A 66605-nucleotide genomic window follows, 5' to 3' on the forward strand; every position below is an offset into this window, starting at 1 on the left:
CATCGTGGTGTTTATGAGGAGCCCAGCATTCCCACACAGCGCTGTCACAGGGAATGTGGCTGAACACAGCTCTGAAGCTAAGGCAGAGAAAAGAGCATTTTCCTACAAGGACTGATAGAAAAGACCCGTTAATGCAGCCTGGAGGGGATAGAGAAAGGTATTTCCGTGCTGACAGTGAGCTGATGGGTTTTACAGTGACACTCAGGATGGCCTCAGCTGATCTGGCACCTTTCTCGCTCAGGGATCCAGAGGAAGCGGATCAAAGGCACCCAGTGAAAACCACAGGGAGCGAACTGTGTTCTCCTGCACCAAAATCTCACCCAGTTGCCCCATGTCCTGCGTGGCGGTGACAGAAGGGATTGCATCTCCATGTGAGCCCCGACCTGCAGGCAAGCCCTGCATCCCCCAGCCATGGGCTGGCAGCCTGCCCTGCACTGAGCGCCTCACATCTGCATCCAGCGCCGCAGGAGGGCCCTCCAGGAGCCAATTTCACACCATCCTACCGTTTTGGATTAGACCCCAGGCACCTCCTGAGCTGCTCCAACTCACGGGGCTGCGAGAAGGGAGCTTTCCCTTGCACAGCAAGGCGCAGGCTGCCTCGATGAGGGGCTGAGCATCCTCTGGGTTCTGCACCTCTCCGTGAGCACCCACGGGTCCATCACTGCTCTGCATCCAGGAAGGAGGTGGTGGAGAAGCCAAGGATGGAGTTTGCTCCAAAATGGGATGGAGCATTTCTGAGTACTTCAGGTGTGGCTGCGGTGTCTGCAGATAACCGTCCTGGCAGGGAGGGAAACCGAGTGCTGCAGGATTTCTGGCAGCATCCATGTGCTGGAGGTCACGGCGAGAGCACCTCCTCCTCTCCGAGCACACGATGCGCGGCTTCCATCCTCCCCTGATGGAAGGAGCCCAAGGAGCCGTGGGGAGCCAGGATGGGGCGAGGGAACGTCCACACCGAGCTCCTTTCCCCTCATTTGTGCAACTCATGAGTTCACAGCAAGGGGACAAATGGCCCCGCGCCCACCGCCGTTCCCAGCACCGCGATTCCCAGTGCAGCCTCACAACTGCTCCGTCCTTCCTCGCTTTCATGAGGACCGACAGACAGCCTCCCCTCCCCCTTCCCCCCCAACCCCACCAGCTCAGCTCCAGGGGAGCACAGCTGGAGCTGCAGGCATCTCCCCAAATGGCTCCCATGTGGGTGCCCCGACCCAGCAGCATTAAATGCTTCCAGGAGGAGCTGCTGCTTGGCGTCACTCACACCAGGGGATGGGAGCCAGCATCTCCCTGCTGCCTGCACAGCACACGGCGCATGGCCTGGAGGGAATATTACAGCCCCCAGTTACCCAATTAAAGATGTGTTTGAGGGGATTTGATGACTGAGTTTGACAGAGGGAAGAAAACCCTCCGGGTCCTGGCAGCAGCGAGGATTTACGAGCCGGGGCTTTGCTTCAGGTCGCTCGTGGTACGTAGCAAAGGAGCAAAAAAAACCCCAAAACAACCACACGGGGATGGTGTCTGCATTCCTGCTGCTTGAATCAGCCGTTCCCGGCAGCTGGGGAAGGAGCAGGGCAGGATGCTGCAGGATCTGCATCACGGCATCCCGCGGCCGTGCCAAAACGCGGCTCTGCTCTCACACCTCCATCGCTGCGATCCCTCTGCCAACGTCTGCTGGAGACCTGAAAGTGAAAGGGGGGGGGGGGGGAGGAATAAAATAAAAGAAAAAACATATAAGTTATTTCAAAGGTCCTCCACTTCAAAAACATTCGGAGCAAATGTACACACCGAAGCCATAAATGTTCCGTTTATTGCACCCGCCAAAGAGCCCTCTGCAATATGGTGCCTCTAAATTTATTGCTCTTCCAGAGCTATTAATTCAGCCCAGGTCTTTTCTTATTATTATTATTCCCTCCCCCCCTTCTTTTTTTTTCCCACCTTAAGTAGGATAATTCATAAACACTTCACACTGGGCCACGCTTTATGAGCGTTATTGTGACCGCTTGAAGGTGGAAATGCCATTGGAGCGGTTACAGTAATGCACTGCAGATCCTGCAGCACAGCACAGGGATCTCTGCATGGTGATGGAGAGAAGAGCTCCCTTGCAAACCCGTTCCCTCAGCCAAACCACGCCGCTCCTGCAGCCCATCTTTATCTCTTATCCATGCTGCTGAATGCCAGGAAGGAAGTGGCAGCGTGGTATTGATGCAGGACACCCTGGAAACATTGGTTTCTCCAATGGGAAGAGGCAGATCTTGAGCTAACCCAGCTGGAAAGAGGAAATGGCCCAAAACGAAGCGTCTGCTGGGGTGGCTGAGCCGCGCAGCTCAGTGTTCTGTGCACCCCTGGGCGACGCACGTGGCTGCGCACTCTGCATTTCTGCTCCTCGCTCTCCCATGCAAAATGGAGCACATGGGGGGAAACTGCAGCCCAGAAAATCAGCGGGGGGTGGAAGGGGTGGAAGCACGTCTGGATCCCAACCACGGCCCCCCATTGCCCGCAGCCCCCGGCCCATGACCTTCCTCAGGACCACCCAGATGGATCCACAGCGCTCCGTCAGCCCCTGCTGCTCCCATGAAATCCACCTTCTTGGCTCAGAGGGAGCTCCTACCGTAATTGCCTCCATATCTCAAAGGTGTCTCACAGCCGCAGAGGTGCAAATATTTACCCATACTTGGAATTGCAGAGTGAAGCCAAACTAAATGTTACCAGACGCTTCCCCGATGGTTGTTTTAAGACCTGGACCGCCGACACCTGGCTGGAATTAATCAGCGGGCGTGAAGGTGGAGGCAAAGCAAAGCCCTCATTAACCCTGCACACATGGATGTCAAGGTGACGGGGTGTTTGATGGGGGCAGCCCTTATCTGGATGTCAGCTGTCAGCAGGCTGGGAATCCACGCGCACGAAATGTTCCCCACCAAACTGATGGCAAAATCCATCCCAGTGCTGTCACCACCTGAAGACCTGCTGCAGCGATGCGCTCCTCCGTGAGCAGCAGCGATCATAAATGTTTATTGCTAGGTAATAAAACATGAGAGCCTTCTGTGCCAGCTCCGAATTCCATAGGAGTTCAAGGAGCTCGAAGGGAAAGCTTTCACGTTGCTCCAGGTGGTTCCAAGGAGCCACATCAGGAACAGCTTCCCAACGAGGTCCCAAACCCAACATCTTCAGAAGGAATCCAGCACAGACACCACAGGGAGCCTTCGATCTCCCCCCGTTCTCCTCCCATGGTACAACTGAGCCCTGCTGCCTCAAGCTCAAACCTCCAAAAAACAGAGCAGCACCAGTGACTGGAAAGGCCGTGGTGCAATGAGGCCGTGCCCCGTAACCAGACTGCCTTCCCTGGTTCCCCGGTCCTGATGTCTTCATTCCCATCGGTTCCTTTCTAGGAAGGGACAAAGCTGAGGCCAAACACTGCCCCAGGAACGAATCTCTGCACCTCAACAGCAGCCCGTACGAAATGCAGGTGTGGATGTAGCCGGCACTGATGAATACATCAAGATGAAAAGAAAGACAACCTCTGCCCCGTTCTGCCACCCTTTGCACCGTGAGACGTCCGGTGATGGAGAGCTCGCCTGCTTTGAAGTGGAGACGGATCCGAGAGGCGGGCAGGTGCAAAGCTGTCTCAGCACACAATATGTCACGGGGCTCACCCTGCAAATCCATCACCGGCGGCTCCCTTGGGGTGGGGAGGATAATTCTAAGCAGATTAAATCCCTCTGCACGAATCCCTCCAGTCGAACCGCTGGAATCACCTTCTGTCCTCCGCAAAGGGCACGAGAGAGGAGATCCGTTTTCTCTGCCGCTGACCCGTGACGTCTCTCTGCTGCTGAGCGGTTCTGATTGCAGGACCAAAGGAAAAGATCAAAACCAGCCTCGTATTTCAAACCAGAGGAGAAAGGACCACAGGGGCCGGGTTCATCACGGAGGGGATAAAACCACAAGGACCTTCCCAAGCCTGCATCCTGCTCGCACTCACATGAAGAACATCCCGCCCAGCCCAGCAGGTGTGGAGGCAGGAGAGTGTGGGTGAAATGGTGCGGTTTTGGAGATGTAAAACACGCCAAGCAGTGCAGGTTGGGGCACACAATGCTGCGTTTGGATATGGGGAAAAACTTCTCCAAAAAGAGTGGTGGTGCATTGGCACCGACTGCTGAGAGATGCAGGGGGGTCACCGTCCACGGGGGGGTTTGAGAACCACGGGGATGTGGTCAGTGGGCACGGCGGGATGGCTTTGGGTCGGGGATCCTGGAGATCCTTTCTGACCAGCATCAAATGCCACAGGAAAGCTGCTGCCATCACAGTCTCGGCTGGGAACGGTGCTGCTCCTGGTTTCCAGGAACATTTGGGCACTCGCTTTCCTTTTCCCTTGGGGTCTGCATGCCATGGGATGTTGTCCACCACAATCAGGGGTTCCTTCCACACCCCACCTTTCAGGATCTGCTCTCGTTCATCAATCTGTACCCACAGGCACAACAAATTTTGCACAACACAGAGCGAGAAGGAAGCAGCAAAGAGGAGCAGTGGAGGACTGCGCTGCTTCGGCAGCTTGGCTCTACTGCAGGAGCACCAAACCCCCAACAGCACCTGAGCCCCCAAACCTGGAAATCCTCCCCCATCCCCTCCCTTGGACGCTGCAGGTGGAGCCCAGACGTGTAGAAACCATCGGTCTTTCCCTTAAAGATCAAATGGATGAAGGACGAAGAGCAGCAAAGCGAAACTTTTCCATTCGTCACAGCAAAACGTTTTCTTTCTTCATGCAGAGGCAATGGAAATGGTTGGCTGTCCCAAAAATACATCTCTCTGTGTTCAGATGTATGAATTTCGGTCCCCTCCTCGTTAATTAAAGGCAGGCAAATTGCAAATGGAGAATGTCACAGCGCAATAAAACGTTTAAGGAGTTTAATTTCAAGCGTATCCAAGCAAAGCCTGCAGTTTTTCATCCTCAAAATACTCTTTTTTTTTTTTTCATTTCATTTTAAACGCAAAAACTGAAGTTGTAAATAATTTCAAAGGGACCAAAATAACCTTTTATTTCTCCTTATAAACGAATGTTTCATCTCATTTTCAACAGGCCGGCTCTGTGTGATTGGAGACAGATTCTTGGTGGTGCCCAGCGAATGGATGAGAGGCAGCGGGCCGGGCGCTGAAATGAATTCCCTTTAAGCAGAGTGGGAGAATTGTTGTTTCTCTTCACTGGAAGAGCAGTCGGGCTGGAATTGGTTGTACAGAGAGGACGTGGGCTGTCCATCCTTGGGGATCATCAAAACCCAACGGGCTCTCGCCCTCAGCATCCCGCAATGGTGGTGGTGGTCAAAAAGAGGAGGAAATGTGTCACTGATGGCTCCCATCTGGGCTTTTGGGCAGCGCCTGTGGTTTGGGGGTTGGATCCGGAGCGCCTTGGAGGCCCTTCCAAACGTTCCCTGGTTCTGTGCTCTCCACCTGTTGAGGTCGGGGAGCAGGAGAGCGAATGGAGAGAGATCTCTGAGTGTGGAACCTCCGAGTTCTCCACCGCCGAGCGCTGAGCTCTGAGATGCTCTGCCAGCCCCAAATATTTCAGCTCCCTGCCCGTAAAGACAGACGTTTTCAATGCCCTAAGCACTGCCAGACTGCTGGCAGCTGCGCGGCTGTGCACGCATTCCCAGACACGAGCAATCCACGAGCTGCGCATCTCCTGGCGCCGAGGGCCCCCTGCAGCCCGTTCTGCGCATCTCCGGCAGCCAAAGCACCCTTCCAACCCCGTAACGCCGAAATCATCGTCTGCCTGCGCACAACATCTGGATTTGCTGCAATAACATCGGCGTTTCTGAGCAAGGCTGGCTCACACGTGTCAGCAAATCAACTGGAGGCTGCGGAGCACTGCAAAGTGCCCATTGCTGCCCAGCACGGACATCGCAGCCAGGGAAATGGAAGGGAGATGCTCTTCCCAAAAGGGACACACACCGTCCTTCCCTTCCCCCCCTGCATGGGGCTCTGAGACTGAAAAAGCAATGTGTGAATGCGTTATTCCAGGCAAGGGGAGCAATAGAGAGACCGGCGTGGACCAAACCTAAAGTGGGCACCACCCCAAAGCCCAAATTGGGAACCATCCTTTTGTTGGCCTCATTTCCCAGGTAGCAGCGATAGGATGAGGGGTGACGGCCTCACATTGCACCAGAGGAGGGCAGGGTTGGGGACGAGGAACAACTTCTTCAGAGAGCGGAGATGTGTTGGCACAGCTGCCCAGGGAGCGGCGGGGTCACCGTGCCTGGGGGCACTGAGAGCCACAGGGGGACGTGGCCAGTGGGCACAGTGGGATGGACTGGCGTTGGGTTCAGGGAGGTGAGAGGTCTTTTCCAGCCCTCACAATCTCAAGGCTCTGTGCTAAAAGAGCTGCTTCAGAATGCGGTCAGGCTCTCATCCCGCACAGCGCATCCCACTGTCGCCCATCCCAGGACTGCAGGAGTGGCACTCAGCTCTCAGAGGGGCACAATTCCTCCAGCAACTGCAGCACAACGAGCTCAGTGCAACCAACAGAAAACAGACTCCTAAAAATGCAAATACTTGGCCTGGCAAGGTGAGCTGGGGCAATGCGGGCGGCACATCTCTGCCCCACGGGTACCCCTGCCCCACGTCCCAGCCTGCAGATGGCATTCATACACTGCTGTACACAGCTGCATGCTGTCACAGCTGCCCTGGGGACATAAGAATGACCTTTCTGATGTGAAAATGAAGGTATGAGGCAAATGCTGACTGTAGAGTGCTGGGGTTGGTGAGAAACGTTGGAGCTGTTGGGTTTTATGGACCTCCTGGCACCTCCGTCAGTCACTGTGGGTCTCTGTCTGCCTTAAAGGAACGTATTGAAGGGGATCTGAGCAAGGCAGCCCTAAGGCTCCTGCGTGCCTTGGGGGCTGTAAGCAGGGAGCAGCCCAGCATTCCTCCGAGGTCTGATCCGCATCACAGCAATGCCAAAGGAACAGCTGCCCCAAAAAACCAACCGTGCCATCAGCAGTGATGGGAAAAGTGCCTGTCCGTGGAATAGAAGCAGTGCAGATTGTTTCTGCAAAGACTCCGAGGGAAAAGTCAGCGTGCTTCCTGCACTGGGAGCGCCGCAGCCGGCGTGCAAGGATTGCACTGCGCGGGACCCAGGGGCGATGCTCTGCTCGGAGCCGGAGGGAGCGCCGTGCAGCAGCCCGGGGAGCAGACGGTGCCAATCTGAGCCCAAATCCGCAGCAGACAGAAATCGCTGCCTCTTCTTGCAAAGGAATCCGCAAAGACCTCGGGGCGACGGTGCTGCTGACATCCTGGAAGCGACGGGAGCTGCGCGGCGGGCTGTGCTGGCCGTGTTTGCTCGGCGCCAGAAGTCAGACCGCGCGGTGTGAGCGCAGATCGGCTCAAGGCAGGATGCATCTGACGCAGCAAAGCTCCCGCTTGCTGGAGCCACGTTTCTCCTTATCACCGCATTCTCCTTATCACCCCTCCCCTTCCACCCCCTTTCCACCCACCCCCCCGACTCCCCAGCCCCACACCTCCCGTAGGGCCGGGTCACCCAGCCCCACACCTCCCGTAGGGCCGCATCCGATGGGCGATGGGCACGGCAGCATCAGCCGCCCCTGGGAAGAGCTGGGAGAGATTTGGTGCCTCGCAGCCAATGGGAGGAGCGGTGGCATTGGGGGGGGGGGGGGCGGGGGGTGCTTTGGGCTCCCTCTCTCCACCCATCTCCTACGACACCCCCTCTCTGTCACCACCGCCATCCTCCCCGCACACAAAGCACTGCAATGAGCTGAATTCAGAGTGCCGAAGAAAACAGCGAAACACCTCCGGAGGCGGAGAACGAACCGCCATGGAAGGATACAAAGCACAGCCCTCCGCTCCCCTCCAGTGACAGCCCCAGAGCGGCTCCTGCAGCGGGGACCCACCTGGATGCACCCGCACATCCCCGCATCCCCCGAGCGGCGATCCCGGGGGGGATGCGAGGCGTCGATCCCCGTTAACCGCAGCGGCGGTGAGTGAGAACGGCACCTCCGGGGGGCTTCGGGGGCTGCGGGCACAGCTGCGGGGGGGGCGATGTGGGATCCGTAGGAACGGAGAGAGCCAAAATGGACGGGATGCGGTGGGAGGAGAGGGAGAGGTGCGGAGAGGGATGCGCCCTGCTCGGTCCCTTCGCCGCTTCATTCCTTCGGAGCAGATGTGCGCACACGGGCGTCCTCCCCCCACCGATCCTGCGGGCGAGAGGAAAAGAACCTCAAGGGCGACGGGCTGGGAAATCAGCGCCGGCCTCCCGCCCCACAGATATGGTGTAATAATATCTACGGGGCGCTGCCCACAGCCGGGAGCACCGACAGCACCGGGGCTGCGCGCAGGGAGAGCTGCAGAGAGGGGTCGGTGCTGCGCCCACCGTTCCCTCCCCCCCCGTTCCATGCAGTGCACTGAGCGCCCGGCAGCTCCGAGCTGGGGGCTGTGGGTCTGCCCTGAGTGGGGCTGAGTGTGGGGCCGGGCCTTGGGGTGGTCACACACAGCACGGATGGGCTGGTGGGAAATAGGAGAGGAGGCTCGGCTCCTGCTGGAACCTTCTAAGGGTGGCAGATATATTTATACACAGTCTGAAGGCGCTGTCAGGGTTGCATCCATGAGAACAAGGCCCTGGGTGTGGATCTGCACTGCTCAATCCCACACACCTCCGTCTGAGCTGCTCCTGGTTTTCAACTGTGGTTCATCCAAGAGCGATGCTGGCAGTGACCCTTTGGGGAAGCACACGGCCCTGGGAGCTCCTCACCCTCTCCTGCTCCTCTCCAGGCACAGGGACACGTGTGGGGACGGGCAGTGGGGCAGGCAGGGGTGCCTGGGGCTTTCTTTGCCAAAGCACAGCCATCAGCATCCATCCAGGTCAGCAGAACGGCGCTGCTGCCCGAGCAACACAACGCTGCCGGCAGGGGATGTGTGACACATCGAAGCAGTTGTGAAGGTTGAGGTTGGGATTGGAAGAAAAGGCAAAGGGGGAAGGGGTGGTTATCGGTGGGCAGGGAGAGCTCAGGGCACCGCTGATGGAGGAAATACAGCTGTGCGTAGATCCGGGGCTGCCCTCACCTCCTCTGTTCTGATCCAAAGCATCTCAGGAGGCCACAGAATCGTGGGGTCCGCTCAGAAAGGACCTCCCAGACCCCAACCCAACCCCATCCTGCTGCGCCACTGCCCGCGTCCCCACACCTTTGTGGCTCTGGGGATGGTGGCAGCACTCCCTGTGCCGATGTCTGAGCGCTCCATCAAAGAAATTATTCCCAATTCCCACCCTCTGCCTCTCCTGGCGCAATTTAATGCTGTTTTCTCTCATCCTACAAAACCCCACAGCACTCCGTGTTCCTGCAGACCCCACAACCCCCTCTGCTTCTCTGTGGCTGTGGGGTCCGTGTCCCTGCCCTGAACCCACTGCCCGTAGGGCTGAACTCACCTCTCTCCCTTCCACCTTCCAGACTGAGCCCTTCCTTGTGGGAAGCGCCTCCCGAGCGCGATGGGAACCACAGAAGCCACCCTGCGGATGGAGAATGTGGATGTGAAGGAGGAGTGGCAGGATGAGGACTTCCCCAGGTAGGGAAGCAGCAGGGATGGCTGTGGATGGAAGTCTGGAGGGTTGGAGGGGGGCTCTGCGTGCTGCTCTGTGGATCGAGCAGCATCTTCCCAAATGGAGCAAAGTGGAACCAAAGCCGTTGGGACACGAAGATCGAGTGGCAGAATCTGGCCCTGTGTCACCTGTCTGCATCTGGTGCCACCTATGGGTCCTTACAGTAGCTGTCCCCTTGGCATCCCACGGGACCCCATGGCATGCATCCCCTGAGCACAGTGGGCACCCATGGCATCCAGTGCCACCCAGGAGACCCTATAGCACCCATCCCCTTTGCACAGCAGGCACCCTATGGTGCCACCTATGGGACCTGGTGACACCCCTCCCCTTGACATGTTGGGTGCCACGTGTCACCTGGTGCCACGCATGGGACACCGTGTCACCTGTCCCCTTGGCACAGTGAGCGCCCCATGTCACCTGGTGCCAACTCTGTCACCTGTCCCCTATGGCACCCGGTGTCACCCATGGGACCCTACAGCACCCATCTCATGAGTACCCCATGTCACCTGGTGATGCCTATGTGACCTTATAGCACCTGTCCCCTTGGCACAACAGGCAACCTACAGCACCTAGGGACATCCTGACACTCACCCCCCCTTGACACGCTGGGTACCCCAGGTCACCTGGTGCCACCTATGGGACCCTGTAGCACCCATCCCCATTATAGGGACCCTATGTTATCTGGTGCCACCTTTGGGACCTTATGACACTTCTCCCTTGACACGCTGGGTACCCCAGGTCACCTGGTGCCACCTATGGGACCCCACATCCCTCCACCCCAGCAGACGGAGGCATTAAGGCAACATCCCCCCCCTCCACCCGCACTTCCAGCAGCACAGACCAGGGGCTCTGGGGGAGGCTGTGCCCCCTCCCAGCTGCAGCTGAACCCACAGGGTGGCAGTGTTGGTGGCACAGAGGCGCAGTGTGTGCTGTGGGATGGCACGTGCAGCCCTGAAAGCCCTCCTTGTGTCCTTCAGGGCCGGCGGATGAGCGTCGCTCTGTTCGACCCGAGCGCAGCTGCGGCGTTGGTGGGAGCATCTCTGTGCCAAAAAGAGAGGGGAGTGGAGGCACAGCAGGGTCCTGTGTTTCTGGGGGAGGTTTCTCTTCCTGCTGAGGGCCGTGCAGACCTCTGCTGGTCGCCTGGGCAGTGTGGGGCAGCAGCACGGTGTGCCAGCCAATGCTCCCCATAAAAACCCACGGATGGAGGAGGGATGCGCTGCACCTCGCCGTGCAGCAGCAAGCTCACCCAGCAATGCAGCTCCTGGATGCAAACTGGGGAGAGGCCAAGGGATGTGGGACAAGGGCGAGGGATGAGGGTGGCAGCAGCAGATCCCAAGTGCAGGATCTGCCACAGAGGGATGAAATCAGGAGCTGATTTCTGCAATGGAGTGATGCCTCCATCCTAAGCGAGCTCCAGGCTGGGCACTGAACACAGCTCCTTCCTGAGAGCTGCCCCCAGCCCTCCCCATGCAGGCACTGTGCAAGGTGTGATGCCAGTGTGCTGAGCTGCAGCTGATAGAGTGGGACGTGGGGAGGAGAGGGTCCTCCTGCGGGCTGCATGGTGGCTGCCACCACGCTGTGATGCTGCAATGCCATGATTCCATGATTCTGTGATGCTGTGATGCTCTGATGCAGTTATGCCACGATGCCATGATGCCATGATGCCATGATGCTGTGACGTTCTTGTGCTGTTCACATAAGAGCACAGGCAACAGCATCATGGAATCGTGGAATTCCAATGCTGTGATGCCATGATTCCATGCTTCCATGATGCTGGGATGCAGTAATTCCATGATTCCATGATTCTGTGATGCCATGATTCCATGATTCTGTGATGCTGTGATGCCATAATTCCATGATGCTGTGATGCTGTGATGCCGTGGGGTCGGAGCATGCTCGCTGTGCTCGCTGTGCTCTCTGTGCTCTCTGTGCTTGCTGTGCTTGCTGTGCTCGCCGTGCACTCATCGCATCCCATGCAGATCTGCGGGTGTTGAGCAGTGCAGAGCAATCAGGTGCTCCTCCCGGAGCCTTAGAGCCGTTCTGCTGCGGGAATCGCGGTGTGGGGGGAGGCAGAGCCGGGGGGCGGTGATCGCATCCCGCTCGGGAAGGTAAGAGACCTTTTCTCTTTGCGTCTGCCATCGGGATTGCCGCTCCTTGGGAAATGGCGCTGTCCCTTTTCCCCTCCTTTTGGTGCCGTGGGGCCAAAGCGTGCGTCGCACCGCGTTTGTTGGATAAACAGCCGCGGAGACAACGGCAGGAGGGGGGCTGGGAGGGCTGGAGGTGCGCAGGGGGCTGCGGGGCGTTAGCTCGCCGCCCGTGGGGGAGCGAGAGCTTTGATCGGCTCTCATGAATAAACAACAGCAGCTCGGGGAGGATTAGCCCTCCCTCCGAAGATGTGCATGCTTTAATTTGGGGCAGCATCTTGCAGCTGACACGGCGGCAGTCGTCCCTGTGGGATCTGTCCCTGTCCCATCCCCGTTCTCCCAGCACCGCATTAAAAATGTTTGGTTTTTTCCCCCATGTTTCTCCCTGGGGACATCCCAGCATGCAGGATTTAAGCTTGCAGGCCCCACGCTCATCCCCTGCTGCTGGGAGCTCCCAGCAAGGGGAGGAACAGCAATGGGGAAACAAGGAGGGCTCAGAAGGGCCTTCTTCAAACAGCCCTGTGACACCATGGGGTCAGTGGGGTTTGGGAACCCATTGACATCATGAAGGTGCCCTGGGGTCAGTGAGATTTGGGAACCCACTGACACTATGGGGGTGCCATGGGGTCGGTGGGATTTGGGGACCCGTTGACCATTTGGGGACCAATTTGCCATGGGGTCAGTGGGATTTGGGAACCCATTGACACCATGAAGGTGCCATGGGGTCGGTGGAATTTGGGAGCCCATTGACATTATCAGTTTTCCATGGGGTGAGTGGGATTTGGAAACCAACTGACACTATGAATGTGCCACGGAGTCAATGGGATTTGGGAACCCATTGACACCACAAATGTGCCATGGGGTTGGTGAGATTTGGGAACCCACTGATGTCATGAAGGTGCCATGGGGTCAGTGGGATTTGGTCATGATGCAATAAAAAGGTTGCAAAACGTCTCCCCCAGCTAACATCCAGGAAAGGCACGATTTCCAACCCAAACTAAAGGGAAAAATGTCCAGAAAGTGTCCAGCTCAGGGTGACAGCGCTGCTCAGGGCCACCAGCTGTGCAGAATCTGTCCCCTCTATGGCTTGGGAGCATCTCCACCTTCCAAAGGACAACAGCCACATGATGAGACCTGGCCTTGGCACTGGGAAAGGGAGCTGAACCATGGGCATTTCCAGCATTTTCACCCCGGGGCTGCAGGAGCCCAGGGAGCAGAGCTGTGGTTGGTCAGCCTTCAGCTCCCAGATCAGGTTTGGGTTCTGGTGCCCGGATCTCCACTCCAAATTGATCTGCTTTCAACACAGGCACCACTGCTGGCTGCAGAGGCCAACAACACTGTGCTCATAGCTAAGGCTTAAACCTCACCTTGACCACCAACAGAGCCACTGATGGAGCAAAGTCAGACTTTGGGATAGGAGGATGGTACCAGCATTTCCAGGGACACAACTCATTCTGGTGTCTCTGGCTAGATTTTCAATACAGGTCTTCCATTCTGCTTTTTTGACATAGAGATTTTGGAAAGGGTCCAGAGGAGGGCGACTAAGATGATCAGGGGGCTGGAGCACCTCCCCTATGAGGACAGGCTGAGGGAGTTGGGCTTGTTCAGCCTGGAGAAGAGAAGGCTGCGGGGTGACCTCATTGCAGCCTATCAATACCTGAAGGGAACCTACAGCCAGGAGGGGAGTAAACTCTTCACAAGGGCTGACAACAGCAGGACTAGGGGAAATGGTTTTAAGTTGAAGGAGGGAAGATTTAGGTTGGATGTTAGGGGGAAGTTCTTTACTAGGAGAGTGGTTAGGCCCTGGAACGGGCTGCCCAGGGAGGTTGTGGATGCCCCGTCCTTGGACGTGTTTAAGGCCAGGTTGGACGGGGTCCTGGGCAACCTGATCTGAATGTGGATGTTTGGTGGCCCTGCTGGGCAGGGGGGTTGGAACTCCATGATCCTTGGGGTCCCTTCCAACCCGGGTGATTCTGTGATTCTGTGATTTCCATTCTGATTTTCTGCTCAGATTTCCCATCCTTTCTGTGGGACAGTTGGATTAGAGCAGCGTTGGAGGGACGGGTTGGAAGTTGTTGGGCAGAGCACCCCAAGTCATCACCAGGCTGATGCTCCCAAAGGGAAGAGCCCACATGGGGCTGTGTGTTGTTCCATCACATCCCCACTTCTCTCCACAGGGTGACTTTCTCCTAAAAATCCCTTATTTCCCAACTTTCCTGCTTGCCTGCAGGCCTCTCCCAGAAGAGACTGGCATGGAGTCGCTGGGCAGCCCTACAGAGGACGAGCACACATCCTGTAAGTACCAGCCCACCTACCGGGGTCCCTGGGGAGCACAAACCCCATGGGGTGACAGAGCACCGGTGGCCACAGGGCAGTTCCACCAAAACACCCATTCAGGAGAGGAACCAGATCTCAATTTGGGGATCTTTGACACAAACCCGGGGCGGGGGGAAATTGGGATCTCAAAGCATCGGTGCTTCCATTCAACCACACCTGAAGCATCACCTGAAACGGGACGAAGAAACTCAGCACGGCTGGCACTGAGGATGCAGGGCCAGGACAACCTGTCCCTTGTTTTCCTTTTGACTCCAGCTCCCCCACATACCTTAAACTTTAACGGGGCGCACCGTAAGCGGAAGACGCTTGTCGCACCTGAAATCAACATTTCCCTGGACCAGAGTGAAGGCTCCATTCTGTCCGATGATTTCTTGGACACGCCGGATGATCTGGATATCAATGTGGATGACATCGAAACGCCCGACGAGACGGATTCCCTCGAATTCCTGGGGAATGGGAACGAGCTGGAATGGGAAGGTATGAGGATGGCTGTGGGTGAACTGGTGAGGGTGGCCTCATTTTCACCGCTTCTGGCACCGCTCGCTGCTAGAAACGCTGCTTTCAGAGCTCACAGGTTGCAGCCCGACCTCAGCCTGGGGTAATGTGCAGGGTTTGTCCCTTTGCCAGATGACACTCCTGTGGCCACGGCCAAGAACATGCCTGGGGACAGCGCAGATCTGTTTGGGGACGGCGGGACAGAGGATGGGAGCGCAACCAACGGGCGGCTCTGGAGGACCGTCATCATTGGGGAGCAGGAGCACCGCATCGACCTGCAGATGATCAAACCCTACATGAGGGTGGTGACGCATGGAGGTGAGGGGGATGCTGTGGGGGCTGGCTGCCATCGTGGCTTTGCCAGCTGTCCCCTTTGAGGCAGGGGCTTTGTGCTGCTCGTGGCAGAAGCAGGGAGCTGCAATAAACACAAGCAGTGCTAAGTGTGGCTCCGAGGCAGTGTGAACCTTCCTGAGCCTTCCCACCAATTCCCAATGCTGCAGTGACCAAAGGTGCCAAACCCCTCTGGACCCCTCTGGGGCACAGCCAGAGGTGAAGGTACCCATAGGTGGGGGCCATTTGAGCGTGGCCATGCAAAAACCTGGGGCAGAACTCTCTGCTCTGCCCTTTTTTCCTCCTTCCCTGAGCCCCACATGCACATCACAGACAAAACCCAGTTTGGAGATGAACTCAGCTGTGACAAAGGTCCACCACAGGGACAAATGCTTCCCCAGAGCTGAGCAGGGCCAGACTTACCAACAGATCTTTGCTGGAAGGAGCAGCTGACGGTGCCTGTGCCTCTTTTGCAGGGTACTACGGAGAAGGACTCAATGCCATCATCGTCTTCGCTGCCTGCTACCTGCCAGACAGCAACCTGGCTGATTACCACTATATCATGGAGAACCTCTTCCTGTAAGTGGATGGGAGGGGATGGAGAGAAGGCAACCTGGGCTCCAGGGCTGCTATTTGCTCATTGCATCTGGAACCTCAGCTGGAAGGAGCTTGAACTGGGGCCAAATGTCTGCAGCCTGCAGCTGGGGGGAACGTCACTGTGTTGAGATGTCCTCAGTGCTCACAAACAAGGCTGATAAGTCAGAGTGTTCAGACACTCCGTGTTAATTATGCTGGCGATGGACTTGGGCATAGCCACAGAGCACTGAACAGCTTGTAGCTGCTGCTCTGGGCAGCAAACAGTGCAGAGACATCTACTGATGCATGCACTGTGCCAACAAGCGAGGGGAACCCCTGGGAAATGCACAAGGAGGCTGTGGATGCCCCAGCCCTGCAGGCATTTGAGGCCAGGCTGGATGTGGCTCTGGGCAGCCTGGGCTGCTGGTTGGCGACCTGCACACAGCAGGGGCTTGGAAGTAGATGGGCACTGTGGGCCTTTTCAACACAGGCCTTTCTGTGATTCTATGAAATGTGGTGCCGGGGGAGTTTGGTGTGCAGAGCAGGGACCCGGAGTCCCTTTGGGATGATGGAGGCAGCTTGCAGTGCCTTCTCTGAGCCTCACGTCCCCGTTGCTTCTGACCATCCTGCAGCTACGTGATCAGCAGCCTGGAGCTGCTGGTGGCTGAGGACTACATGATCGTGTACCTGAATGGAGCGACGCCGCGGAGGAGGATGCCGGGGCTGGGGTGGCTGAAGAAGTGCTACCAGATGATAGACAGACGGTGAGATCCTGCCCTCCTCCCACACCTCACTGCTTCCATGGAATCATTCAGGTTGGAAGAGACCTGCACAACCCCCAACCCATCCCACTGCCCACGTCCCTCAGTGCCACCTCTCTACAGCTCTGAACCCCTCCAGGAGTGATGACCCCCCATTCCCTGTGCAGCTGTGCCAGCACCTCACCACTGTTTCGATTCCTCTTAATACCCAGCCTGACCCTCCCGTGGTGCGATGTGAGGCCATCCCCCCTCATCCTATCGCTGTTATGTGGAGCAGAGGCCGACCCCCCCTCGCTACAACCTCCTTTCAGGAGCTGCAGGTCTCCCCTGAGCCTCCTCTTCTCCATACTGACCCATTCCATTCCCTAAACCACCCTCTAAGTCCCCACTGTGTTCCAGACCCTTCTCAGATCCACTGTCCCTCTCTGAACACAACCAGTGCTTGGTGTTGTTGGACCTCATCCCATTGGCCTCAGCCAAGTTCCAGATTCTGTAATCTTCTCCCCTCTGTCACATCTTGTTGACTTCATCCCCTCATCTCCCTCCTTCCCTGACTCAGATCCGTGTAGGGACTATCCTACACCTGTAGGCAGCCATCCTACCAGCTGCCATCTCAGTGCTCCCACAGTGCTCATGAGCCCATGGGCTTTGGGTTGGAGGCCCCCACGTGCAGCTCCTCAGCACTATGGAGCCTTCCAAGCACTGACAGATCACAGTGGGGTTGAGAGCGGCTCTCAAGTTTGACATTCCATCCCATGGTTTCCCTCCAGGCTGCGGAAGAACCTCAAAGCCCTGATCATTGTGCATCCCTCGTGGTTCATCCGGACGGTGCTGGCTATTTCCAGGCCCTTCATCAGGTAAATGTAAAGCACTTCCAAATGTGAATGGTTTCAGAATGGGAATTGCATTAATCTTGCGCTCAGCTTTGGGTAACGGTGCCCAAAGTGAGACCACGCAGCGGAGGGAGCACAGAGAGGAGGGGAGGAGGAGGAGATGGGCACAGAGGAGCGGAGCTCCACACCCCCATCAGGAACACCAGATTCCTGCAGAGAGAAAAGCAAACCAAGGCCTCACACTCCTTCTCTTCTTCTGCCAGCGTGAAGTTCATCAGTAAGATCCAATACGTTCACAGCCTGGAGGAACTGGAGCAGCTCATCCCCATGGAGCACGTCCAGATCCCAGACTGCGTCTCGCAGTGAGTACCATGGCACTGATGGAGGGGGACATCGTGTTGGGTCCAAAGGACGTCGTGTTGGGTCCAAAGGATGTCGTGTTGGGTCCAAAGGACGTTGTGTTGGGTCCAAAGGATGTCATGTTGGGTCCAAAGGACGTCGTGTTGGGTCCAACGCTGCACGCTGGGAGCACAGAGCCTGGGGTGGACATTGGCTTCTCGGTGTGTGCCAAGCAATGGTGTGCAGGCAGCTCCCTGCCACCCCAGAGCCGAAACATGGAGAGCAAACACTGTGTTTTGCTAAAAGCAAGTGGTGTCAGCGGGGTGATGCTGAGGAAGTGTTTCTTGTTTCACAGAATCACAGAATCACAGAATCACCCGGGTTGGAAGGGACCCCAAGGATCATGTAGTTCCAACCCCCTGCCTAGCAGGGCCACCAACATACATATTCAGATCAGGTTGCCCAGGACCCCGTCCAACCTGGCCTTAAACACTTCCAAGGACGGGGCATCCACAACCTCCCTGGGCAGCCCGTTCCAGGGCCTAACCACTCTCCTAGTAAAGAACTTCCCCCTAACATCCAACCTACATCTTCCCTCCTTCAACTTAAAACCATTTCCCCTCGTCCTGCTGTTGTCAGCCCTTTTGAAGAGTTTACTCCCCTCCTGGCTGTAGGTTCCCTTCAGGTATTGATAGGCTGCCATGAGGTCACCCCGCAGCCTTCTCTTCTCCAGGCTGAACAAGCCCAACTCCCTCAGCCTGTCCTCATAGGGGAGGTGCTCCAGCCCCTTGATCATCTTAGTCGCCCTCCTCTGGACCCTTTCCAAAATCTCTATGTCTTTCTTGTCTTTATGTCTTGTTTGTTGCAGATTTGAAGAAGAGAGGATCAAGGCCAGGAGAGAAAGGTAGAACTGCTCTCAGGTTCCTTCACTCGGGAAATTGCTGCCCTTTTTCTCTGTGCATTACTCTGCCCCCGTCTCCTCCAATGCAGAACCTCTCATTGCTCCCTGCAGCCCCCACCCCATTCAGCTCCAGCTTTCCCAGTCCCACTCCTGCACAGCAGGGCCGTGTCCTCAGCCCTCCTTGGGAAGACCTTAAACGCGATAGATTTCAAATGCACTTCTTGCTTACAGGGCAGAAGAGAAACAAGACATGGCTGAAAGGGAAAGGTAATGATTTATCCCTCACTTAGACTTTATCCCTCACTGAGAAAATACCTGAGGCATTCTTGGCATGAGAACGGGGTCACAGCAAGGCCTACTTTTGTTGCAGCTTTGCTGCTGACCTTCATTTGTGTGCGTGGATCCCCAGCCCTGTTTGTCACCTCCATAAGCTGGCAGAGCCACTTGGTCATGGAGCACAGCCAGCAGCACTGGGAACGTTCAGTTTCAGCTCTTGCACAGTGGGAAAGTGCAGAGAGCCAAGTGCTGCTATCTGGCACATTCGGGTGCCCCCAAAGGCTGTAACATTAGATGGGAAGGAAAATTCTAGGAAGGTTTGGAAGACAGTGTCCAAAGCCAAAGCCAGGATCGCTTGGCCTGGTGTTAGCTCTGCTTTGGCCTCTCTGCTTTGTTCTCAGCAGCTCCCTCCCCAGAGCTGTGGGTCAGATGTGCCAGCACCCATTTGAGCAATGGGAACACGCAGGACCTCGGGGCCAAGGGGCAAATTCACTAACTGCATCCATGGTTCTCTTCCCAGCAGGCCTGTGCCCCCTGCAGAGGATCAAGAAACCAGGTTGGACCACCATTCCCTTCTGCCTCCCCTCTGCTATGGGGTTTTGTTGCATTTGTAGTATGCAATGTGAAAAGTTCCAACACGTGTGTCATCCCAGAATCATTACTTTGGTTGGAGGGGAAACGTCCCAGTTCCACCCACTCCATGGGTGCCCCCCAACTGCCCCGTGGCCCTGGGCTGCTCTGGGGATGGAGCACCCATGGGTGCCCATGGGATGCACTCAGAGTGCCATGGTGAGCTCTTCATGTGCCCTCAGGAAAGCCCTTAGAGGAGACCCCTTCCCATCAGAGCTGTGCGTGGCGTCTCTTCAGCCCTGATCGCAGAACCACAAAACCATTAAGGCCGGAAAAAAACCTCTCAGGTCCCCCAGCCCACCTCCCACCCACTGCCCGTGTCCCTCAGCCACATCCACCCAATGGTATTTGGTGCAGGATTGCCCCCCAGACGCGACCGCGCTGTCAGAGACAACAGCCAGAACAAAGCAGCACCGTTTGCCACCTCAAACCCACGCTGTCTGTCTGTTCCTCCCCAGCATGCCGTGAATCGAGGCAGCGCGGGACAAAGGGAGCAGAGAGCGACGCAGCCCAGCACTCCCCCCTGGAAATGACCTTTGGGTAGAAGACCTTTCCACCACCCAGCTCTGAGCTCTGTAAGGTCACGGGGCCTCCCCTGTCTGCACAACGCAAAGTCCTCCAAACTTCTGGAAAACATTTGACTTTTCAACAACAACAACAACAAGAAATATCTCCAAGGATAGCACGTTTTCTTTTCAGGATGGGTTCCATCGTGTCCAGCAATGGTCTGCAGAGAGCTCGGAGCAAACAGAGACTCCACCTCCTCGCAGTGAGCAAAGAGCATCCCGCAGTCCATTTGCCCACAGACAGATCTGTTCTTCTTTTCAGTCCCAGCTCACTGCGACACTCTGCTGCCCCAGGGGATCGCTAATGCAAGAAATGAAAAGAGTCCATTTTCCCCCTTGCTATCCCTTTATTTTCCCCCTGTAAATGCCAAGTGCCCACCACTCCTCCCAGCCTTGACCTCCGTTCATCTGCTGCCAGTTCTTATTAACTCGTAGTGAGCCGTTGCTGTGGGTAGATGCTGTGTTTTTACCATACTCATTCTGCCTCCGTAGGGCCCTGGTAGCTTTGGGAAGGGTCCCACAGAGCCTCCCTGTGAGCTTCTCCTCATGTCACACACAGTGGTCAGAAGGAGCCCTGCAGACAGGAGTGCTTCCTATGCCTCTGTGTTGGCTTCATGCCCTCGGACAATCCTCCATCACCGCTCCCTTGGTGGATTCCCACTGCCGAGGGTCAGGAACGCGCTGTGTGTCCTGGGGAGCACAGACCCCTCTGTACAGACAGATCCACGTGCAGGGATGGAGGAGAAAGTTGGGATGTGATGTGGGACTGTGCTGCCTGGTGCCGGGGCTCAGGAGGGCTCTGGGAGCAGAAGGGAGGAGAGCGTGTTGGAAATGAGGACGTGGTGAAGGCACTTGAAGATGCTGCTCTCATCGGAGCGAGCTCACACACAGCACACAGGGCAGAGCCCTGCACCAACAAGAGTGGATGGAGACCTGTGGGTCCCACACCCAGCCACCCCAACCCACAGCAATCCAAAATTAACCGTGGGTTTCTGCGAGCGTCATTATGGGCCCCACTGGCAAGGGGAATTCTGCACAGCACAGAAGGACTGAACAGCACTGCGACATCGGGGCAGCCCCTCCAGATCCTGTGGGCTTCAGATCATCCCATAAGCACTGGGGATCTCCCTGTAGTAGGGTGGGAATTTGCCATCTCCTGTCGATAACACTGAGGTTGTCCTTCTGTGGTTTTGGACCATTTTAATGCATTTAGACAAAAAAAAAGAAAAAGAAAAAACAGAACTGCTCTGCTTACACAAAAGAGCGCAATTGGATGTTGGGAGTGGAGTTAGCAACCCAATGGGTGGGATGTTGGATAGCATCAAAGCTCAGCTCCCAAACCCCTTCTGACATCTGTAGTTATTAAAAACTCCAGTGAAGAATGTTTGAAACACAATGGGAAATCGTGCTGCTACAGAGCACGGGGCAGTGAGGAATGTAGAGGACGCGTGGTGCTGGGACCACTTCACAGTGCTGACATCCCACAGTCCATGAAATGCAACACTTCATGACCCCTAAGGACACGGTTTGGGGTTTTGTTGTTGGTTTGTGGGTTTTTTTTCCCTCCTTTTTCGATTCTTTTCCAAAGAACAGACGCTGGGTCTACGACTTCAGAAAAGCTGCAGGCCTGAAGATGATGTGTCCCGGGTTTCCAAGAGATTCCTTTGGGCCGAGAGTTCCCTGTGAGGATGCACAGACTTCACTGTGAGATGCGTAAGAAGTGGTGTAAACACGAGTCCATTCACAACTTCTTTTTCCAAAAGGGCACTTTCTGATGGAGCACGTGGGATGCACCATATTTTAATTTTTCACAAGATGTCTGGATTGCATCAGTGTTCTGCTCCTGGATGGACGTCTGTGTAGCTTTTCAGCACGGAAGAGAACGTTCAGCCCATAGCGGTGTGGGCACAGCCCAATGGGTGAGGGCTCAGCTCAGCCCACAGTGGGTGCAGGTGCCCCATATCCACAGTGGATACAGGTACAACTAAATGTGAAAAGTTTTGGTAGCAACGAAAAACGTATCACTGACTTGTTGTTTCGGAGAGCGATTCAGATGCTCAGTGAAACTCTTTGCTGAGGACACAGCAGTGGGGTTGGCAGCGTCCCATAATTAACTACGCTGCAATGCTGATGGCTTTAGGGCTGGTAGAGCAGCACAGGCTTCAACACATTGCCACAGGGTGGCCAAGGGATGGGCAGAGGGGCAAACGGGTGCAACAGGAGCTGCACCTGTCTGAAAATGCTGTCAGAAATTCACGTCCTGCTGTCACAGAGGTGAGAGGTTGATGGTAACTCCAGAGGACAGCAGACAAAAATTGGGGACAGGTGATGGAGAACTGGTGATGCGGAGCTGCCAGCCCTGATGATGGGACTCACCGACCGTAAAGCAGCTGACAAGGGGCCAAGAGGAATCCAGAGTGACTGCAGACACTTTTTTTGCTGTTTCATAGAGCGCTGTGATCGGAATCAATGTATGGAAGGTCTGGTGCTGATGTTTCCACCAGAGTGCAGATTGTAGGAGATCCTCAGAGCAAATCTGCTCTACCAGAAGAAGATAAAGAAGTGAAATCACAGAATGACAGAATTGTAGGGGTTGGAAGGGACCTCCAGAGATCACAGAATCACAGAATCACAAGGTTGGAAATGACCTGCAAGATCATCCAGTCCAACCATCCCCCCACTCCTATCAGTGCCACAAGCACTAAACCATCTCTCGTAGCTCCTCATCCAGGCACCTCTTGAACACTGCCAGGGATGGCGACTCCACCACCTCCCTGGGCAGCCATTGCAGTGCCTGACAACCCTTTGAGAGAAAAAGTTTCTCCTAATATCCAACCTAAACCTCCTCTGGTACAACTTCTGGCCATTTCCTCGGGTCCTACTATTTGCCTGGGAGAAGAGGCCAGAACCTTTTGCACCACAACCTCCCTTCAGGAAGCAGGTTCCCTACAGCAGGTCGCACAGGTCGGCATCCAGGCAGGTCTTGAACATCTCCAGAGCAGGAGACTCCACCACCTCCCTGGGCAGCCTGTTCCAATGCTAAAATAAATGTGGTAATGCAAGCACATTTCCATTCAGCCCTTTGCCAGCACGTAGACACACCTACCAAAGGAAACTGAATCAGCTGCATCCCTTTTCACCCCATTGTTCTCCAGGATGATGTTCCCAATACAGACCAGGCCCCATTTCTGCCCCATAGAAACATCTCTAAGGATATGTGGAGTCCTAAATGCGCTGCTTTCCATCAGGCAGAGGATTTACACAGCTGAACTGCTTCGTTTGGGCCAATTTAGGAACTGCTCCCATTCAGGACCACCCAGCGATGCTCTCTGGTTCACAGCAATGACCCAGGGAATGAAGCTGAGAAGCTGCTGCTCCGTTGGGAGCACTCACACCGCCCTGCACTGCACAGACGTGAGCAGAGAGCCCCCCTCACCTGCACTGTTCCCAACTCTTTCTTCCAAAGACCCTTTTGCTGAGAGACGCACGGACGTGTGGATGAGGAAAGCAAAGCAGCACAGGTTTGAAGAGCAACACATCTCCTCCTGAACGTATCCAGGCACTGAAAAAGGAAGGAGCCAATGAAGCAGTGGCAGCAACGAGCTGACATCGACCCAACAGCAGTGGAACCGCTGCTCCTACCCCAGATCCTCTGCAGCCCCTGGGGAAGGGAGTTTTTAAGGCACCGTGGCGATACGAGCCCATCGATCGCCGGGTTTTTCTTTCCTTTGCAGTGGCCCTTTTCACACAAACCCACATGTAAAAACAAGTCCTTTTTCTAAAGTGTTTGTAACTGGACGGGCTGTGCTAGAAGGGTAGATTGCTGCTCAGTATGTATCGCTCTTTTTTGGCTTTGTATGATCCCATCAGAATCTGTGGATACCCAATTAAAAACAAGACTAATCCTCAAGAAAAAACCCACGTCCCTCTTTTTGTCTGTCCCTCTGGTAGGGGTGGTGGCACTGGAAGCTGAGTGTTTGCACCAAAATGACCTCTGTCCTGTCCACGTGGCACATGGCCCTCCAAAGGGATCTCTGCCTTAGGACAGAGCTGCAGTCTGTAACAATGGGTACAGAAGGTGTGCACCTCCAATTTTTAATTAATCTCATTTATATACAGTCATACTTATGTATATAAACATGAGGATTTACAGTGAGACATCTGAGGTGTCAATCTGAGTGCTTTATAAGTGGGATTTGGGGATATTTCAGCTGAGGAATTGGAAGTATGGATGGGTGCAAGCTTAATCCTATAGAATTATCACTGTGTTCACACTGTGAAATATTCAGGAAAAGAACATGACACAGCTGAACCCAGTGGGCTGTGACAGGGCTGAAGGAGCCCCAGTGACCCTGATGCTGTTGGGTTGTGATACAGCCAAGGGAACCTCGGTGACCTTGCTCCCACTGGGCTGTGACACGGCTGAAGGATGGGTTGGGGTTGCACCTGATGATCCTGGAAATCTTTTCCCACCTTTGTGACCATCCCATGAGGATCACTGCTCTGCGTGGGCACTGACTGCCATTGAAGGACAGCTCTTCCTTTTTGTGTGTTCATCTGCAACAACAAAAACAGTCTCAGAAAAACAAGATCCAGGTCCACTGACAGAACTGAATTCAGATCCCTCTCCCCCAGCTTTGGCCCATCGTGGAGTTACACACGGGCTGAAAGACGTGAGGTTCCAATGGGGACAGAGCTGCTCTGTCAGCTCCTGCAGGTGGAATTCCTGCTGTTATTACCACACCGATACAAAGAAGAACCATTCCCCACTCCTCTCCATGGCCATTCCCACTAACCCCATGGTTCCTCCCACAGAGCACTGAACCCCAAAGAGCTCCCTTTCCTGCAGCATCGGGTTTGATGTGTGCTTCATTCAGAGTAAGGTCATGGGGTGTGGGAGCAGGACAGCTGCAGATCCCAACACTTTGGGAATTTTTTTCTACATCCCTAATTGGGCCCTGCAAAAACAAGCTGCCTGCCTTCAGGCTCCAGCTTTCCTTCCCCTCCCAGCCCTATAGAATCAATAATGTCAGAAAAGACCTCTATGATCATCTTGCCTGACACCTACACACTGCCTCACCCTGTTCCTTTCACGCCAACCTTTAGTCCATTCCTTCTGTGCCCATCCCTTTCCCTTCCCCCAACAATTCTGCCTCCCCCCACACCGCACAGCACACCCAGAGGTCCCCATTTCCTCCCACTGGTCCCCACTCCCAGCTCACAGCCCTCCCACCACTGTGGGCAGCAGTGGGATCAGCTGCAGTGACACAGAACATGTCACTGTTGGCAGCTCTGTGACAAGGTGCCAGCAAATGTTATCCTACAGAAGCTTGGTACCCTGCCAGCCCATGGTTTTGCCACCAGCTGATAGAGCTCCTTATCTTCTTTCAGGGCAGTCCTGTATGGAGGTAGAAATTGGACACGAATATCACGATGGTTCCTTCCAGCTCAGAATTTTCCAAGGTTCTCCGATTCTTCCAAGTGGGTACGAAGGGTTTTGCATTGTTGAGATGTGATGCCACCCAGCCTTTGGAGAAACGCTCTGCAACACAGCCCAGAGCAAAGCAAGAACATAAAAATCTGCAGGTGGAAACACTGCCATCCCTCAGTTCTTTATTAGCTGCAGTGCTGCCTCATCCCAACACTACCTCCAAGGAAGGCATCCAGAAATCCTGACGTAACAGTGCTCACATCCTAACCATAATCCTGACCCTGATCCTAACCTTGACCCCATAAGCAACACCTGACAGCTTGAAGTCTGAATGGAAGCTTTAGGATCACCGATGCATCCTGCAGCAGAGCTCCATGCCTGTTGCAGAGCTGAGCTGCCCCAGGGGCACAGAGGCACTCCCCAGCAATGCTGGTGTCCCCTTTGCCAAACCTCTCCTAGCTTCAACCTCAAGCTGGCACATTCTAAAAGCAGAGAGCATTGCCGTCTGCCTGCGGTCACAGCTGTCACCCCCCGTTTGTGTTGGCGAAGCGTCACCACGAACGGCTCTGTACAGAAATGAGCACGGAAAAAGGAAGTGCCACTGAGTGACATGTGACTCACCCGGCACGCAGCCGTAGTGCTGCTCAAAAAAGAACTCGTGAGCACGCGGCGACGGCATGGCCATGCGATGGGTCAGGAGGGCTCCCTGCTGCCAGGAAGGACGGCTGTTCTCGTTGGCGTCCGTTTGGGGTACTGGGGTGGGGGGCAATTCTCAGCTGCACAGAAGATGGCATGTTCCAAATGTATTTGGTTCCACGGTGACCAAAGGTGGCTGACCCCAGTGTCCCTCCACCTGCAAAAACCTGCAGGTTTTTACGGCCACGTTAAGGTCAAACACGGTGAAATTGACACTAATAAACACCACGCACTGTTTGTTCATTAACCAGACACCTCCCCAGCTCGTGGGCAGGAGAGGGACACAGCGAAGAGGAAGAAAAATGTACTTCTGTTTGCACGGAGCTCAGCTGAGGCTGGACTGTAAGATGGGATCAACTGTTGCTACTCCTTTTCAGTGCACAGTGGCAACAGGCACCAATGGGCGACACACTGTAACCACTGTGATGGGCAGCTGCTGGGTGACCCCACTGCAGCCACTGGAAATCCCATGTCCAGTTTTCCCATTCCCATTTTCACCTCCCATTCATCCTCAGGAACTGCAGCTCCACATCTCTGCAGCAATCCCATCACGTTGCTGCAATGGGAAAATGGCAGTGAGAGCCCCCAGAAACACATCAGCACACAGCTAATGCTGGCAATAAGAACTGGAGTGGGAACATGCAGAGGTCTGGGTGCTCAACACACAGAGCAATGCAGCGTTGGGTCGTGTCATATAGCCCCATTCATAGATTTGCTCTAGCCTGTCTCCATTGAAACAATCTCATCTGTTGCCTCCAACACCTTCATTGCAAGGTTCCAGAATCTGGTTAACGTTTTTCTGCTAATTGCAACCTGTGTTAATTTGTGGTCGGCTCGTCTTAACGGAGCACCAGACCTTGACCTCATGGCTGATGAGCACAGTGCAGCCTGCAGGGTCTGCAGGGAGAAGGACCACGCTTGGTTGGATCACAGCTGGGGGGCACAGCCCGGATCTGAGGTGCAAATGAGATTGTTTATGGCACAAAGCTTTCTACACAAAGCAGCCCTGAACACGAACTGATGATGAGGGCACACCATCCCCTGCCTGGAGAAAAAGGCATCGCTGGTGTGCGCCACGTGCTGGGGGTGCTAATGGGATGGGCGACACAACAGGCATCCGCACGGGGACGGGAGCAGGGATCGGTGCTGCAGCACAGGGCTGTAGGGAAAGGGAGACACAAGGTGTGTTGGTGCACTTACCAGTTGCATCGTTAGGTCGTTAATTACAGCCCCCTTTATGGCCAGGAATGCCGCCAGCACTGTCAGGCGCTGTGCTGATAAGCAGAAGGAAGGAAACGCGCGGTGCTTTGGTGACTGGAGCTCTGCCGGGTGCTGCTTTGAAACAATGCTCCAAATTCCCATCACTGCGTCCATCAGAACGCTGCCTGCCCCACACAGCGCGTCCCCACGATCTGGGATCTGAAATGATCGCCGTAATTAAAATCAAAGGCCCTGCATTGCAGAGGCAGTCCTTTATTTGAGCAGCGGCATCCGGATCTGACGGATGTGTGGGGGAACGCAGAGAGGAACCCTCAGCACAGCCACCGGGCGCCGCGTCTGCGGGGCAGAGCGAGCTCCAGGCTGTGAGTGGTTCCCTAAGGATGTGAACAGGGGGCGGGACGATGGGTTTATCGGGTTTGGACGGATTTATACATACGGGAATACAAAGAGGAAGCAGAAGGGCGCTCTCGTTCTGCATTGTCCGTGTTGGGGTTTCGGGGAATCCAGGTGCAGCTGCGATCCGCAGAAGGGAAAGCAAAAGGAGAATGATTTCCTCGCTCAGCCCCACGGAGGGGGGTTGACATTTCCACCTGCCCCATTCCTAATTAAGGCAAAGGGATCGCCGCCGAGCGCTAATTATAGCCAGCAGAGCGACAGGTGCGCGCGTGACCCTGCGATCAGAGCCCGGGGGGAGGGGGGAGGAGGAGCCGGAGGGGGGGGGGGGGGAGGGTTGGGCTGTGCGGCCCCAAAATATGGCATTGGGGGGCAGATGGGTGTCAGCTATGGGGCGGGGGAAACGGCCGCCGGGTGCTATAAACCCGCAGCAAAGCGCCTCTGTTTCAATGGAACAGCGGAGCGGGGCTGAGCCCAGCGGGGACGCAGCGCAGCCGAGGGGGAAAAGGGCCCCTCTGTGCAAAACCCCACAAACTGTGGGGTTCTCCTCCTCCTCCTCCTCCCCACACTGCACAGCTCGGCTATGGAGTACATCATAGGGATCGGAGGGTGAGTGTGGGTAGAATGGGATGGGGTTTGGGGGTGTATGGGGATGGAGGGGGTTATGGGGTGATATAGGGGGTGGGAGGGGGTTCCTGGGTTGTATAAGGGATAGGAGGGGGCTCTGCTGTTACATAGGGGATGGGGTTCTAGGGGTTGTATAGGGGATGGGACAGGGTTAGGGGGTGTATAGGGGGAGGGAGAGGGTTCAAGGCTGACATAGGGATGGGGTTCTAGGGGTTGTATAGGGGATGAGAGGGAGTTTTGGGGTTATTTAGGGGATAGGATGGGGTTCCGGGGTTATATAGGGGATAGCATGGCATTATGGGGTTGTATAAGTGCTGACAGAGGGCTCATGGGTTATATAGGGGATAGGAAGGGGTCCTGCAGTTATATAGGGGATAGGACAAGGTTCTAGGGGTTGTACAGGGGATAGGACAGGGTTCTGGGGGTTATATAGGGAATAGGAGGTGGTTATGGGGTGATAGAGGGAATGGGGTTCTATGGTTATATAGGGGATGGGGTTCCTGGATTATATAGGGGCTATATAGGGGACAGAATGGGGTTCTGGGAGCTGTATAAGGGACAACAGGAGGTTCTGGGGGCTCTATAGGGGACAGGACAGGGTTCTGAGGGTTGTATAGGGAATGGGATGGGGTTCTGCAGTTACATAGGGGATTATAGGGCTATATAGGGGATTATACGGCTATATAGGAGACAGGATGGGATTCTAGGGGTTGCACAGGAGATGGGAAGGGGTTCCGAGGTTATATAGGGGATAGGATGGGGGTTATATAGGGGATGGTACGGGATGGTGGGGTTACATAGGGGATGGGATGGGGTTATATTGGGGATGGAACGGAGTCCTGAGGTTACATAGGAGCTGGTACAGGATGGTGAGCTTACACACGGGGTCGGACGGGCTATGGGGCTGCACAGCGGACGGGAGGCATGCCGGGGTCGGTCACACAGTACGGGGCCAACACGGGCACTGCCCCGGGGTGATCGGAGCCGCCACGGCGCAGACCCCGCTGCCCCCTACCTCCATCCCGCCCAACATGGCGGCGGCCCCGCTCCTCTCAGCGCCGCAGCGCCCTCCCGCGCGCGGGAAGCGCCGGACGTTCGGAATGTTACACTTCCGGGATGGGAGGCGGGCCGCGCTCGCGGCGACAGCCAATCAGCGCTCAGCGCGCGCCGCCGCGGCGCGAAATTCGAACGTGGAGCGCGCGCTCCCCGGTGCCGGTTCGCGTTCCGCCATTTTTGGGTCCGAATCGCCAGGTTTGGGGTTTTTGGGGTTTGTTTTTTTTTCCGCTCCAGCGTCACCAACGGGGGCAAAACCACGCTGACCAACAGGATCGTCAAGGCGCTGCCCAACTGCTGCGTCGTGCACCAGGATGACTTCTTCAAGGTGAGCGCCGCGGGGATCCCACGTGCTGCTGACAGGGAGAGCGGTGGGGCCAGGGGAGCGTTGGGGTTGTTGGAGCGCTGAGGCCAGAGGAGCATTGGAGCCAATGGAGTTTGGGGTGAATGGAGTATGGGGCCATGGAGCATTGGGGGCAGTGAGATGTGGGGCTGGGAGAGCATGGGATTAGTGGAGCATTGGGGTCCGGTAAGTATGGGGGTCAGAGGGGCATTGGGGTTAATGGAGCACTGAGGGCAGTGGGGCACTGGGGTCAATGGAGCATTGGGGCCGATGGAATTTGGGGTCAATGGAGCATTGGGGGCAGTGGAGCATTGGGGGCAATGGGATATGGGGCTGGGAGAGCATGGGATTAATGGAGCGCTGCGGGCAGTGGAATTGGGGCCAGGGGACCAATGGAGCATTGGGGTGCACTAAGTATTGGTGTCAGAGGGGCATTGGGGTTAATGGAGCACTGAGGCCAGTGGAGCACTGGGGTTAATAGAGCATGGGTCAATGGAGCATTGAGGCCAATGGAATTTGGGGTCAGGGGAGCACTGGGATTGATGGAGCATTGTGATCAATTGAATATGGGGCCAGGGGAGCATTGGGGTTGATGGAGTACTGGGGGCAATGGAATATGGGGCCAGGGGAGTACTGAGGCCGATGGATCACTGGGGTTAATAGAGCATGGGCCAGTGGAGCATTGGGGCCAATGGAATTTGGGGTCAGTGGAGTGCTGGGGTAATGGAGTATGGGACTATGGAGCACTGGGGGCAATGGGACATTGAGATCAATAGAATATGGGGCCAGGAGAGCATTAGAGTTGATGGAGCACTGGGGCCAGGGGAGCATTGGGGTTGACAGAGCATTGGGATTAAAGCATGTGGGGTCAGGGGAGTATTGGGGTTAATAGAGCACTGAGGCCAGTGGAGTGCTGGGGTTGATAGAGCCTTGTGACCAATGGAGCATTGGGGGCCAATAGAAGATGGGACCAATGGAGCACTGGGATCAATGGAATATGGGGCCAGGGGAGCGTTGGGGTTAGTGGAGCACTGGGGTTAACAGACTATGGGGCAATGGAAGATGGGGCCAGGGGGGCATTGGGGTCAATGGAACATTGGGGTCAATAGGATATGGGGGGGGGTGGCAATAGAGTGTTGGGATTAATGGAACATGGGGCCAGGGGAGCATTGGGGTTGGCTATAATATTAGGGTCAGGGGAGCACTGGGGCCAACAGAGTATTGGGGGGTTGGAGTACGGCTCAGTGGAGCATTGGGGCCAGTGGAGCATTGGGGTCCAGTAAGTACTGGGGTCAGGGGAGCACTGCTATCGGGGGAGCTTTGGAGTTATTGAGCATGAACCAGTGGTGCACTGAAGGCCAACGAAATATGGGGGAACATTGGAGTCAATGGAATATAGGGCCAGTGGAGCTACTGGGGTCAGGGGAGCATTGGAGTAATGGATTATGGGGCCAGTGGAGCACTGGGGTTGATGGAGCATTGGGGAGTATGGGCTGGTGGAGCACTGGGGCCAGTTTGCATGCTGCCCTATATGTCTGCTTATAACCCTGAGTGCTGGGATGGCTGCAGCATGGCCACCCTCAGCCCTCTGTCACCAATGGCCCTGAGGAGCCCAGAGCACTGCTGAGGTTTTTGGGGTGGGGGGGGAGATGGGAAAGGCTGTGATTAAAGGCTGTTGGGTTTGGGGGAAGCGATCCTACTGGCTTTGCAGCAATGTTTTCTCACTGCATTTCAGCCCCAAGACCAAATAGAAGTCGGGGAGGACGGCTTCAAGCAGTGGGACGGTAAGAGCGGTGCTGGCTGTAGGATGCAGTGATGTATCTTCTTTCGTTGGGCTGTTTTGTTGGGGTTTTTTTGTTGGGTTTGTTTTTTTTCCTGCTGTTGTTTTTCCCTAAGCATTTCCTTTCAATTCTTAACGCTGTCATAGTCCGTTAACCTTTCGAACCCGTGTGGGTGGCGGCGTTTGATGGGGACCCTCTCTCCCACCCACCCCTCAGTGCTGGACTCCCTGGATATGGAGGCCATGGTGAGCACGGTGCGTGCCTGGATGGAGAACCCGGTCAAGTTTGCCCGTTCCCATGGGGTGAACGTCACACCTGACCCTACAGAGCCTCCCTCCAAAGAGCCCCACATTCTGCTCATCGAAGGCTTCCTGCTTTACAACTACAGGTGAGCTCGAGGGCGGGGGGAACCCATGGAATTGAAGCCCATTCCTGGTATTGGCGTGCCCCACTGAGTCCCCATAGCAGATTTTGGGGTGGGGGTCAACCATGCGATGCATGGGATGGCTGCTGATGAGCCCGCCCTACAGGAGTGGGCCTTAATGACAGCGCTGGTCGGCAGGGTGGGAAATAGGAAGGTTGATTGTGGGGTTCTGGGGGGAAGGTAAGACCAGGAAATAACAATTTCTTTCTGCAGACCCCTGATGGAGCTCTTCGACCTCCGCTACTTCCTGGCAGTGCCGTACGATGAGTGCAAACGGAGGAGGAGGTGGGTGGTGCTGGGCTGCAGCAGTGACCAACCCCAAATCCTCATCCCAGCCAGCACTGCTCAGCCTTCAGCCTTCATCCCAGCTGGCACTGCCCAAACCTGAATCCTCATTTCAACTGACACTGCTGACCCTAAACCTGCATCCCAAACAGCACTGGCCAACCCTAAATCCTCACCCTAAGCCCTCACCCCAACCATAAATGCTCACCTCACTTTGGACTTTAGGATTTTGGGATCACTGCTGGTCCTAAACCTTCATCCCAGCCAGCACTGCTCACCCTAAGCCCTCATCCTAACCATAAATGCTCACCTCACTTTGGGATTTAGGGTTGTAGGATCACTGCTGATCCTAAACCTTCATCCCACCCAGCACTGCTCACCCTAACCCCTCACCCCAACCAATTCTGCTCGCCCTAAATCCTCACCCCACTCAGCTCTGCCCAACTCTCCCATCCCACCCCTTCCTCCCATCTCACACTGCTGACCCCAATCACCCTCCTGACCCCAGTAAGGGTGATGAGCTTTGGGGTTCCCTGCACTGCCGTTATTGGTGTGTAGGAGCATCGCGTGCAAACTGGAATTAATGAGTTTAATTAGGATAAGTGACCCCATGCCATAGGGGGATACGTCTATAGGGGGCAGTAGGTGAGCCATAGGGGGGATTATAGGGGGATATGAGGCTACAGGGGGCTGTGGGGTGGATATGGGGAGATATGGGGCAGTCAGTCTTGGCTCTGACTGTCCCTTTGGAGTGGGTTTTACCAACATCCCACCCACCAATGGGGACGTGGCACGCATCCCCCACAGCCACCACGGACCCCATTGGGGGGTGCTGGAAGAAAACCTACCCCAAAATTTGGGGCAGCGGTTGCTGGGAAGCAATGCCCACCATCCCCATGTTCCCTGTTTGCAGTACGCGCAGCTACACCGTCCCTGATCCCCCCGGCCTCTTCGATGGCCACGTGTGGCCCATGTACCTGAAACACCGCAAGGAGATGGAGGACAACGGGGTCGATGTCGGTGCGTGGCCCCATTCCCTGCCCTTGGGGGGTTTGAGGTCGCTGAGGCCCCACACAAGGACGGTTTGATGACGGTCCGTGTCACAGAGTCACCATTAAGGATGGGGGAGAGCTCTGAGTCGCTGAGCCTTGTGCTGTGCCCACATGGAGCTGTAGGGCTGGTTGGTGATGGCCAGGGGGAAAATAGGGAGAATTAGGGGGGGAAAGACAACTTTCTGCTGGGGGAAGGGGGGTTTGGGGTGGGTTCTGTTGTGGGGAAGTGGGAAAAGAGCCAACGAAACTGATGCTGGAGCCAACATTTAGGCCAACAAAGCCAGTGTTGGAGCCAACAAAGCCAGCGTTGGGGCCAACATTTAGGCTAACAAAGCCAACGTTTGAGGCCAACATTTGGGGCCAACAAAGCCAATGTTGAGGCCAACATTTGGGGCCAACAAAGCCAATGTTGAGGCCAACATTTGGAACCAGCAAGGCCAACGTTGAGGCCAACATTTGGGACCAACGAAGCCAACATTTGGGGCCAACATTTGGGGCCAACATTTAGGCTAGCAAATCCAATGTTGGGGCCAGCATTTAGGCCAACAAAGCCAATGTTGAGGCCAACATTTGTAACCAACGAAGCCAACATTTAGGCTAACAAAGCCAATGTTGGGGCCAACATCTGGGGTCAACATTTGGGGCCAGTGAAGCCAACATTGGGGCCAACAAAGCCAACGCTGGGTCAATCCATGCCATATGTAGGAACAAATCAATGCAAATGTTGCCCTAAGCATCCCATCTATTAACTATGCCCCCCCCCCAGGTCAGACACCCCACAGGTCCCCCCCAGCCCCCCATTTTGTGACACCTCCTCTCCCTCAGTCTATTTAGATGGGCTGAAGAGCAGAGAGGAGCTCTACGACGAAGTCCTGGAGGACATCAGGAACAGATTGCTGAACCGCCCCCCAGGTAACCCCACAGCTGGGGGGCAGGGGAGCAGCCCTGGGTGCCGGGGGGGGGTCTCACAGCACCCCTTGTCCTTCACAGGGCCCCCCAAGAGCTGAGGGACCCCACGCTCAGATGTAAATACTACTTAACGCCGCCGTCGGAACGAGGGTTGATTTGGGAAACGTCTTTTGTATATAATTGAGAACTGAAGATAATTTATTTGCAACCGTGCCGGGCAGGATTTGTTATTTTATTTTATTTCATTTTATTTTTATATTCCACCACGTTTTGCCAGAAGTTGGGAACTCTTCTTTTTTTCCTGATGGAAAGAACAGAGGCCGCCTTTGGGACCCGGCCGCTCCGCAACGCCGTCGTTCCCATGCAGTAAAACCAGTTCCAATCTCTCCTTTCATTTTCCCTCTTGAGCCGAGGTTGTTATGGGGTGGGGGCTCCTGCAGCCCCATAACCACGCACTGCATCCTTGGCCTCTTTGGGGCCGGGTAGGAACTGGGATTGTGCCCAACTCTGATGGGAAAACCCAATGGGATTTGGGATGGGGGGAGCTCTCCATGGGTTCCCCTGCGTAGGGGGGTCCCTATGGCACCCAGGAGCCCCTATGAAGCACTCAGGAGTCCCTGTACAGCATGTGGGAATTCCTACAGCGTTTAGGAGTCCCTGTATGGCTCTCAGGAGCCCCCATTGCATTCAAGACTCCCTATATAGTGTTTAAGGATCCCTATTGCACTCCGAAGTCCCTATATGGTGTCCAGGAGCCCCTGTAGCATTTAAGAGTCCCAATGTAGGACCCAAAAGTCCCCATAGAGCATTCAGGAGTCCCTATATAGCATTGAAGAGTTCCTGTGTGCTGCTTAGGGATCCCTGGACAGCATTTAGGAATCCCTGTTGCACTCAGGAGTCCCCATTTGGACCTCAGGAGTTCCCCATAGCATTTAGGGAGTCCTATATAGGACTCAGGAGTCCCTATATAGCATTTAGAGTCCCTGTACAGCATTTAGGAATCCCTGCAGGGCTCAGGAGTCCCTGCACAGCATTTAAGAGTCCTTGGAGCATTTAGGGATCCCTATGGCACTCAGGAGGCCCCATAGCATTTAGGATCCCCCTATGTAGCACTCAGGAGCCCCTATGGTGCCCACAGCCTCGAGTCCAGCGCAGGGGAGCTCCCTGTGCAGCTTGGGGGTTTGCTGGCCGTGATCCCATGGGGCTCCTGAAACCCAAACCTGCAGCACCAGCGCAGCCTCAGCACCCGGTGAACTTTGTGCTTTTGGGATCAGCTGTCGCTGTAGGATTTCCCCCCCCCCCCCTCCTCCCCTCTGTTTGGGAGCAGATGGAGCCCCTGGGTTTCAGCCCCGAAGCAACGGGAGCAAATGGGGTCGGCCCTCTGCCCCCCATGGATCCCTGCGAGGGGGATGGGAAGAGATCACCCCACACTGCCCCGCTATGGGGACACCGCCAGCACAGCATTCCGTCACATTGCCACCTCCCCCCCCAGCCCTAAAATTATCACCCAGCCACGTGCCCCACAGCTTGGGACGAACCTGACACCCCACAGCACGTCAATGGGCACGTGGCACGGCCCCATGGAATGACCTATGGTGCAGCCCCATGGCATGACTTAGGGCACAGCCCCATAGCACAACCCCGTGGCACGGTCGTATCCTCCTCGCTCCCCACACCAAGCCCCGTGGTTGGGGTTTATATGTGGCCAAATGGGCCCAGATTTGGACCCCAAGACCTCCCCCAGATCCCCCACCCCATTCCCATGGCCTCTCCCCGATCCAACAGAGCTGCATTCCCAAGATCTCCCATAGACCCCATTCCCACCATCTCCCCCCACAGATCACCCCCCAACCCCCCTCCCATTCCCATGACCTCCTCCAAACCCCCAGACCCCCCCAAGGCGCGCACTCCCAGCCATAAGAATGCCCATAAGCTCCCCCCCCTCCTCCCCTTGCACCCCAAACCCACACAGAGGGGTTATGAGGACAGAAAGCTTTATTTTATTAAAAGGGACTCAAAGCTGCACCCAGCTGGGAGGAAGCACCGTGGGGCAGATGGGACGTGTGGGGCGGCCCTGGGGGGCGCTTCCAATCCTCCCCCCAAGCACGGCCACTCTGGGGTCAGGCTGGGGTTTGGGGCCATGTAGGAACAGTGCTTTGGTCCCATTCCCCCTCCATAGGGGTGCGACCCTGAGGGACATGAGATGTCTGCCCCACTGAGTGGAGCCCCACAGATGGCACAGGACCCCCAGAGGAGCCCAAGGAAAGGGGAGTGCGGCCGTGGAGCTCAGGGGGAAAAAACCCTACAGACACTGGGGACAACAGCACCCTGAGCTCCGGCCCCACACCGACACTGAGGGCACGCAAAGCTGAGCTACGGGGCTGCCATCCAACCCCACTCGGTCCCTGACCCCACTGCCAAGCCATGGGGCTGCTCCCACCCCACAGCCTGTCCCCCTGACCCCAATGCCTAACAATAGGGTTGCCAATCCCACCCCACAGCCCCATATGTTCCCTGACCCAGTGCCTGGCCGCGAGGCTGCTGTCCCAACCCACAGCCCCACACATTCCCCAGCCCCACTGCTAACCATAGGGCCACAGCTCCCACCCCACAACCCCACGTATCCCCACAACCCCACATGTCCCCACAACCCCCCTACCCAACAAAAGGACCCCCATCCTGCCCCACAGTGTGGCCCCTTGACCCCACAGCCTAGCCATGGGGCTGCTGTCCTGCCCCACAGCCCCACAAGTTCCCCATCCCCATTGCTAACCATAGGGCTGCTGTCCTGCCCCACAGCCCCACTTAATCCACAACCCCACTGCTAACCAAGGTGCAACTCCCAACCCCAAGCCCCACATTCCCCAACTCCACTGCCAACCACAGCCCCACAGTCCCACCCCATAGCCCCACACTCCCCATCCCCACAGCTCCCACCCCACAACCCCACGTGTCCCCACAACCCCCCTACCCAACCATAGGACCCCCATCCTGCCCCACAGTGTAACTCCTTGACCCCACAGCCCAGCCATGGGGCTGCTGTCCTGCCCCACAGCCCCACATGTTCCCCATCCCCACTGTAACCATAGAGCCACTGTCCTGCCCCACAGCCCCACTTAATCCACAACCCCAATGCTAACCAAGGTGCAACTCCCAAACGACACATTCCCCATCCCCACTGCTAACCATAGGGCCACTGTCCTGCCCCATAGCCCCATACTCACCATCCCCACATCCCCACGTGTCTCCCCAAGCCCTCTACCCAACCATAGGACCCCCACCCTGCCCCACAGTGTGGCCCCTTGACCCTACAGCCCAGCCATGGGGCTGCTGTCCTGCCCCACAGCCCCACATGTTCCCCATCCCCCCTGCTAACCACAGGGCTGCTGTCCTGCCCCATCTTCCCCACATTCCCCAGCCCCTCTGCCAACTGCAGCCCCGCAGCCCCACGCTCCCCATCCCCACGGCTCCCACCCCCCATCCCCGCTCACCCCCCATCCCCGCCCCCCTCAGCGGATGCTGCCATCCTCCCCGCCGCCCTGCAGCTTCTCCCTCTCGATGGACCACAGCAGCTCCTGCACAAAGCGCACCTCGGATGCCACCTGCTCAGCCAGGGCACCGTAGCGCTTCTCCAACCTCCGGTAGCGCCGGCGCAGCCCCCCGGCCGCCTGCATCACATTCCTGCTCTCCTCCTGCGCCCGCTGCCGGGCGGACTCGGCTCGGAGCAGCTCCTGCCGGATCTGCCGCAGGTCGCGGCCGATGCTCTCGTTCTCCTCTTTGTACCACGATTCCTTTTCCTCGTAGATGGACAGCAGGGCCTCGATGTCCTCCCGGAAGGATCTCTTGTTCTTCTGGATCTCACGGAGGGTCTCCTCCGCCGCCGCCACCTCCTCCATCACTTTGGAGAAGCGTTCGAAGTTGATGTAGGTGTTGTTGGGCGGCATGCTGGAGTGAGACTTGATGGTGTATTCCTTCAGCCGCGTCGTCTTCAGCCGCCGTCGCTGCTCCGCCTTCTTCCCACTGTCCTCATTGCGGACGTTCCTCCTCTTGATCACCTGTGGGGAGACGCGGGGATGGGGCAGCGCAGTGGGGCCGGATTGGCCCTATGGGGTGGGAGGAGCACCGAAGGCACTGGAAGGGACTCACAGGGACAGGAGCACAGAATGGGGTGGGGTGGATTGAGTTGGGTTGAGTTGAGGTGGGTTGGGTTGAGTTGGTTTGGGTTGAGGTGGGTTGGATTGAGGTGGGTTGGGTTGAACTGAGGTGGACGGAGGTGGATTGGGTTGAGGTGGGTTGGTTTGGGTTGGGGTGGATTGAGTTGGATTGGGTTGAGTTGAGGTGGGTTGGGTTGAGTTGGTTTGGATTGAGGTGGGTTGGTTTGGGTTTGGTTGAAATGAGGTGGACTGAGGTGGATTGGGTTGAGGGGGTTGGGTTGGTTTGGGTTGGTTGGGGTTGAGATGGACTGAGTTGAGTTGAGGTGGGTTGGGTTGAGGTGTGTTGGGTTGAATTAAGGTGGTTTGAGTTGAGGTGGGTTGGTTTGGGTTGAATTGAAGTGGATTGAGGTGGGTCGGGTTGAGGTGGGTTGGTTTGGGTTGAGATGGATTGAGTTGGTTTGGGTTGAGTTGAGGTGGGTTGGGTTGGGTTGAGCTGAGATGGACAGAGGTGGATTGGGTTGGGTTGGAGGACTGCAAAGATCTCCCCATTCCAACCCTCACCACAGGCGGGTGCCCCTCAGTACATCAAAGTGCCCAGGACCCCCCACCCCCAACGCCTCCAGGGACGGGGCATCACTGTGGGGTGGGACTGCCCCACACCTGACCCCACAGAAACAACACATGCTTCCTCCAGACCCCCCCACGCAGGCTGACCCCACCGCATCGCTGAGCCCCACTGCTGACCGCATATGGGACATCATGAGACTCAAACCACGGATCTGAGCGCTGTTCCAGTGCCACAGCAAATCCACGTGGCTGTGGGGCCACAGCCCACCCCACTCCCACAGCCCCCATCTGCCCCACAAGCCCCAAACCATCACTTGGAAACCCCATACCTTGATCCAGGGGTGCTCCAGGCTCTGAGCTATGGTCATCCGCTTCCTGCAACAGCAGTGGGGTGGGACGGGGGGGGGGGTGAGGTTGGGGGGGGGGGGAACAGGAGGAGAGGGGACAGGATCAGGGGGATGGGATCAGAGGGGCACAAAATCAGGGGGGCCACGCAGGGTCAGCCCTCAATCCACCGCTTCCTCACAACCCCATTCCTCCCTTCCATGCGCTGCAGCCACAGGTGACCCCAGAGAAACCAACCCAACCCCACACCGATGTGGGGCACAGCCAGGCCCACGTCAGCCCCTGCCACCCACATCCCAACCCTCACTTGGGGTCCTTGACCAGCAGCCGGCGGATGAAGTCCTTGGCCAACTCGCTGGTGCTGCTGAAGTATTCCTCATCGAAGTCGTAGTTGACGGCGGAGATGTTGGTGAGGGTCTCCTGCTTTGTTTCCCCCAGGAAGGGGGAGGCCCCGCTCAGCCTGCAGCAATGGGGAGATGCTCAGTGCCACATTCCCACCCCCTGCAGCTCCCCCAGCCCCGGCCCCAACTACTCACAGGATGTAAGTGATGACCCCAATGCTCCTGGAAGGGAAAAGAGGAGCTCAGAGCCTCAGCATCCCCCCACGTGGCACAGAGGGGACGTGGGGAAAAGTCCTCGCCCCACACCAGGGCTCACTCACCACATGTCAGCCTCCAGCCCCAGCGGCTCATAGTTCACGATTTCTGGTGCTTTACGAAGGAAGAAGGGAGAAAACAAACTCATTTTGGGGGGAAAATTGCACGGACACGTGGGGCTGCCCCACTGCCCCACAGGGAGACAACTCACCCAGGGGCATCTCTGCAGGATGAGGCCAACATTTCTGAGCCCAGAGAACCTCCCCCCCCCTCCAAAACTGTGCCTCACCCACAAACTCCGGGGTCCCGAAAATGTTCTTGAACTCATTCCCAGCTTCGATCTTGTGGGCGATCCCAAAGTCGATGAGTTTGATGCGAGGGTTGGGCACATTCTTGTCCAGCAGCATGATGTTCTCCGGCTGTGGAGGAGGGGGGATGATCAGTGCTTCACCCCAATGCTGAACATGCGGCATTCCACAAGCCAGCAGCGTGCCACGATGGCCACAAAGACCGATGGTTGACCAATGGTTGACCACAAGTCAGCAGTGTCCTCCTGTGGCCAAGAAGGCCAACGGTGTCTTGGATGACCATGGGTTGGCCACAGGTTGACCATGAGTCACAGTGGTGTCACAAAGGCCAGTGGTGTCCCAGTCGACCCATGGTTGACCAACAGTTGACCAATGGTTGACCACAAACCAAGATCTGCGCCCCAGCAGCCACGAAACCCACTGGTGTCCCAGTTCACAGAATCACAGAATGACAGAATAGTAGGGGTTGGAAGGGACCTCCAGAGATCATCGAGTCCAACCCCCCTGCCAAAGCAGGTTCCCTACACAGTTGAGCAATGGTTGACCAACAGCTGGCCAATGGTTGACCACAAACCAAGATCTGCGCCCCAGCAGCCACGAAGGCCAACGGTTGACCAATAATTGACCAACAATTGGCCACAGGTTGACTGCAAGACAAGAGCGTGCCCCAGCAGCCACGAAACCCACTGGTGTCCCAGTTGAGCAGTGGTTGACCAACAGCTGGCCAATGGTTGACCATGAATCAAGATCTGCGCCCCAGCAACCACGAAGGCCAACGGTTGACCAATAATTGACCAACAATTGGCCACAGGTTGACCACAAGCCAGCAGGGCATCCCAGCAACCATGAAGGCCAGCAGCGTCCCAGGTGACCAACGGTTGGCCAAGAGATGGCCAACGGACAACCACAAGCCTGCAGAGCGTCCCAGTGGCCAAAAAGACCAACAGCAGCCCAGCTGACCAACAGCTGACCGCCCAACGTCCCACCCGACCCCTACAGCTCCCACCCCAGACCCCCACCTTCAAGTCAAAGTGTGCGATGCGCTTGGAGTGCAGGTAATGCACCCCGTCCAGGATCTGCTTGAGGAACTGCGTGGCCTCCTCCTCCGTCAGCGACTCCTTTTCCGCCAGGAAGTCGAAGAGCTCCCCGCCCGACACCAGCTCCAGGATCAGCACCACGTCCGTCTTGTTCTCGAAGATGTCGTGCAGGGTGATGATGTTGGGGTGCTGGATCTCCCTCAGGATGTCCACCTCCCTCTCGATCTCCTCCCTGCTCACCCCCCGGCGGCTCGACGACAGCCGTCGCTTTTTGATGAATTTGGCTGCATATTCCAGGCCTGTTTTCCTCTCCCGGCATTTTCTCACGATGGCAAATTGGCCGCTGTGGGAGGAAAGAACCTGAGAACCTTCAGCACGGCTCAGGCAATGGGAGAAGGCACAGATCAACAGCTGGTGGGGAGCGGGGTTCTCTCGGATGCAGCCAACATCCTCCCCAGATGGGGATGGGGCAGAGCAGCCCCTACAGCACAGCCCACAGGGCTGCCCCATAAGCTCGGGGTGCATCCCAACCCTGCAGCACGGGATGTGGGAAGGAAATCTCTTCCTCCCACGGACGCAGCAGCTGCTCAGCTGTCCCCACGCTGCCGGGCCGTGCAGGAAGCCAGCCCCACAGCCCCGCTCGTCCGTGACCCCAACCTCAGTCCATAGGCTCGGGGCCGCTCATCCCAACGGATGGGGCTGGGGCTGTCCGTCCCTCCCGCCCCATCTCTCCGCAGGCTCGGGGCCGCTCAACCCCCGCTCCCTTCCCCCAAATCCCCGCAGCGCCGTGGAGGAGGACGCCGCCCCGCAGCCCCGCAGCTCCGCACCGCCGCCCCTCCCGGCCCCTCCCCGCTGACGTCCGTCCGTCCGTCCGTCCGTTCCTCTCTCCCGGCCCCGCGGAGCCATATAAGGACCGCAGCGCCACGCCGGCCCCAAATCGCAGCGGAGCGGCACGGCGAAACCCCAAAGCGGTGCGGGACGCGCATCGGGACCCGCCCCACAAACGCGGGGCCGGCCGGGGGCACCGGAGGACGGCAATTTAACGCCACGAATGCCGCTTCCCGCCCGCTTTCCTCCCGCCGGCGCTTCCCCGCGGCCCCGCCGCCCCCCCGCTCACCTGCCCAGCTCTTCCCCCATCTCGTAGAAGTCCTCCACGCTCTCCTGCCGGAAGGTGGACATGGCCGCGGTCCCGCGGCTTCCCCTCCGCTCGGTTCAGCCCCTGCGGAGCGGGATTCGCGGCTGAGCCCCGCGCCGAGCCCCGCGCCGCCCCCCGCCCCGCATCGCCCCGCGCCGCCGCCGCACCTGAGCCGCCCCCGCCCGCACCGCCGCCGCCGCATTCCACCACTGCTGCCGGCTCCGCCCCTCCGCCTCCGCTATTGGCCGCGGCGCCTCCGACGTCCCGCCCTTCGCGCGCTATCATTGGCTTCTCGTAGTGACGTCATGCTGGAATGCGCGGATGAGGCCGCGCGGGGTGGCCCCGCCCTGTTGCCCGGCCTCGCCCAGGAGCTGCGGGATCCGAGTTCGAATCCCGGCGGCGCCTCCCGGCGGTTCCGCACCGCTGCCCCCACCCCCCGGGCTGGGAATCCCGCAGCTTTGAGCTCTCGGAGCCCGGGGATCCTGCAGGGCCCGGCGCCCCGGCATCACACAGGGACCACGCGTGACCCAGCAAAGCGAGGAGGCGCACGGCCAACCCTTCATCACCATATCAAATTTATTATTTCCAGTGGCACTAATACATTGGTTGATGCTCATGATGACAATCACACTGCACAAGATCTCCCTGCCTTCGAGTTGCTGCCCAACCACAACACCTCCTCCCCCCCCCCCAACCACCACCGGGCACCATCGCCCCCCCCAGGAAAGGGGGAGCAGCCCCTGCACCCCTCAGCCTCTCTTCCCCCCCATCAGCAAAACAAAGCAGAGACGCTCCTCAGCTCAAGTCAAATAAATATGGAATCAGGCAACTCTAGTTGCATCGAGTGGAAATGCTTCGTTACAATGGCACCGAGCAGGGCCCCAGATGAGTCATGTGCAACACAGAAACCTATAAGGCTGAATATCAATGCTTTTTTTTGTTTCCTTTTTGTTTTTTTTTGAAAGTCTCCAATCGCTATGGAACTGATTAAGTACAATGCAAAGAGATGGGCGCTGCAGTTCTACCCTTTGCCCGCTGTTACGCTAGTTAGTTTGTCTGAGTCCCACACCAGCGACGGTGGGTGCGCAGCCTTTACAACTTGTCCAGGAAGTTGTCCAGGGCTGGGATGCCCTCCTTCAGCCCCTTACGTTTGCGGGTCTCAGCCACCACCTGCGAGGGGCGGCTGGTGCTGTCGAAGGGATCCCCAGGCAGGATCTGCCAGTGGTCAAACACGCACTGGGGGAAAGCCTGGCCGCCTGTGTTGGACCTCAGGTCAGCTGTGAAACCTGGAGGGGAAAGGAGAGGAGTCGGAAGGGGAATCACAGCCCAGCCCCACAGATGTGGGATTCCACCTTCCCACCACCACCAACAGCCCACATCCCACCCCACCTCCAGCCCTTAAAGCACAGGACACGAATCATAGAATCACCAAGGTTGGAAAAGACCTCCAAGCTCATCCAGTCCAACCGTTCCCCCATTCCCAACAGCTCCCACTAAACCATGTCCCTCAACACAACATCCAGCCTTGCCTTGAACACCCCCAGGCTCGGTGACTCCACCACCTCCCTGTGCATCCATTCCAGTGCCTGACCACCCTTTCTGAAAAGTAATACTTCCTCATGTCCAGCCTGAATCTCCCCTGCCGTAGCTTGAAGCCATTCCCTCTGGTCCTATCACTGATGACACGAGAGCAGAGGCCGACCCCCAGCTCACTGCAGCCTCCCTTCAGGAAGTTATAGAGAGCAATGAGGTCTCCCCTGAGCTCCTCTTCTCCAGGCTGAACATTCCCAGCTCCTTCAGCCTCTCCTCAGCAGCCCTGTGCTCCAGACCCCTCACAGCTTTGTTGCCCTCCTTTGAACACGTTCCAGGGCCTCAATGTCTTTCATGCAGTGAGGGGCCCAAAACTGGACACAGCACTCGAGGTGCGGCCTCACCAGAGCTGAGCACAGGGGAAAATGAATGGCGAGCAGGAGGAGCCGCCCCACACTCACCAAAGGACTCGTTGACAGGCAGGTAGGCCTTGACCACGAACATGGGGGTGCCAGCCACCTGGGACTCCTCAAAGACATGGCCACGCTTCCTGTTCAGCACACCGTAGATGCCACCGACCACCTGCTCTGGGCACTGTGGGACAAAGGAGTCAGGGGCTGCAAACTGCCCACCTCCACTCTCCTCAAGTGGGGAGAGAGGATTTGCCTTACCTGGATTTCCACAAGGTAGATGGGCTCCATGAGCCTGGGCTGGGCGGTGAGCACGCAGGCATACAGGCACCTCCTGGCAGTGGGAATGATCTGGCCGCCCCCGCGGTGGATGGCATCAGCGTGCAGGGTCACATCGTGCACATCGAAGCGGACGCCGCGCATGTTCTCCTCACACAGGACGCCCTGGGTGAGCAAAGGCGGGCTGTGGGGCAGCACTGGGGCCAGAGGGGAGCCCTGCTCCTCCCACCAGCTCTGGAGCTGCCCGCCAGGCTCCCAGCAGCCTCCCAAACTCACAGCCACCGAGGCACCGCGCTGTTCTGCCCCACAGCAGCCCAGCCCCACACACCACCCCTACCTCCTTGGTGGCCCACTGGAAGCCAGCCACCACGCTGTCCTTGATCTCGTTCAGGTACTGCACTCCCTTGGTGATGTCGGTCAGGATGTTGGGCCCGGTGCCGTCAGGACCGAAGCACCAGATCTTCCTGGCTTCGGTGACGTCCCACTCGTACTTCTCAGCCAGGTAACGAGCTCTTTGCTTCAGCTCCTGGCGAGCAGAGACCTCGCCCTTGTCGATGTCCTCAGCCAAACCATCAGGGAAAGGCCGGGCCTTCATGTACAGCCTGTTGTGTTTGTTGGGGGACTTGGAAAGGCACATCACGTTGGATTCCTCGCTGACCGTCTCACGGTAAGACACGACGGGATCCGATTTCTGCAGCAACAAACAGCAGGGAAGAGCTGTGAGCCACCAGCCTGCAGCTCCCAGCAGCACAAAGGCTGCCAGCACAGAGCTGTTATGCTGCCCCTGCTGTTCAAGCTGTGTGTCGGTGCCATCAAAGCACGCTGCTTCTCAGCCCCTCGCTCAGCCTGCCAGGCTGCACACAGCAGCCGTACCTTGATAGGAATGCAAGCGTGGTCCTCCTCCAGATCCTTCAGGCAGATTTCCAAGTGCAGCTCCCCTGCGCCAGCAATGATGTGCTCTCCTGACTCCTCAATGATGCACTGGGAAAAAGAAAACCAAAACCCAAACATTAAGACAGCAGGTGAGACTTTGGGCTGACAGCAATGGAAGCTCCTGCATGTCAAACACCAGCATTTGCCTGACGGTCTCTGATTTTCTGCCTTGACTCATAGAACTGTTTTAGAAGCTCCTTCTGCAGTCCTGGGGGTGAGTCAGCACGAGGGAGGAACGCTCTGTTCCTCCCCACTCTGGGAGGGCTGGAACCAATAACTGCAGCCCCTTCTGCCAGCTCTCCCGCTGCAACCACAACCAGAAGCACCACAGCGACTCCTGTGCAGCACTGGGATTTCCTGCAGGCTCACCTGCACCATAGGGTCAGACTTGGCGAGGCGTTTCAGCCCCTCCACCAGTTTGGGAAGGTCTGCAGGGTTCTTGGCTTCCACGGCCACTCGCACCACAGGGCTGACGCTGAACTTCATCACCCGCATGTTGTGAGCGTGCTCGAAGGTGGTGATGGTTCCAGTCTTCACCAGGAACTGATCGACGCCAACCAGCCCCACGATGTTTCCACAAGGCACGTCCTCAATGGGCTCCACGTAGCGGCCCATCATGAGGATGGTCCTGCAGGGACACAAGGCTGTTTCACGGCCTCAGAGACACAAACAGGAAGGACAGCCGCCCTCATGCTGCACCCAGCCGGGACCAACCTTTGGATTGGCTTCAGGTACAGATCCTCCTTCTTGCCAGGCGTGTAGTTGGGTCCCATGATCCTGACCTTCAAGCCGGTCGATACGAGACCAGAGAAAACACGACCGAAAGCATAGAAACGGCCCTTGTCGGAGGTTGGCACCATTTTAGAAATGTACATCATCAGGGGGCCCTTGGGATCACAGTTCTTAATACCTGAGAAGGAAACAGATTTCATTGAGAAATAGCTCTGGTGCCCAGCAGCGCCCCCTCCTCTGCTCTGCCAGCCAGCCAGCAGGAAGATCAGATTGCCCAGAGATCTTTTAAATGAATACAGGCTCAGCCTGAGCCGCCGCCACGCAGCCTGGCTGCCCTCCAGTTCCTGAGCAAGCTCAGCACTCCTGAATCAAGCGCTCGCTGCTAAGCCTGTTTGAGCCACGCTGGGAAAGCTGCAGGCTCAAGGATTACAAAAGCTCCTAAGCTGTGGGCTCTGGAGAACAAGATAGTTCCAGGTGCTTCAGACCACTGAACGCTCCTGCAAAGAGCTCAGCACAGCAGCAGCCCCACGTACCTCCATGGCAGCCCCACGTACCTCCATGGCAGCCCCACGTACCTCCATGGCAGCCCCACGTACCTCCATGGCAGCCCCACGTACCTATGGCAGCCTCGTCGTCGGGGGGCCCCTCGTAGAGCAGCTCACAGCGGTACTTCTGGGCTGTGACTGGAGAAGGCAGGTGGATGGTGATCATCTGCAGCAGGGCGTCTCCAGCAGGCAGCCACCGCCTCATCACAGCCTGAGCACAGAGCAGAGGGTGAGGCAGGAGCCCAGCATGCAGCCCTGCTTTCCTCTTTCCCCTCTACACCTTCCTACCCCAGCAGGGTTTGCAGCTGCAGAGCAAATCCCTACAGCTGGATCAGCCCAACTCATCTCCTCTCATGGAGGATTCAACCCATCTCACCTTCAGCAGGGGTTTGCCCTCCTTGTCCTTATCTTCGCTGTCAAGCTTGATGTCAAGTTTCTCAATCAGTTTGGCTGCCTCATCTTTCTTGAAGGTCATGATTGCATCGAACACCTACGAGAGCAGCAGTCAGGAATGCTTTCAGGACCCAACCTGAGAGCAGCAGCATCTCTAAGGAGAACCTGTGCTGAATCCACTGCCTTCCCAACCCACCGCCCTCCCCTGCTGCACAGAACCACGAGCTCAGCTCGTCTCAGATACTCAAATTTCTTCAATCAAACAAGTCAGGTCAAAGTGAAGAAATTTTCCATCATCATGCACTGCAGCAGAACAAACAGAGCTTCGGCATCAGCAAGGAGCACACCTTGAAGATGGGATCAAGGATGAGCTGGCAGAAGGTCCGAGGCAGTTTCTTTCCATCAGGGCCAGTAGCGGATTTGCTGAACTTGCCGGTAGCAGGATCAAAATACCTGCAGAAGAAACGAGCCAAACAAATATCAACCTCCAGCTCAGGTGTGAAAGCGTGGCAGCTTCTTTTCCCCTGATCAGCTCAGGGGTGAGGAAAAAAACCAGCACAAGGATCAACTGAATGAGCCTGAATGCCTGCACAGCCGGGTCAGGGCACACAGAGCTGCGTGGGAATCGGAACCGACAGCCACAGTCACTCACCTGTCTCCCCACAGCTTCTTCATCATGTCTTCTACTTTCTTGGCACGCTCAGATGGATTCATCTGGGCATCACCCTTAGCAGCAAACTTTGCAACGTACATTTCAGCAAACTGTTTCAAAGTGAAAGCCCAGCCATGCAGGCCAGAACCAAAGCCAACTGTACCAAGCACGGGATCGATCTGAAAGGGAAAAGACCAGCTGTGGAGGCTCCAGCAGTCAGCCCAGGCAAAGCAAACACTGCAGGCCTCCAGCAACAGCCTGAAGGTGGGGCCTCAGAGCCACAGAAGCACTGAGCCTTTCTGTGGCAGCGCCTGCCCAGAGACTGCCTGGCCCACACGGCCCTTTTCAGCTCCAGGACCCAAAACTGGACCCTTTTTTCTTCACTTCATCCAGCTCAGCGGATCTGTCTGCAATCAGACCGCCGTCCTTAAGGGAACACCAGTCTAAGAGTTGACAATTCGTTTGTTGCTCAGCAGGAACAAAGCACAAAGGTTTCCCCAGAACCCGCAGCTGAACAGCCCTGCACGCAGCTCGCAGTCCAGCAGGGAGTGAAGGGCCCAACATCCCCAAGTGCCCTCCAGCCTCAGCAGGCAGCCCAGGCCCTGCACCCCGCATCAGCTGAGAGAGGAAAGCCCCTCCAAGAGGAGAACAGCCTCAGCAGGCAGAAAACACACTGGTGTTCCTATTCCTCACTGGGTGGGTGCCCCCACTGCCCCAGCCTCGCTCCTCCTATGAGTGAAGGCACCGCTACCACACGCAGCTGCTCCCTCCTGCTGAAAGCAGCCTCCCAGCCCTTCACCTACCATGATGTTCCCCATAGGGCCGCTTTCTCCTTCCCCGTAGGTGGAGATAATGACGTTCACATTCTCCACGATCCTCTGGAAGGTCTGGTACAGCTCCTCAGGATCCAGCTGCAGCTCCAGCAGCGCCCGGTCCATCTTGTTCATCATCAGGACGGGTTTGATCCTCTCGGCGATGGCCTGACGCAGCACAGTTTCTGTCTGCACACACACACCTGGCCAACACAGGAGAATCAGTTCTCCTCACCTTCAGCCCAGCCCAAGGCGGGCTGCAGTTACACACAGCTGCAAAAATCTCACCAGAGACGCAGTCGACAACAACCAGGGCGCCATCAGTGACCCGCAGAGCAGCAGTGACCTCCGAGGAGAAATCCACGTGCCCAGGAGAGTCGATCAGGTTGATCAAGAAACCAGAACCATCCTTGCTCTGCTTGATGAACGCCAGATCGTTTTCAGAGAGCTCGTAGAACAGAGAAATAGCTCTGAAATGGAAGAAGAGCTGTTAACATCACCCACTCGTTACCCCTCCACAGCACTCTGGAGCAAACACAGTTGGAAGCATCCTTTCATCCTTTATTTCCAGACAGCTGCATCCAGCCTTCAGGATTTCCTGAAAAGGCCCACAGCACTCATCAGTTCCAACCCCTGCTGTGTGCAGGTCACCAATCAGCAGCCCAGGCTGCCCAGAGCCACATCCAGCCTGGCCTTGAATGCCTGCAGGGCTGGGGCATCCACAGCCTCCTTGGGCAACCTGTGCCAGTGCCTCACCACCCTCTGGGGGAAAAACTTCCTCTTAACATCCAACCTAAACCTCCCCTCTATCAGGGAACGTGATCCAGAGAGGCAGGTGATGAAGATGCTCAGGAGTATCCACAAAAAGCTCCACTTTTCACGCTTCTCTGAAATCATAACCTCTTCTGACACCATGAAGTGCCAAAGAGGCACATGGCCTCCTCCTCTCAGCTGCACGTTTCTGCTTTACCCACCAGCCCAAACCCCTTCTGACTCCCCCCCTCCTCAGGTAACAGACCCACAGGCAGTGATGCTCCCAAGGAGGACAGCTGCTCACCAGGCAGCCTCCACACTGCAGGACTCCCAGCCACCAGCCCCATTACACACAGCTGGTGCCAAAACAAGAGGCCAAAAGTCACACTGCGGGAGCACGTCAATGTCCCAGCAGCCATCAAGGTAAGGCTCAGTGACTCACCACAGGGCAATCAATACGTGCTCCTTCTTTTAAGCAATCCAAACAAGTAAAACAAAACTAAGCTTTTGAACAAGAAGACAAGGGAAAGGCTGATGCGATCATCTTCATCTCAAGGTGAAACCAGGGTAGGATTCAAAGCATTCCCGAGGTCATTGGGAACACGAGGGCACCCTTAGCAGCAGCACTCACGTAGATTTGATGGTGATGCACCGTTCCTGCTCGTCCTTCCTGGTGTCAGTGAAACGGGTCTCCCCCGCGCGGGCAGAGGCGATGATTCCAGCTTTGCATACCAGAGAATCAGTCAGGGTCGACTTGCCGTGATCAACGTGGGCGATCACTGACATGTTCCTGATGTTGGCCTTTTTGTCCATGATGGCCCGTATCTGATCTACCGTGAAGTTCACCTTGGAGAAAAGGACGAGAGAGGAAAGGAAGACGCGCTACGTAACAGAACGGCTCCATTTCTTCATACGTGGCACCGTCAGGTTTAACCTCACAAAACAACAAGCTGGAAAAAAGGCCAGGACACCGCAGGGAGGACGGGGCCTGAGGTGCAGCAGCCAGCAACGCGCCTTCAAGCTTTGCCGCACTGACAGCGCCGCGGGCCGCCCTCCATCCTCACCCCCCGCTCAGGGGAGCCCCGCACCGCGGAGCCGCAGCGTTACGTAAGCGCTCCGGTAGCCGCACCGCAACGCCGCATCGCCGGCCGCCGCGGAGCTCCCGATAAACGACGCTCAGCGGCCGCGCCAGGCCCCGGCCCCGGCCCCACCCCTCTCCCCTCACGGCGGCCCGGGCCGCAGCGCCAGGCCTCGCCCCGCCACGGAAGCCCGGCTGCCCTCCCAGAGCGGACATCCCCGCCCGCGCAGCCCGCGCAGGACCCGCTCAGCTCCTCTCGAACGGCGGCAGAACGCGGGGCCTCACCATGGTGGCGGATGGAGGTGGATTCTCCGGGGCGGGGGGGTACAGCAATGGCGGCAGCGGCGGCCCTGTCTCGCTGGCGAGCGCAGAGCGGGCGGAAGAGAACGCTGACGTCAACCGCCCCCCTTTTATAGGGCAGCGCCGGCCGGGGGGAGGAGCCTGAACGTGCGCGTGCGCAGATGTGCCTCTCTAGCACCCTGCTGCCGGCAGCTCTATGGTCGGGCGGTGAGGTCCTCCAAGGGCCGCAGCCGGGCTCCACGCAGACCCCGCTCAGAACCCGCAGCGGAAACAACACGGCCACCGCGGGAACGACCAGGAGAACGTATTTGGGGCGCTCCCCGAGACTACGAGAGCGCCTCCCCTTCTATCAGCAGCGCCGTGCCGGGCACCGCGGGGCGCGGCCCTGGCCGCAGTGGGACCCTGCCGGGAGTGGGCAAGCCCCGCCCCTCTCGGCGTCTCCGGCCCAGCTGCGCGTGCGCCGGCCGGCCGGCACCGGGGAGGGCAGTGGGCTCTCCAGCGCCCCCTGCGGGCGGGGAGGAGCGCGGCGCCCCGGGCCCGGCGCGGCACGGAGCAGCCCGAGGTGCGGAGGATCCCCGCAGCACGGCGTGCAGCCCGGGGCGCTGCGAGCAGCGGCTCCTGCGGCAGAAGCCCATCGTGGGCGAGCAAAGAGAAGATCCAACCAGGGCTGCGGCGGAACATCGCTCTCCATTTCCACACCACGAGTGCTTCGCTGTTGTTTCTTCCTTTTCATCGGCACCGCAGGACGCCGTGGCTCCGTTTCCATCAGCTGCAGAGCAACAGAGCTCTCCCAAACCTGCAGCTTGCTGTCTCCCGGCCCCATCCCACGGGGACAGTAGTGGGGTGCAGCAGGGACTGCTCCGGCCTTGGGGCCTGTGTCCGCTCCTTTCTTGGGACACGAGTTATCAGCTGTTGGCATTGCTATAAGAGCCACTTGAATTTCTAGCACCGATGCTGGCTTTTCCCAGAGAGCACACTGGGCAGCGTGATTAACGCATTGGCCTGCGTGGAAAACTGGCTAGTTATCTTCTTGCTTAATTAGCTTACAGGGCTGACATCGAGGAGAAAGAAAGCACTAGGAAAAGCTCTATGTTCAAGAGACCACCCTCAGGGCTGCCCCCGTTGTGTAACATCGCTGCCATCGATATGTGAGAAGCTGTCACAGCCCCGATTTGCTTCACCTGCAGGAGGAGCAGCTCCACTGCACCCAGCTTCACCCCAACCACTCGCATTCTGTCCTTGTAGCTCTCCCTGCAGCCGTCAGCCCAGTGCTGGGCACTGCCGTGTGTCTGGAACACACCTAAAAGATGGACGTTTTGCTTTTACCTTCTGTCATTCAGCTCTCAGCTCCCCAAAAGCACCTCCCAGCGAAACCCATCTCAGGGCTTTGCAAGGAAAAGGAAAACGCACTAAAAGTCTTATTTCCTCACCAGGCAGCACACCGCTGCTTCCAACATCAGCCAACGCTCCCGGCACTCAGGCTCCAAAGGCTGCGCAGACACAAACGAAGCCCGGCAGGAGCAGAACCAAGGGAAATCCCTTCCCTGCCCCCTGCCAGGCCTTCGACACAAGCCCAGCAGTAAGAGTAGGCCGTGACCCGCTATTGTAGGTCCGGGGCCGTTTTAGGGGCACTGACCATCACCCCTAGGCGGGCCCGGTCAGCCCCGCACCATGCTGCCATTTGCTCGCTGCGGGCCCAGCCCTCGCAGGCCTTCATCCTCACAGCCGCCTCTCCCTCCCGTTTTTCGGGCGCGGTCCCTTTAAGGCCCCCGGAAGGCGGGGGCGGGGCGGCGCTACCGCGCCTGCGCGTTGCGGCGGCGGCCTCCGAGGAGAGAAGCGCGAACGCGGATTGGACGGCGCGTGTCTCCCGCGCGCCCCTCCCCTCGCCGCCAGGCGTCACGTGACCCGGCGGCGGCTCCCGGCGCGGTGGACGCTGGAGGCCAAGATGGCGGCGGAGCTGGTGGAGGCGAAAGTGAGTGAGCGGCGGCGGCGCCGGCGGCACGGCGAGGCCGGACTGGGCGGGAGCGGGCTGAGGGCTGAGCGGCGGCTCCTCCCGGCTCGGAGCCGGCGGCGGGCGGTGCGGTTCTGCGGGTGAGAGCCGGGGGGCGGCACCCCGGGACCGCCCCCCCACACACACCACCCTCTCCGCCCCCCCGGCTCGTTCTCCCGCTTTACCTCAGGGCCGCCCCACCCCGTGCGGGCCTTCAGGCCTCACCGCTCCCGGAGCTGTTCCCAGCCGTTCATCGGCGCTCGGGGCTTTCCTTCCTTCTCTATCTGCTGTCAGAGGGAGCGGCTGTGCGGCCCTCCCACCCCCCCTCCAAGGGAAAGGTGTTGGTTTGTGGGGCACTGGAGGTGCTGGGGGGGGGATCTCCCAGCAATGGGGGAGGGAGTGGCCCATATGAGCCCCCTCAGCCTGTGTCTCTTCAGTGTATTGGGGGGCAGGGGGCTGGGGAGCTCCTGAATCCCCCCCCCAGCCCTTCCCTCAGTGTTGAGCTGTGAATGTGGCACCCGTAGGGGTTTGTGTGGTGCTCTGGGTGCAGTAGTTTGTAGTGGGGCGCTCCATTCTGTGGGGTCCCTGTGGGCGTCGAGGGACAGGTGTTGGTTTGTGGGGCACTGGAGGTTCTGGGGGGGATCTCCTAGCAGTGGGGGAGGGGAGCGGCTCATATGAGCCCCCCCCCCATCAGCCTCCCTTCAGTATATTGGGAGGGGAGGGGGGAGCTGTGGAGCTCCTGAACCCCCCCCCTCAGCATTGAGCTGTGAGTGTGGCACCCATAGGGGTTTGTGTGGCGTTCTGGGCTCTGTGGGTGCAGCAGTTTGTAGTGGGGGGCTCCGTTCTGTGGGGTCCCTGTGGGTGTGGGGTTGGATTTGCAAAGTTGTGTGTCAGTGCAGCCCAGCAGCTCCTGCGGATTGGAAGTGCTTCACGCCTGCTAAGGAGCAGGGATGTACCTGGTTGGCTGCAAGGATACATTTTAACAACCCCTCTGGTCCCCATCTGTCAGTGATTCGGTCCCTCTTCATTGCTGTGGGCTCAGCACCCCTCTGCAGGAAGTTTGCTGCCTGCTTACCACTGGAGCACAGCTGGTGCTCAGACCCAGGGAGGAGCTGAGCTCAGTGCTCAGGGATCCTAGCACTTCATACAGTGACATGTTGTTGTTTTTTAATGAGACTTGCTCTGCAGCAACACGGATCCTGATTCTAAGGGTGAAGACTGTTGGTTCCATCCCCAAAGGCTGTTGGTTCTGCACCAAAAGTGCCAAGAGAGTGGTGCTGTGGGAGCAGCGAGTGTAGGAGCGCTGCTGTGGCTGTGTTTGTCTTTGCAGATATGCATTTATCCTTGACGTGCCCCAGTGAAGACAACACACACTCTGTTTTGTACCATTCTGAGACACTGAATTCCTCCAGGGTCACCCAGGTGGTGCCTGGCGAAGCAGCAGTGTGAATCCACATCTCTCGTGTCGTCGTAGCAATTAAGCATCCTTCTCTCCTCTTGCCTGCCTTCCTTCCCTCTCCTTTTAGGAGAGCAGAGACCTGTTCTAGCCCTGCTGCTGCTCTTTGCTGTGGGATGGCTGAGTTCTTGTTTTCCACTAACTAGGAAAGGTGCTGAGGGGATACACATGGGTGCCTGTCAAGTATCATTTCAGGGCAGCTTGAATCTTCACAAAAACCTGCTTTATAAGCTTGATGGCCCTTTGCCATGCAAGAGAAGCATGCCATCCATCTGACTGGTACCACTGCGCTCAGCAGAGACCTCTTCTAGCTCCTGTTCTGATATAGCATTGAACTTTCTTTGAACCTGCTGATGGTTCCGGGCCTCCTGAGCTCCCGCAGCAGCAGCAGAATCCATTTGTGAAGGTAGGGCTGCTTTTTGCTGCTTATCAGAGCACTGACATCCCCAGCAGCAGCCCTGGTGCTGGCTGTGAGCGTGGGGGAGTGCTTGGCAAAGCCCCCGCCTGCAGCCTGCAGGCATTGTTCTCATGGGAACGCACTGCTCTCTTCAGTCTTCTCTTCCCAGAGCTGAAGAGACACACGCTTCTTGTTTTCTTCAGGTTCTGTGTGTATAAGAAGAGTTCTAGAGAGTTTGTTTCGCCTGTAGAAACAGCACGGAGGTGCACTGGAGGACTGGCAGCCCCGCTTCACCTCAGTGTCCTCTGCTTTCCAGCTGGTGTTTGTTTTCTCCCTTTTTTTCTTTGGCTCTTGAAACCCTTCGTGTTACCCAGAGATACGGGGGAGTTCAGAAGCTCTGAGCTCCTGCATGGTGTTGATGCTCTGGGCTGCACTGACGTGTTGGAGCTCCCTCCTCTGTGCCCCCCGTGGCTCCTATTAGAACGGTTGTTTGATGTTCAGCACTTTGAGTGATTGGGTCTCTGGTCTGGGTGGGTCGGTGGGCTCATAGAGAACACTAAGAACTGTCACTTTGCCTTCCTGTCACTGTAAGAACATCTTCAATTTTTTTATCCCCTAGAACATGGTGATGAGTTTCCGAGTCTCAGATCTTCAGATGTTGCTGGGTTTTGTTGGCAGGAGTAAAAGCGGACTTAAACACGAACTAGTCACCAGAGCACTGCAGCTGGTCCAATTTGACTGCAGCCCTGAGGTTTTCAAGAAGATCAAGGAGCTCTACGAGACCCGTTATGCCAAGAAAAGCTCCGAGGCCCCGCAGCCGCACCGCTCCCCCGAGGCTCTCCCCATCCATTCTTCATACGAGCGCGGGAGCGCCGTGCCTCGGACTTCTATCTCCACCCCCAACATTGACTATCCCACCCTCTATGGGAAGTACCTGAACGGACTGGGCAGGTTGCCCCCCAAAGCTGTGAAGCCTGAAGTCCGCTTGGTGAAGCTCCCCTTCTACACCACCCTGGATGAGCTGCTGAAGCCCACGGAGCTCGGTGAGTTTTCTGTGTGTTGTGTCTGCAGGGTCTGGGCAGAGAGGAGTGAAAGAAGTGAGTGTCCGAAAGATTGGTTTTTCAAGGGGTTGGAAGTGGGATTTTCAAGGCTCTGTGCAGAGCAGGCTGTGCACACAGTGCTGATGTCACCTTTCCCCCCTGCAGTTTCCTCCCTGGTGCCTGAAGTGTATGGAATATAGAATGGTAGAATGGCCTGGGTTCAAAAGGACCACAGTGATCAAATGATTTTAACCCCCTGCCCAGAGAACCCACAGGGTGCCATGATCATAGAATCACAGAAAGGCCTGGGTTGCAAAGGCCCACAACTCTCATCAGTTCCAACCCCTGCTGTGTGCAGGTCACCAACCAGCAGCCCAGGCTGCCCAGAGCCACATCCAGCCTGGCATTGAATGCCTGCAGGGATGGGGCATCCACAGCCTCCTTGGGCACCCAGTGAACAGTGCCTCACCACCATCTGGCTGAAAAACTTCCTCCTCATATCCAACCTAAACCTTCTCTGTCTCAGTTTACAACCATTTCCCTTGTCCTATCACTATCTACCCTTTAAACAGTTGTTATTCCCCTCCCTTCCCTTAGAACAAGAGCACACTTGCATGGAGATGTAACTTGCAAGCCTGTCCCGTTGGCTGTAGCTTCCTGCCCTTCCTAATGCTGCATTGTGGAGCACCATCTGTCTTCTCTCCCTGTACTGCCTCAGTCTGCCCATGGAACTCCCTGTGTTGGTGTTGCACCCGAGCTGAGAAGACTATTTCTGCCATGCTCTGTTATTTCTCAGTGCTGAGCACTCCCAGCCTGGAGCCCCCCGTGGCTGAATGAGCACTTCTGGTGCTATTGCTGACCTCTTCATTTTGCCTTGTGCGTGGTGCTGTGCCTGGAGGAGCAGCCAGGGAAGCTGGGGAGCTGTGGGGAGCTTTTTCTCCCACTGCTGGGTGGGAATCTGCTTTGTTTTGCTTTCATTCAGCTTTGAGCACTGCCCTGGGGTGTGGGGAGGCTGCTGGGCAGGGATTACGCTGTTGTTGTGCTTTGCTTGGCCTCAGTGTCTCCTAAAGGGAGTGAAGCAGCTCAGGCCTCGCAGCTGGGTGAGCCCAGAACTCAGGGAGCTGATGTGAGGTGCTGCCATGAGGACGCAGCGCGGTGGAGGCGCAGTGTTGGGCTGTGCAGGCAATGCAGGCTGTGAGATGTGCCTGCATGTCTTCCATCACTTTGGAATTGCATCTTTCTGCTTTTTTCCTTTTTTTTTTAATTTTTTTAATCAGACTTTTCCATTTTCTGCCTCGTTACCTGGTTTGGGCATCCCTCCCCCATGGCCTTCCTAGTTGTCTCCCCCGATAACTCACCCCAGATGTTCATTACCTCCTGCATGCAGTGCTGCCTGCCTCCACCTGTTCACCCCGGTTCTGTTACTCAAAGCAGGCCTGCAACCTGTTTTACCACTCTCGTTGGTGGGGTTTTTTCCTTCTTTAAATACAAATTCATCAGGCTCGATGTGATTTTCACCTTTCTGGGGGGAGGCATTGTGTTCATGCTGTGACTCTGATAGTGAGCTGATGCCTGTGAAGCTGAGGCGTTGCTCTCAGTGCTGCTCGGGGGCCGGTTTAATTCAGCCCTGGATGTGGGATGGCATCTATTAGTCAGAAATGCAAGATTTTGAAGAGAAGTAATCATAAAGAAGTGGAGCCATCTGGAGATGGGAGGGGAGCAGGATGTGATGAATAGATCCTTATTCAAAGTTGACCCCAGGTTTGCTCTGTTGAGTCAGAAGTGCCGTCTCACAACACGCACTAACGCACCTGTGTGCTGTTGGTGCCCTCCCTAGGGTGGCTCTGACGAATTTCCCTTTGCTGAGAGCATTTCCTGAACAGCCTTTGGGGCTGGGAGCCGAGTGATTGGGCTCTTTGGGGATGAGTTCAGCCCTCAGCATCCCAGCTCTGCACTCAGCTTGGGCTGCGGGTGGCACTGAGTGCATGGAGGAGCTTTCTCTGCAGGAAAACCCTCAGCTGCTGTGGGAGCAGCGCCCTTCCCTGGGCTGCAGGAGGCTTTGTAGCCACGGTGGGAGTGAAGGAAGCCTAACTGGTACGTTCCTGACTTGGATTGGAAGCACACTTGTTAATTAAAAGCTCTTTGCCCCTTGGAGATGAGGCTGATGGTGAGGTGATGCTGAGCCTGGTCTGTGGGTGAGTGCCTTCCCTGAGGAGGGCTCACATCACTCTTACACCCGCAGGCTTCAGCCCACAGCACACAGGTGAGGTCCATTGCAAACAGCTCCTTCCTCCCGGCAACCACATGCAGCTGCAGTCCATTTCAGTGTTGTTTGTGGGGCTCAGCTCCCAAGGACGGTTTGCAGAGTCCTTCTGGGCCTTAGAAGCCTTGTGTCTGGGCTCCTTCTGAAGGTTGCTGGTCGAGCTCTGTCTTAAAAATCGATTTCCTGCTGTTGGAATGAACTGATGGCAGCAGCAGCCATGCAAGGCCAGGCACGGAGGTGCAATGCAGCAGCATCTGTTCCAGAGAAAGGATGGAACTCAGTCACCTGGAGATCTGCAGCCTTAAAAGCCCCTGCTTTTTTCCCCTGGCTGCTCAGTGAAGACACAACAGCAGCTGAGGTGCCCCTGAGGTGCTCAGCTCCAGGACTGGGGCTTGGAAGGGCCGTGGGGTCGCTGCCCAGCTCTGCCTTGGGGGAGTCGTCCTGCTCTGCTGGGGATCTGCCTCCTGCTTTCTCCCTGCAGTGCAGCTGCTTGGCAGAGAGGTGCCAGCAGGCAGCAGCTTTGGGGTGGTGGTGTTTCCTCCAGGTGAAGCTGCAGCAGGTTGCTGTGGGGGCAGAAGTGCCCTCAGCTCTCCCATAGAGGAGGGTCCACGAGGGAGAGACTTGCGGTACTGAACAGACCTGTTTGTCTTGGTTGGGAAGCGTTGGGTGTTGCAGTGCTTTGGAAGGGCTTTGCTCACTGGTCTGGAGGTGTTTAGATGATAGACCACGGTTCCCCAAGTCTACAGGGATATCTTAATGTTTTCTATTATATATAATATATATATATAATGCATTATTTATTCTGAATGCCCTTTTTGTGTTTCTAAAGCTGAATTATAGAAGGGCAGCGGATGGAACCACAAACCCACATCTGTCAGCATCTGAGAGCTGCTTTTCTCCTTCCTTCATCTCGTTTTGACTCCTGGGCAGAAAAGCACCTTTTCCCACACCTCAGATCCAGGTGTTTTGCCTTTGAATCAACCAGCAGTGACTGAGGTGCTTAGAGAAGGCACATGAGGAAAGGGAAAGCGAGCAGTTGTGTTGCTCCCTGCTCTGTGTGTTACCCTGTGACAGCAAACTGCAGCACGCTGGCAATTAACCTGAGGTGATAAGCCTCGAGTCCCCACACCTCAGGCTTAGTGTTAAGCAGACTGAAGGCATTTGATCTTAAAATGAGGGATAGAAGGAGGGCAGTTAATGCTGGCTCCTGGGCTGAGCCTCGCTGCTGGGCATCCAGCCTGCCAGCTCTGCCTCCTGGAGCTGCCCTGAGTTCGTTTGCTGGTGGCAGCTGGAGGCCAAGAAGTCTCAGATGGCAGCGTGGCTCAGAACAGCGAGCAGCATAGAGGAGCTGCTGTCAGACCGCTGTGTTTCTTTTCTCCTTTTCAGTTCCACAGAACAACGAGAAGCTCCAGGAAAGCCCCTGCATTTTCGCCTTGACGCCGAGACAAGTGGAGCTGATCCGAAACTCCAGGTGCTCCTCCCTGGGTGCCCTTATCTGCAGACACTGCAGCCCACAGCTTCCTCTGTGCCGCCTCCCTCCCCTGCACGGAGCTGATCCTTAATGCCCTTTGTTCACAAACCCAAATAGACAAAGAGAATTTTCGCTGCCAGTCGCACATAAGCACAGTGGTTTTGCAGCAGTGGCTTCAGGGGGTGTCTTGAGGATCAGCCCATCTTCTTGCACTGCTGTGGCAGTGCCCCACTTGTACCCACATGGATCCTGAACCACCACGTGAGCTGAGCTGCCACCCCTACAGCAGGAACAGGGAGTTGAATCAGGAAGCAGAATCTTGGAGGAGTGCAGTCAGGCCCTACCTGAGACCTGGGTCCTCTGAATGCTGACACACAGCAGAAAAAAAATTGCCAGGAGAACCAGTGTCCTTCCTGCAGTGTTTGTACAGCTTTGAAAACTCCCTGTGGGGCTGCAGGGTGCCACAGCACGACATAAAAGCATGCAGGACTACAGATAGATGGCTGCAGAGTGAGCTGGGCAATTGATATAAAACTCTGGGAAGTAATTATATAAAGGCTGGTTTTTAGAAAGATTGATTCTCTAGTCTTTATGTCTGATAAACGGGGCAGTTGATCTGGGCTTTTCTTTGTGTAAGTTCTTCTTCCTTGCTTTCCCAGGGAGTTGCAGCCCGGTGTGAAGTCGGTTCAGGTGGTGCTCAGGTAAGTCTGGGTGTGGGTTTCAGATGAGGTGCTGCAGGGGGAGGAGGGGAGACATCACTGGGTGCAGTGAGCTGCAGGGTGGTGATGTTCATAGCTGGAAAGAGCAGTTAGAGCAGGCTGGCTGCTGGCACCTCGTGCAAACATCCTCAGCTGTCTGACACCTTCCTGCTGTGCCACCTGAGTCAGCAGCAAGCAGCAGTGTGTCCCATGTCTATAGAATCCTACAATGGCCTGGGTTGCAAAGCAGCACAACGCTCATCAGTTCCACCCCCTGCTGTGTGCAGGTCACCAACCAGCAGCCCAGGCTGCCCAGAGCCACATCCAGCCTGGCCTTGAATGCCTGCAGGGCTGGGGCATCCACAGCCTCCTTGGGCAACCTGTGCCAGTGCCTCACCACCCTCTGGATGGAAAACCTCCTCCTCATATCCAACCTAAACCTCCCCTGTCTCAATTTAAAGCCATTCCCCTCATCCTGTCACTGTCTACCCATGTAAACAGTTGTAGACTGTTTATTGCAGAGCTTAGTCTGAAATGACACATTGCTGCCTGTCAGAGTCACAGAATGGCCTGGGTTGCAAAGGAGCACAAGGTTCATCAGTTCCAACCCCCTGCTGTGTGCAGGGCCACCAACCAGCAGCCCAGGCTGCCCAGAGAACCCATGGGGTGCCATAGGGATCTGTAGGGACCCATAATCTTAGCATCATGATAGAATCCTACAATGGCCTGGGTTGCAAAGGCCCACAGTGCCCATCAGTTCCAGCCCCTGCTGTGTGCAGGTCGCCAACCAGCAGCCCAGGCTGCCCAGAGCCACATCCAGCCTGGCCTCCAATGCCTGCAGGGCTGGGGCATCCACAGCCTCCTTGGGCAACCTGTGCCAGTGCTTCACCACCCTCTGAGTGAAAAACTTCCTCATATCCAAACTAAACCTCCCGTCTCACTTTAAAGCCATTCCCCTCATCCTGTCACCATCCAGGATCCGAATCGCAGAGGTCCTGCCCTTGGTTTGGCCTTCAGTGTGGGCAGAGGAGGGAATGTGGGTTGGGAGGTGATGCTTGGCTGCTGGTTGGCGCGTAGAGCTTTGAGCAGTGAACCAGGGCAGCGTTTTAGGAGCTGTGTGGTTGTTTTTCTTTTGCAGGATCTGTTACACAGACACCAGTTCCCCCCAGGAGGATCAGTACCCCCCCAACATCGCCGTGAAAGTGAACCACAGTTACTGCTCCGTGCCGGTGAGCCAGCTGGGCTGGGAGGCACCAGGGCTGCTGCAGGTGTTCCTTCTGCTGTGTGCAGACAAGAAGGCAGAATACAGAAGTTACCAATTTAGCTTTCAGATGGATTAGCTGTTAATGAAGTGCTTTTGCAAAGACTCCTTTTCGCTTTGTGCTGGGTCGCAGCGCTCGGCTCCCTTCTCCCTCTTCCTTGAAAACCGTGGCTGGGTTAGGAGGCAGTGAGGCTGACGTGTGGCTGTTCCTCCCCAGCAGCATCTTCAGCATTTAAACAAGGCAAATCTTTCCACTTCAGGGCTACTACCCGTCAAACAAACCCGGGGTGGAACCCAAGAGGCCGTGCCGTCCCATCAACCTCACCCACCTCATGTATTTGTCAGCGGCCACCAATCGCATCACCGTCACCTGGGGGAACTACGGGAAGGTAGGAGCCATGGGGAGGCACGCAGGGCTGCGTGGGGGTGCAGGAGAGCCCCCTGTCAGCCCTTCCCTTCCTCCTCTCTCAGAGCTATTCCGTGGGGCTGTACTTAGTGCGGCAGATGACCTCAGCTGAGCTGCTGCAGAGGTTGAAAACCATTGGGATCAAACATCCAGAGCTCTGCAAAGCACTGGGTGAGTATTTGTGGGCAGGGGGGCTCAACGTGTGCCTACCTGGTGGGCAGTTCTGGCTGCCAGGCTGCTGGAAATGTGTGTGAGAGCTGAGTTTCGTACCATTTCTTCCCTCCAGTCGTATACAACGCTTCTTATTCAAACAGGCTCACGAAGATGTTTGTTAATCGTGTGAAATTGCCCCCAAATCCTCGTGCAGAAGCTCTGAGTCGCATTGTGATGTTTGGGGTTGGTCTCCAGGTTATGTTGTGAGCACTGCTGCGGGTCAGCATCCTTCTGAGCAGCTTTGTGCCTTCCTCTGATTGCCTTGAGCTGAGGGACGTCGCTGCAGCACCTCAGCCCTGACCCACATTGAGCCCAAAGGGGATTTCTGGAGAGAGGGATCCTGGTGGGAACATAATTCTGCCCACCAGGAATCCTGGGCTGGGCAGGGGGTTTCAGCAGCACAGCTTTCACACATGCTGAGAGGGAAGAGATGATCCCAAAAGATGCTCATCCTGGGCTGCTCAGGTAATGGTGGTGTGAGGCACGTGGAGAGCGTGGTGGAAACGTGAAGGGAAATCACCTTCTCAAGGCAGAATCTGATTTGTGGCATCTGAGAGCCTGGAGGAATTCCTGGAGGATTCCCAGTGGCTCGTTGTCACTGGATGGATGCTGTTAGTGTTCAGGTCTGTGTAAGAGAAGCAACACTGGATCACAGCAGACTTTAAATCGTGCTGTTCAGAGCTCTTAGCAGGTGCAGGAAGCATCATTGTGAAGGTTTGCAGCCACAGAGAAAGCTCTTACCAAAGAAAAAAAGCCAGAAGTGCTGCAACTCTGTGACAGTTGAGCTTGGATGGAGCAGCACCTAACACCAAAGCAGCACCCAGTCGTCTTGTCTCTCTTCTTGTCTCCTGGGAGACATTGAGCTGCATTGAGGAGAAGTGCTGCGATTATGGAGCCTCATGGTCTGGAGAGCTGCTGTTGTGATCTGGGAGGGTCAGGATAAAGGGGTGATGTGCTGCAGAGGAGCTGGCTGGAGGAAATGCCCTTGGTTTTCAGTGCTGCCAGCAGCTGCTGTTCTTTGGGAGTCGTGTGGTTTCATCTCAGGTTGGTTCTGCATATTGAGGCAGATTTTCCCGTGTGGTTCTTGCTGCCCTTCCTGAGCTGCTCAGTGAGCTGAGGAGCAGCACCCAGCAGTGCTGAGATGGACTGATGGGGAAATGAAGTTGGGTGGCTCCAACTTGTGCTGCTTTCTGTTGGCTCACTTGTGGGATCTTCCTCGGAATTTCAGGGGTCACAGGGATGCAGTGCATCCCATCCTATTGCCACCCGTCCTGGAAGGGAACAAAGTCCATCCTGCTCGTGCTAATGACCAGATAATTCATTAGATTAGAGAGGGGACCTGATCCAGGTCTATAAATATCTAAGGTGTGGGGGGCAGAATGGTGAGGCCGGACTCTTTTCAGTGGTGAGTGGAGACAGGACAAGGGGAAACGGCTGGAAACTGCAGCATAGGAAGTTCTGCACCAATGTGCGAAGGAACTTCTTTACAGTGAGGTGAGGAGCACTGGAACAGGCTGCAGAGAGGTGGTGGAGTCTCCTGCTCTGGAGATGTTCAAGACCTGCCTGGATGCCAATCTGTGCAACCTGCTGTAGGGAACCTGCTTTGGCAGGGGGTTGGACTCCATGAGCTCTGCAGCTCCCTTCCAACCCCTACCATTCTGTGATGCTGTGTGACTTCTTCCTGGGCTTTGTGGCTCTCTGTCCTCCCTTCCGCTCCCCACCAGCACGGGGATGGCGACAGTTGGCTCCTGCTGGCTGGGAAGGCAGGGCTGTAGGAAAGGGGGGTGGACCTGGGGCTGGGGGCTGCAGGAAATGCTTTCCCACCAGGTGAGTGGATGCTGCAGAGCGCTGAGCCGTGCAGTGCTGTGCCGTCCTCTGCCTCTGAGAGCTCCTGGCCCTGCACTGCAGGTTTGTCTCCGTGCTGCAGTTTGCTCCTGTTCATTTTGTTGCCCTTTGCTGTTCCTGCAGTAAAAGAGAAGCTACGCTTGGACCCAGACAGTGAAATCGCCACCACGGGCGTCCGCGTGTCTCTCATCTGCCCGGTGAGTCCCTGCAATGCCTCCTCACCTGCTCTGCTCCACAAACCCAACCTGGCTGTGTGCAGCTGTGCTGCTGGGGCTCAGTGCTGGGAGCTCAGCCCTGCTGCTCACCGCTGCCCTGCTCCCACAGCTGGTGAAGATGCGGCTGTCTGTGCCGTGCCGGGCTGAGACCTGTGCACACCTGCAGTGCTTCGACGCCGTCTTCTACCTTCAGATGAATGAGAAGAAGCCCACGTGGATGTGTCCCGTGTGTGACAAACCCGCGCCCTACGACCAGCTGATAATTGATGGGTGAGTGTGTTCGCTGCCGTCCTCGGCCCTGGTGTTTCTCTGCTGGGTGAAGCAGCTTGTTTTACGGTCTGCCCTTCTGGAGCCCGCATCGGGGCGAAGCTGGAGGTGTATTCTGCTCGTGCATCGTGCCCTGACTGCTTGTGTTGGTGTGCTGGAGCAAGGTTTGTTGGTCTGCCCTTCTTGATTTTAGGATTACCCTAAAGCCTTACGAGCATCGAGCGTTTACTGCCTCACTCTGATGAACCTGCACAATTGGCTGCCCTGGCTGACAGATGTCACGCTGCTTGGAATAAACCCACTTTATAAGCACACGATAAGGTGATTTTTGATAGGAACCATCTTCCTTTTCTCTTGCTGGTGTGAGCAGGCAGCGCTTGCCACGCTGGGAGCTTGGCTGGGGGGATCTCTGCCAGCTTCTAAAGCAAACAGCTCCCGACATGCAGTCCCTGAGGCAGAAGTGCAGGTGCAGCGTTTGCATCAGGAACGTTATCTCTGTCTTCTGCGTGGTGCTGTGAAAGCATTGCAGGGAATTGGAGCAGAGCGAGGCAAGAAACGCCTGTGCTGAGCCCCGGCTGTGAGTTTGGCAGGGGCAGCTCCAGCCCTGCCACACAACCCTCGTCCCGGTCCGTGTGGGAGTGCAGCTCCCTCTGTCTCTGCACCAGAGTTGTTGGCTTGCTTGCTGCCAAGGAGAGCTGTGGTTCTCTGTGCGAGGCGAGCCGGGCGCCCTGTGGCAGGGCAGCAATGCCTGGAGGTGCTCAGCAGCCCGGTGCCGCTGTGCGGCTGCAGCTCTCCCCCTCCTGGTGACGGAGCCACCTGCAGTGAGCAGAGCAGAGCTGCGTGGAGGCCCGGCTCCCATGTGGGAGCGAAGGAAGGCGGCGCAGTGGGCGCTGTGCTGAGCTGCGGGCTGGGATCGCCCAGCTGTGTAATTGACCTTCAGTGCGGCGTCACTGCGGTGCTGGGGTGGCAGAGGGTCAGCGCAGGGCCGTCCCGTGGCTGTGCTGGCAGTGCTCTGAGCGCTGCTGTGTCTGTCGGAGCTGCTCTCTGGTTGGGGCTCCGTGTTGGTAATTGCGCTCCGGGTGGCTGTGCTGAGCTGTGGGGCTGCCCATGGGGCTGCGTGTGCGTCCTGTGGGGCTGAGCGGTGCTGCAGGACACCGTTGTGGAGGTGGGCGGCTGCTGCCGTGGCTGCGGGGAGTGAAAAGAGGCAGCAGGGTGCTGTGTTGGGAGCAGTGGGTGCTGGTGTGGGACAGGAGCGTGAGGCTGCGCGCTTCCTCGGGTGAAGCCTGGGGAGCCGCCAGCTCACAAATGGCCTCAGTGGGGTCTGGGTGCCTGGAGCCCCTTTGGAGGTGAGATGCTCCTCTGATGGCACGTGAGGAAGCTGCCGGTCTGTGGCTGCGAATGGCGGCGCTGTCAGTGCGGGGCAGGTGCAGCTGTGAGCGTGGAGCATCGATTCCCTGCTGTCCAACCCGGACCCACGGGGCCCTTCCTCCCACCCAGGCTGCTGTCGAAGATCCTGACTGAGTGCGAGGATGCGGATGAGATCGAGTACCTGGTGGATGGCTCCTGGTGCCCCATCCGAGCCGAGAAGGAGCGCAGCTGCAGCCCGCAGTGCCCCATCCTGGTGCTGGGTGAGTGCCCTGTGTGTGCTGCTCATCCGCCACCCCCTGAGCCGTGTGTTAATTAGCAGAGGCCTTAATTCATCCCCTCTTCCCCCGATCGCCTTCAGGTTCTTCGGATGTGAACGGCCTGCTGCCCGCTCCCAACGCTAACGGTGAGAACGGCAAAGCTGCTGCTGACGTGGTGGATTTGACACTGGACAGCTCGTCATCGGAGGAGGAGGAGGAGGAGGACGAGGAGGAAGATGACGACGATGAGGGACCCCAACCAAAACGGCGCTGCTCTTACGAGAAGGGTTTGGTTTCTGCCTGCTGACTGTGGAAGCAGCTCTGAATCTCAGAACGGACAGACTTGAATACTCTGGTGCTGAAGCTGGAGGGGGGGGGAGAGCGTCGTCTCCCGCCTCGTCTCCCATCCTCCCCCGTCTCTGACTTTCCTATTCCGAATTAACCATTAAAACAAGAGAAAAACAAACAAAAAGAAAACCCCACAACCACTGAGCTGCTTCTTGGTTGGAAAACCAGCCCAACTCCAGGCCCGACCCCGAACCGGACTCTGAAGCAAGGAAAGTGTCTTAACCCACGGCCGGGGCTTCAGCTCCCGCCCCGCCGCCCCCCAGCACGGCCCCACGCATCTCCAAAGCTGTGTGCATCCTTGTCTCGTTAATTAACCATTCCTGAGTATCTCGAGTTCTGCCGGGAGGGAGAGGGGGTGGGGGGAGGGAAGGGAAGGGAAGGAGGAGAAAAGGGTTTGGGGGGGGGGGGAGGGGGGGGAGGTTTGTATCACCCAGCATAGAGGGGTTTTGTAGGGGTGGGGGGGCGTGGGGGTGAAGGGGGAGAGGAGGAAGCGCCGTCCCAGGCAGGAGCTGGGGGTCCTGGGTCCAAGGGCGCCGTCCTGCATCCTTCATCCCCACCC

General features: G+C 56.9%; 5 protein-coding genes, 1 long non-coding RNA gene and 1 other non-coding gene across 15 annotated transcripts; 3 read left to right on the forward strand and 4 right to left on the reverse strand.

The window, feature by feature from the left end:
- The first annotated feature begins 7683 nt into the window (after positions 1 to 7683).
- Positions 7684 to 22401, forward strand: ATCAY (ATCAY kinesin light chain interacting caytaxin). Of its 4 annotated transcripts, none has more exons than XM_048927360.1 (13): positions 7684 to 7975; positions 9441 to 9555; positions 13964 to 14028; positions 14326 to 14547; positions 14698 to 14883; positions 15372 to 15474; positions 16104 to 16235; positions 17003 to 17089; positions 17329 to 17427; positions 18273 to 18308; positions 18537 to 18572; positions 19102 to 19137; positions 19670 to 22401. In XM_048927360.1, exons 2-13 carry the CDS (start codon positions 9479 to 9481, stop codon positions 19677 to 19679), a joined length of 1089 nt encoding a protein of 362 aa, XP_048783317.1. In that variant the 5' UTR covers positions 7684 to 7975; positions 9441 to 9478; the 3' UTR covers positions 19680 to 22401. The 4 variants fall into 4 exon arrangements, with proteins under 4 accessions (XP_048783317.1, XP_048783318.1, XP_048783320.1 ...); XM_048927361.1 differs by having other exon boundaries at positions 19105 to 19137; XM_048927363.1 differs by having other exon boundaries at positions 14412 to 14547.
- A 2-nt stretch (positions 22402 to 22403) lies between these two features.
- Positions 22404 to 29146, reverse strand: LOC125684852 (uncharacterized). 6 transcript variants are annotated; one of them, XR_007373339.1, is made up of 7 exons: positions 29025 to 29146; positions 27562 to 27638; positions 27105 to 27323; positions 25830 to 26071; positions 25115 to 25319; positions 24251 to 24334; positions 22404 to 23339 (listed from the first exon to the last, which is right to left on the reverse strand). It is a non-coding gene; the product is annotated as an uncharacterized LOC125684852 (long non-coding RNA). The 6 variants fall into 6 exon arrangements; XR_007373341.1 differs by having other exon boundaries at positions 24251 to 25319; positions 27105 to 27178; XR_007373342.1 differs by having other exon boundaries at positions 24251 to 25319; positions 25830 to 25984.
- On the forward strand, positions 27876 to 34205 carry NMRK2 (nicotinamide riboside kinase 2). The gene is made up of 8 exons (XM_048927368.1): positions 27876 to 28127; positions 29436 to 29526; positions 31277 to 31325; positions 31539 to 31710; positions 31960 to 32031; positions 32945 to 33051; positions 33909 to 33995; positions 34074 to 34205. Exons 1-8 carry the CDS (start codon positions 28102 to 28104, stop codon positions 34088 to 34090), a joined length of 621 nt encoding a protein of 206 aa, XP_048783325.1. The 5' UTR covers positions 27876 to 28101; the 3' UTR covers positions 34091 to 34205.
- Positions 34206 to 37486: 3281 nt separating this feature from the next.
- On the reverse strand, positions 37487 to 42381 carry DAPK3 (death associated protein kinase 3). Its single transcript, XM_048927411.1, has 9 exons — positions 42302 to 42381; positions 42117 to 42218; positions 40982 to 41342; positions 39944 to 40073; positions 39720 to 39768; positions 39595 to 39621; positions 39366 to 39518; positions 39043 to 39088; positions 37487 to 38047 (listed from the first exon to the last, which is right to left on the reverse strand). The coding sequence occupies exons 2-9, from the start codon at positions 42176 to 42178 to the stop codon at positions 37502 to 37504; spliced, it is 1374 nt and encodes a 457-aa protein (XP_048783368.1). The 5' UTR covers positions 42179 to 42218; positions 42302 to 42381; the 3' UTR covers positions 37487 to 37501.
- A 311-nt stretch (positions 42382 to 42692) lies between these two features.
- On the reverse strand, positions 42693 to 50711 carry EEF2 (eukaryotic translation elongation factor 2). The gene is made up of 15 exons (XM_048927409.1): positions 50537 to 50711; positions 49805 to 50019; positions 48709 to 48890; positions 48412 to 48623; positions 47609 to 47787; positions 47304 to 47409; positions 46940 to 47053; positions 46636 to 46774; positions 46001 to 46196; positions 45656 to 45914; positions 45227 to 45334; positions 44691 to 45044; positions 44336 to 44518; positions 44126 to 44258; positions 42693 to 43420 (listed from the first exon to the last, which is right to left on the reverse strand). Exons 1-15 carry the CDS (start codon positions 50537 to 50539, stop codon positions 43227 to 43229), a joined length of 2577 nt encoding a protein of 858 aa, XP_048783366.1. The 5' UTR covers positions 50540 to 50711; the 3' UTR covers positions 42693 to 43226.
- LOC125685134 (small nucleolar RNA SNORD37) lies at positions 47191 to 47260 on the reverse strand. The gene has a single exon (XR_007373387.1). It is a non-coding gene; the product is annotated as a small nucleolar RNA SNORD37 (small nucleolar RNA).
- A 1687-nt stretch (positions 50712 to 52398) lies between the features above and the next one.
- On the forward strand, positions 52399 to 66405 carry PIAS4 (protein inhibitor of activated STAT 4). Its single transcript, XM_048927410.1, has 11 exons — positions 52399 to 52523; positions 55014 to 55437; positions 59084 to 59168; positions 59828 to 59869; positions 61005 to 61095; positions 61388 to 61516; positions 61599 to 61704; positions 63715 to 63788; positions 63916 to 64076; positions 65571 to 65701; positions 65800 to 66405. Exons 1-11 carry the CDS (start codon positions 52497 to 52499, stop codon positions 66003 to 66005), a joined length of 1476 nt encoding a protein of 491 aa, XP_048783367.1. The 5' UTR covers positions 52399 to 52496; the 3' UTR covers positions 66006 to 66405.
- Positions 66406 to 66605: the final 200 nt, after the last annotated feature.

Source organism: Lagopus muta, chromosome 26 (assembly GCF_023343835.1).
Source record: "Lagopus muta isolate bLagMut1 chromosome 26, bLagMut1 primary, whole genome shotgun sequence".
Classification (NCBI taxonomy): domain Eukaryota; kingdom Metazoa; phylum Chordata; class Aves; order Galliformes; family Phasianidae; genus Lagopus; species Lagopus muta.

What these genes read in the sequence shown, in the direction of transcription:
- ATCAY (XM_048927360.1), top strand. Translation starts at nt 9,479, where the DNA reads ATGGGAACCACAGAAGCCACCCTGCGGATGGAGAATGTGGATGTGAAG. An exon ending in ATCCCAGACTGCGTCTCGCA is followed by an intron (nt 17,428 to 18,272) that starts GTGAGTACCATG and finishes TGTTTGTTGCAG; the next exon opens with ATTTGAAGAAGAGAGGATCA. An exon ending in GACATGGCTGAAAGGGAAAG is followed by an intron (nt 18,573 to 19,101) that starts GTAATGATTTAT and finishes TTCTCTTCCCAG; the next exon opens with CAGGCCTGTGCCCCCTGCAG.
- NMRK2 (XM_048927368.1), top strand. Translation starts at nt 28,102, where the DNA reads ATGGAGTACATCATAGGGATCGGAGG. An exon ending in GAGTGCAAACGGAGGAGGAG is followed by an intron (nt 32,032 to 32,944) that starts GTGGGTGGTGCT and finishes CCCTGTTTGCAG; the next exon opens with TACGCGCAGCTACACCGTCC. An exon ending in GGACAACGGGGTCGATGTCG is followed by an intron (nt 33,052 to 33,908) that starts GTGCGTGGCCCC and finishes CCTCTCCCTCAG; the next exon opens with TCTATTTAGATGGGCTGAAG.
- DAPK3 (XM_048927411.1), bottom strand. Translation starts at nt 42,178, where the DNA reads ATGTCCACCTTCCGGCAGGAGAGCGTGGAGGACTTCTACGAGATGGGG. An exon ending in TCGCACACTTTGACTTGAAG is followed by an intron (nt 40,074 to 40,981) that starts GTGGGGGTCTGG and finishes CCTCCTCCACAG; the next exon opens with CCGGAGAACATCATGCTGCT. An exon ending in TGGAGCACCCCTGGATCAAG is followed by an intron (nt 38,048 to 39,042) that starts GTATGGGGTTTC and finishes GTCTCCCCACAG; the next exon opens with GTGATCAAGAGGAGGAACGT.
- EEF2 (XM_048927409.1), bottom strand. An exon ending in AGGGCAAACCCCTGCTGAAG is followed by an intron (nt 46,775 to 46,939) that starts GTGAGATGGGTT and finishes CTCTGTGCTCAG; the next exon opens with GCTGTGATGAGGCGGTGGCT. An exon ending in TCTACCTTGTGGAAATCCAG is followed by an intron (nt 44,259 to 44,335) that starts GTAAGGCAAATC and finishes TTTGTCCCACAG; the next exon opens with TGCCCAGAGCAGGTGGTCGG.
- PIAS4 (XM_048927410.1), top strand. Translation starts at nt 52,497, where the DNA reads ATGGCGGCGGAGCTGGTGGAGGCGAAA. An exon ending in GCTGAAGCCCACGGAGCTCG is followed by an intron (nt 55,438 to 59,083) that starts GTGAGTTTTCTG and finishes TCTCCTTTTCAG; the next exon opens with TTCCACAGAACAACGAGAAG. An exon ending in GAGCTGATCCGAAACTCCAG is followed by an intron (nt 59,169 to 59,827) that starts GTGCTCCTCCCT and finishes TTGCTTTCCCAG; the next exon opens with GGAGTTGCAGCCCGGTGTGA.